Genomic DNA, 72,089 nt, shown 5'->3' with positions numbered 1-72,089 from the left:
GGCACTCGCCAAGGCTGCCCATTGTCTCCGCTTCTTTTTGCGATTGCAATTGAGCCCCTCTCTATTACACTTAGGTCAACTACATTATTCCAGGGCATCAGGAGAGGAAACGGGGAACATCGTGTGTCTCTATATGCTGACAACCTTCTTCTTTATGTGAGTGACGCTACAGCCAGTGGCCGTGCAATTGTGTCCTTGTTGGATCAGTTTGGGACTTTTTCCGGCTATAAACTAAACCTCCATAAAAGCAAATGCTTTCCCATCAACTTAGTCCTACAGATCCAACAGGAAACCCTGCCATTTCCCATATCTCAAGAAGGTTTTGTATATTTAGGAATACACATCACCCGCTTTTTCACATCCCTGTTTGCAGCTAACTACATGCCTCAAGTTAGCCAAATGAAGCCTGACTTTGAGAGATGGCGTAGTCTGCCACTCACTATGGCTGGGAGAGTGCAGTCAGTGAAGATGACTGTACTTCCCAGATTTATTTACTTGTTCCAATGTTTGCCGGTTTTCCTACCCGTCATTTTTTAACTCAGTTAACCAATCTATAACCTCCTTTATATGGGGTAACAAGGTTCCAAGGGTCAATAAGTGCACTCTCCAAAGAGGTCGTGAAGTAGGTGGACTGGGCCTTCCTAGCTTTATTCATTATTACTGGGCATCCAATATCCAAAAGATATTATTCTGGCTCCACCGACCAGATGCAGACTGGTGTCTGCTTGAATCACAATCCTGTTACTCCTCGTCTCTCCCAGCTTTAGTATATTCCTCCCTGCTATTGAAACCCTCTAGATTTACATCCAACCCTGTCGTATTATCCACCATCAAAATTTTTAACCAATTTCGTAGCCATTATAAGCTTACATCAGCTTCAGTTCTGGGTCCCATTCATAGTAACCATTTATTCCCCCCCTCTACACTTGACTCAACCTTTCGACAGTGGGGTTTGAATGGTCTTATGTCCATTAAGGATTTATACACTAACAACATATTTGATAGTTTCGACAACCTACACAAAAAACATGGCCTCCCATGTAATAATTTATGTAAATATCTTCAGGTTTGCCACTTTGTCATGAAAAAAAATCCTTCTTTTCCTGATCTCCCTCCTGTCACTGTGTTAGATAAACTCACTCTTACCTATGCAAATAAAGGACTGATCTCTGCAGTATATTCTCAATTGATGTATTTAGGAGATCAAAACCTGAACAAAGTTAAAGCTAGGTGGGAGGATGACCTTGGTATGGATCTGTCTGAGGAATGTTGGACAGAAGCGCTGAAAAAAAAAGTCCACTCCTCGTCATCATGTGCTAGATTGGGGCTCATACAATTTAAAGTTTTACGCAGGGTTCATTTAAGCAAAGCCAGGCTTGCTAAAATATATCCAGGGACGGACGCAGGCTGTGACAGGTGCTCGTTCTCTCCAGCCAATCTAGCTCATGCATTCTGGCTCAGGCATTATTGATCTCTTCCTGCCCAAGGGGTTGGTCTAGATTTTCTGCGTCTTCTAATTCCAGACAGGGCTAACGAGGCCTCGGGTGTAACTGACTTGCTCCTGTTGGGAAGTGGAACCCGCCGCCCGCACCTCCGATCACAGCACGGGTCAGGATGGACCCGACTTCCCTCCGGATTCATTCTAATCCCCGTCACTGCACCTGCCTCTCATACACCAGTGTTTAACAAGGAACTGCAGATGCTGGAAAATTGAAGGTACACAAAAATGCTGGAGAAACTCAGCGGGTGCAGCAGCATCTATGGAGCGAAGGAAATAGGCAACATTTCGGGCTGAAACCCTTCTTCAGACACCAGTCTTCAGCTCACACCTGCCCTCGCTACAACGGGTCTACCTATAACCATATATAACAATTACAGCACGGAAACAGGCCATCTCGGCCATACAAGTCCATGCCGAACACATTATTTTTTTTTTTTTTTTTTTTAATACCTAGGCACTATTTGCCATTTGCCCTATTCCCTTGTCCCCTCTCCCATCAGGCAAATGATGTAGAATTGTGAAAACGCACTCCCCCAGATTCAGAGGTAAATAAATATGCTGGAGAAACTCAGCGGGTGAGGCAGCATCAAAGGAGCGAAGGAATAGGTGACGTTTCGGGTCGAGACCCTTCTTCAGACAGTTTCTTCCCAGCGGTTATCCTCCTCAAGCACCCCTCTCGCCCCCTCAACCACCCCTCTCCACTTAACCACCCTTCCCCCCTCAACCACCTCTCCCCCCCCCCCCCCCGAACCACCTCTCCTCCCGCGACCTGGCCTCTCCCCCCGAAACCCCTTTCGCATCGTCCCCCCTCACCTCCTTCCCCCCTATGACCCCGTCCCACCCTCTAGCCACGTCCCTGTTTATGCCCCCCCCCCCCCGTGCATCTCTCCAACTACGCACGGAACCCCCCCACCTCCTCCTCCTCCCCCCCCCCCCCCCTCCTCCCCTCCTCATCCTCAACCTCCTCCCCCTCCTCCCTCCCCCCCCCCTCCCCGTCCCCCTCCCCTCTCTCTTACCGCTCTCTCCCCCTCCCTCTCCCTCTCCCATCTCCTCTCCCCCATCTCCCCCAATCTCCGATCTCTCCCCCCACCTTCCTTCCCTCTCTCCCTCCCCCTCTCCCTCCCCCGCTCCCTCCCCCTCTCACATTTCCCTCTCTCCCCTTCCCCTCCCTCTCCCCCTCCCACCCCAACCTATCAACCCAACACCTTATCCCACCTCTCTCCCCCTCTCCCCCATCTCTCACTGAGTGTACCTGGACTTTCAGAAAGCATTTGATAAGGCCCCGCATAGGAGATTAGTGGGGAAAATTTGGGCACGTGGTATTGAGGGCAGTGTGCTGACATGGATAGAAAATTGGTTGGCAGACAGGAAACAAAGAGTAGGGATTAACGGGTCCCTTTCAGATTGGCAGGCAGTAACTAGTGGGGTACCGCAAGGCTCAGTGCTGGGACCGCAGATATTTACAATATCTTTACTGGCGCAATCGATTTAAGTGCAGCCAGGCATGGCAAAGGAAATGCAGGAATGAATTTTCAGAAAGAAACATTCACAAACAGAGTTTAAAAGCAAGCTATACAATCCAAAGTGATGTGGCTTAATTTCAATTGCAGTATTAGAAGCACCAGGCACATAATTCGAAAATAAAATCTTTGCATTCTGTTCTTGTAAATTTGACCGGTCTTGCGATTTGTCCAAATTCAACCAGAGGATATTACATTTATCTATAGCACTAATCTATTAATATATAATATCGTGAGCGGGTTTATTTTCAGTGATCCAATCCTTTTTAAATTTTCCACCATGATTACGTGCCTGTGTTTCTTCCCTTCTTTCACGCAATATATCAGATGAAACTTTAATCGCCACCCTCAGCTCAAGAGAGAGAAAGAGTCACGAGTTTTTAATTGTCATACGTACCGAGACGGAGTTTCTTGCTTTAACCTGACCTTTCATCTAGGTCACCCCATATAACCATATAATAACCATGTAACAATTACAGCACGGAAACAGGCCATCTCGACCCTTCTAGTCCGTGAGTAAAGAAGTTCCACCTCATGTTACCCCTAAACTTCAGTCCCTTAATTCTCAAGTCATGTCCCTTTGTTTGAATCTTCCCTACTCTCAGTGGGAAAAGCTGATCCACATCAACTGTCTATCCCTCTCATCATTTTAAAGACCTCTATCAAGTCCCCCTTAACCTTCTGCGCTCCAAAGAATAACGCCCTAACTTGTTCAACCTTTCTCTGTAACTTAGTTGCTGAAATGCAGACAACATTCTAATAAATCTCCACTGTACTCTCTCTATTTTGTTGACATCCTTCCTATAATTAGGTGACCAATATTGTACACCATACTCCAGAATTGGCCTCACCAATGCCTTGTACAATTTTAACATTACATCCCAACTTATATACTCAATGCTCTAATTAATAAAGGCCAGCACACCAAAAGATTTATTTACCACCCTATCTACATGAGATTCCACTTTCAGGGAACTGTGCACAGTTATTTGACTCAGTCAATTTGTCCTGCCAAGATGTACACCTCATAATTATCAGCACTAAACTCCATCTGCCATCTTTCAGCCCATTCTTCCAAATGGCCTAAATCTCTCTAGAGACTTTGGAAATCTACTTAATTATCCACAACACCACCTATCTTAGTATCATCTGCATACTTACTAATCCAATTTACCACACCATCATCCAGATCATTGATGTACATGACAAACAACAGTGGACCCAACACAGATCCCCGAGGCACCCCACTAGTCACCTGCCTCCAACCTGACAAACAGCCATCCACCATTACTCTCTGGCATCTCCCATTCAGCCACTGTTGAATCCATCTTGCTACTCCTGCATTAATACCCAGCAATTGAACCTTCTTAACCAAGCTTCCATGAGGAACCTTGTCAAAGCGCTTACTAAAGTCCATATAGACGACATCCACCGTTTTACCCCCATCAATTTCCGTAGTAATCTCTTCAAAAAATTCAAGAAGATAAGTCAAACAAATCCATGTTGAATGTTCCTAATCAGGACCTGTTTATCCAGATGCTTAAATATATTATATCTAAGTATCTTTTCCATTAATTTGCCCACCACTGAAGTCAAACTAACAGGCCTATAATTGCTAGGTTTACTCTTAGACCCCTTTTTAAACAATGGAACAACATGCGCAGTATGCTAATCCTCGGGCACAATTCCCGTTTCTAATGACATTTGAAATATTTCTGTCATAGCCGCTGCTATTTCTACACTAACTTCCTTCAATGTCCTATGGAATATCCTGTTAGGACCTGGAGACTTATCCACTTTTATATTTTTCAAAAGTGTCAGTACTTCGTTTTCTTTGAATCTCATAGTATCCATAGCTACTCTACTTGTTTCCCTTACCTCACATAATTCAATATCCTTCTCCTTGGTGAATACCGAAGAAAATAAATTGTTCAATATCTCCCCCATCCCTTTTGGCTCTGCAGATAGCTGTCCACTCTGTCTCTCTAATGGACCAATGTTATCCCTCGTTATCCTTTTGCTATTAATATAGCTGTAGAAACCCTTTGGAATTACTTTCACCTTACTTGCCAAAGCAACCTCATATCTTCTTCTAGCTTTTCATTTTTATTTCTTAAGATTCTTTTTACATTCCTTATACTCCTCACGCACCTCATTTACTTCATGCTGTCTATAATTATTGTAGATCTCCCTCTTTTTCCGAACCGTGTCCAATTTCCCTTGAAAACCATGGCTCTTTCTAATTTTTACTATTTCCTTTCAACCGAACAGGGACATAAAGATTCTGTACTCTTAAAATGTCCCCTTTAAATGTCCTCCATTTCTCTTCTACATCCTTCCCATAAAACAAAATGTCCCAATTCACTCCTTTTAAATCCTTTCGCATCTCATCAAAGTTAGCCTTTCTCCAATCAAAAATCTCAACCCTAGGTCCAGTTCTGACCCTCTCCATAATTATATTGAAACTAATGGTATTGTGATCACTGGACCCGAAGTGCTCCCCAACGCATACCTCCGCCACCTGTCCCGTCTCATTTCCTAACAGGAGGTCCAGCACTGCCCCTTCTCTAGTAGGTACCTCTCTGTATTGCTGCAAAAAATTATCCTGCACACATTTTACAAACTCCAAACCATCCAGCCCATTTACAGAATGTGTTTCCCAGTCTATGTGTGGAAAATTGAAATCTCGCACAATCACTACCTTGTGCTTACTACTAATATCTGCTATCTCCTTACATATTTGCTCTTCCAATTCTCGCTCCCCATTTGACGGTCTATAATACCCCTATAAGTGTTGCTACTTTCCCACTTCTCAGTTCACCCAAATAGCCTCCCTAGACGAGCCCTCTAATCTATCCTGCCAGATAACTGAGCTTTTTGTGTATCTGTGATCAACATAGAATTACGCCCCTCTCTACATCATGGACATTCGGCCCATCCACTGCTGTCAGTTTTCCTCAAATACCCATTCTTATCATTATCTGATATTTCAATGTTAAACCTTGCACTAAATGTAGTGCCTTTTATCATTTATCTCTACATTGTGGACAACTTGATTTTATTCATGTATAATATTTTCTTTGGCAGGATAGCACACAAACAAGAACTTTTTTCCGTACCTCAGTACACGTGACTACAATAAGTTTGTAAGTACAGAAGTGATCAGAGCAGACTTAGCCCAAGTCTACTCTGCCATACACTCGTAGCTGATCTACCTGTCCTAACCACATTCTCCTCCCCTCTCCCCATAGCCCCTGACACCCACACTATGCAAGAATCTATCGAAACTAAAATCATCTAAACTAAACTAAACTAAACCAAACTAAACTAAATCATATTTGAGACTGCTCTTCACACACTAGAGGCTCACCATCTAATTACATGCCACAGATAATATAAAATGTCTTTAATTTCCCTGGACGTCTTAGCCATATAAAACTCATGAAGTGTGCAGTCTTTCCGGAAAGTTTGATGCTCAGATCAATGGCAGTTTTTTCACTAACCGTCCTTACACATTCTCCCTTGGTTCGTTATTCATCCGTGTAATACCCTCAATCCATGTCAGCAGGGGTCAGAGTTGGGAAATGGGAATTTTCAGCAGATCCAAATGTTCTATGGAAATGTTTTTGTTGTGATGTGAACCATCAGTCCCAATAAATTCGGGAAAAAGTCAAGTGCTGGAGCAACTCACTGGATTAGGCAACATATGTGGGTGATCGATGGGTGAAGTTGCGGGTCGGGACCCTTCTTCAGATTGTTGTTGGGAGGAGTGGGGGGCTGGAAAAGCCCTAGAGTTCGACAAAGCCACATGAATGATAAAGTATACAGGCGAGGGTGGTTTGCCTGGCAGTTGCGGGACATTTGCCAGAGAAGCAAAGCACAAAAAAGGGTGTCAGGTAAGAAAAGAGGAGTGATATGTTAAGCCAGATGGAGGAATGGAGGAGTAAGGGATCTGGGGGAATGGGTAAGAAACAGAGAAACATAGAAAATAGGTGCAGGAGGAGGCCATTCGTCCCATGGAGCCAGCACCGCCATTCATTGTGATCATGGCTGATCGTCCCCTATCAAGAAACCGTGCTTGGCTTCTCCCCATATCCCTTGATTCCACTAGCCCCGAGAGCTCTATCTAACTCTCTCCTAAATCCATCCAGTGACTTGGCCTCCACTGCCCTCTGTGGCAGGGAATTCCACAAATTCACAGCTCTCTGGGTGAAAAGGGTTTTCTCACCTCAGTCATAAATGGCTTCCGCATTATTCAGAGACTGTGGCCCCTGGTTCTGACTCGCCCAACATTGGGAACATTGTTCCTGCATCTAGCTTGTCCAGTCCTTTTATAATGTTATATGTTTCTATAAGATCCCCCCTCATCCTAAACTCAAGGGAATATAAGCCTAGTCTATTCAATCTTTCCTCATATGACAGGCCCGTCTTCCCAAGGATTAATCTCGTAAACCTACGCTGCACTGCCTCAATCACAAGGATGTCCTTCCTCAAATTCGGAGACCAAAACTGGACACAATACTCCAAATGTGGTCTCCCCAGAGCCAAACCTAACCCCATTGAGATAATAATCTGCCCCCTTGTTTTTGCCGCCAAAGTGGAAAACCTCACATTTATCTATATTATACTGCATCTGCCACACATCTGCCCACTCAGTCAACCTGTCCAGGTCACCCTGCAACCTCCTAACATCCTCTTCACAGTTCACACTGCCACCCAGCTTTGTGTCATCCACAAACTTGCTAGTGTTGCTCCTAATTCCCTCTTCCAAATCATTAATATATATGGTAAACAGTTGCGGCCCCAACACCGAGCCTTGCGGCACTCCACTCGCCACTGCCTGCGGTTCTGAAAAGGACCCGTTCACTCCTACTCTTTGCTTACGGTCTGCCAACCAATTTTCTAACCATGTCAACACCTTACCTCCAATTCCATGTGCCCTAATTTTAGTCACCAGCATCCCGTGAGACCACATCAAAGGCTTTCTGAAAGTCTAGATACACTACATCCACTGGCACCCCTTCATCCATTTTACTTGTCACATCCTCAAAGAAATCCAGAAGATTAGTCAAGCATCATTTCCTTTGTTAACCTGGACTAATCCTTTTACTGCTACCCAAATGCCCCATTATTACTTCTTTAATAATTGACTCCAGCATCTTTCCCACCACCAAAGTCAGGCTAACTGGTCTGTAATCCCCCGTTTCCTCTCTCTCGCTCCTTTCTTGAAAAGTTGGATAACATTAGCTATCCTCCAATCCACAGGAACTGATCCTGAATCTATTGAACATTGGAAAATGATCACCAATGCGACCACTATTTCTAGAGCCACCTCCCTGAGGACCCTGGGATGCAGACCATCAGGCCCAGGGGATGTATCATCCTTCAGTCCCATTAGCCTACCGAATACTATTTCTCGCCTAATGAACATTTATTTCAGTTCCTCTACCCCCTTAGATCCTCTGTCCTCCAATACATCGGGGAGATTGTTTGTGTCTTCCTTAGTGAAGATAGATCTGAAGTATCTGTTCAACTCTTCTGCCATTTCCTTGTTCCCCATAATAATTTCCATGTCTGCGTTCAAGGGACCAACATTTGACTTTGCTACTCTTTTCCCCTTAACATATCTAAAGAAGCTTTTACTGTCCTTCTTTACTGTCCTTCTGGCCAGCTTCCCTTCGTACTTCATCTTGTCGGCCCGTATTCCCATTTTGTTACCTTCTGTTGTGCTATGAAAGTTTCCCAATCCTCTTGCTCCCGGCTACTCTGTGCTGTGTTATACATGAGAGCGGAATAATGTTAAACGTGGAAGTTCATTTGGCTGGGCACATGGAGAAAATGTGGTAAAGTGGAGAGATATGCTGTTACCTAGATTTGGAGATTTCAATATTCATTCTGCAGTGTTATAAACGTCCCGAGCGGAATATGAGGTGCCGAGTCTCCATTTTTCGTGTGACTTCACTCTGTCAATGGAGGAGGCCCAGGACTGGAAGAACAATATGGAAATGAGAAGTGGGGTTGAAATGTTTAGCAGCCGAGATTTTTCGCAGATCGGGGTCGCTTTAGTGTTCGCTTGGTCTCGACGATGTACAGGAGGGGGCCGAACAAAGCATCATCAATCCACTGTGTAGAAGTTCTCCAGCATTTTTGCGTACCTTCACCAATCCACAGCCTGGTGAAATGGGCCTGCTACGCTGTGTTCCAGCACTTTGTGTTTTATATACATACTAGACCGAGTGCAGATCCGTTGGGTCTGGTTCCCGAGTACGGGGAGGGTGGGGGGGGGGGGGGGGGGGGGGGGGGGAGGGGGGAGGGGGAGGTGGGAGGGGGGGTATGAGGGGGGGGAGGAGGGGGGGAATGAGGGGCGGAGGGAGGAAGGGGGGGGGTGTTACAGAACTGAACTCACTGTGGAATGAATGCATTAACGGAGCCAGTCTGCTGCTGGATCTGAAGTTGTCCCAGCCGCTGACGGCAAAGTGTGAAAGCGGCCCCATCAGAGACTGTGAGTAGCAATGTTACAAAATTTTGAGATTTAAAAAATCAAGTCTGCAATTTATCCCATCAGATAAAGCATAACAATAAGTTTAATTTGACACCTAATTCACTTTCATATCTCAAGTAATAAAAAAAGTTATGGCCATTTTGAAATGAAATGAAATGAAATGAAATGAAAATGATGATGAAATGAAATGATTCAATTTATTGTCATTGTCAGTGTACAGTACAGAGACAACGAAATGCATTTTTAGCATCTCCCTTGAAATGGAGACACAGGGCGTCGCGGTGTGCCCGCGCCTGCCGCCGTAATTAATTTTCATACTCGGAAATTAGTATCTTGTTCCCTATTGATTTTCTATGGACATAACAAAAAAGCTGTGATTGTGGACAGTCAAAAGCCCATAACTTTCTTAAAAATTAAGAGAACTGAATGAAATTTTCAGTTATCATAGATTGAAGCATTCTGAAACAAATATAAACCAATCTTACTTGGATGACCTGAAATTAAAGCATATAATTAGTTAGTTACCCAATTGTAGCTAATTTCAAACTTCAATTTCTAGATCTAAGGCATTATTAACTTACTTTTGATAAATTCAGCGAGCAAACGCGATAATTCCCGATATTTTGGACCTGTAAATATCCACGGCAAATGTCGGCTGTTCATTTCCGCCGGTTTGGCACCTTCAGTTCCCTCTTGAATTTACCTTACTTGCTATCTTTTTTTTCCCCTGTAAATCTAGGTAGCTGTGCCTCACGGTCACCCCGACTGGCACAGTAAATTGCAGCTCACAACCTCGCCGTTTTCTATGTTTTTAACGGGTGGGAAAATGCGTTTTTTCCCATCCACTAACATGTACCGAACCCTCGAGTGTCCTCCACTTGAGAATTTTGGTCACGTGGGTGCGGATCTACACTCCAGTGACCTTTAGTGAAATCACCCTATAGAAAACTTTATATACAGGGTTATATACAAGCCCCATTTAATGTAAAAATAAGGTACATAGCTTTAATTGTTTGCTTTATAAAACCCTGGGGCTGCGAGAGGTTGCGAGTTTAGAGATTGATTTTTAAACTACTATAACTATTTTACAAGGCCATAAAAACTAATAATACCTTTTACGACGGGGTCTTTCAGCGATTTTCCGTTAATGATTTACTAGGCTGAACATTTTCGATTGCAACAGCCTAGTAAAAATCGCGTTTTAAACCCGCCCCCTCTAAACAGCGCCAAAATCGCGCACACGGGGTGGGGCAGATGCTCAGACACGATTCAGGTAGGTTTTGTAGCATACCTACTGTGAGGCCTCACATCCTCGGCGCTTCTGACACGCCGGCTCTGCCACGCTGATTGCTCCCCCGCTCCTTTTCGCCCGAGGGCGAAAAGCAGCGGTTGAATATCCGATGTTTGGCTTGAGGCAGCGTGACAGAGCCGGGCTGGGCACCCGCGGTAGGGAATAATGTTGGCGTTTTCGAGCAGGGCCGGGCGCCAGCAGCCGTTCTGGTCGCTGGCCAGCAGGGGGCGGCAAAATGAGTGAGTGAGTGAGTGGGGGGGGGGGGAGAATTTTATTAAAAAATGTGTACATAAAAATGTCCAAATGTTTTGAGGTGTGCATGAGTGAATGTAAACGTGAAATGGAAACAATGATGGTGTTCAGCGTGTGGCTGTGGCGGACCAAGGAATCAAAGGCCGAATCTGACATACACCCACAAACACACACGCCCACACACACACACACACACACACACAACCACACACACACACACACACACACACAAACACACACACACACACACAACCACAACCACACACAGACACGCCCACACACACACGGAGAAAGAGTTTTAGTAGTATACTAGACCAAGTGCAGACCAGTTGGGTCCCCCAACGCCCATTTGCCGGGGGGGGGGGGGGGGGGGGGGAGTCATGCGGCGTCATACACACTAACCACCCCCACACACATACACTAACTACCCCCCTTGATATTATATTAATATTATTCATTTGCTCCTATTACCCCATAACCACCCTATCCACGGAAGTATAGCCCCCAACTCGCAGGCGCGTCTAGAGAGGGAGGAACTAGAGAGTGAGGGCAGAGTGACAGAGAGAGGCAGAAAGGCAAGATACAGAGGGAGAGGGGGTCGTGGAGCAAGGAGGAGAGCGAGGGTGAGCAAGGGGGGAGTGGAGGAGCGAGAGAGGGGGAGGCGAGAGAGGGGGAAGGGAAGGGGTTGAGGGGGTGGGAAGGGAGGGGGAGGTGGAGGGGGAGGGGGGGGGTGAAGGGAATGGGGTAGAGGCCGGGTGGAAGGGGGGAAGCAGGTTTAGGGGAGGGAGGGTGGAGGAGGGCAGAAAGTAGGTATGTTACAAAACCTACCTGAATTGTCATTGGGAATCTGCCCTCAGCCATGTCCGCGATTTTGGCGCTGTTTGGAGGGGGCGGGTTTAAAACGCGATTTTTACTAGGCTGTACTAATCGCACATGTTCAGCCTAGTAAATCATTAACGAAAAATCGCTGCAAGACCCGGTCGCAAAAGGTATTATTAGTTTTATAGGCCTCGATAATATAGTTCTAATAGTTTTAAAATTACTGTCTCATTCCGCAACCTCTCGCAGCCCCAGGGTTTTATAAAGCAAACAATCAAAGGTATGTACCTTATTTTTACATTAAATGGGGCATATATATAACCCTGAAAATATCAAGTTATCTATAGCGAGTAGTTCATTTTGGGCTTTTTATATCCCGCAGTATTTTTCTCGGCATTTGAGGGCACTAATCCAGCGCGATGTCAACGTTCTAAACCAGCGCGTTCCACATGAACCCACTAGAAAGCCGATTTAAATGGGCATTTATTTACAGCAATTGAACACTAAATTCCTTCCATTTGGCCTATAAATTAATGTAAATTAGATATAAAAATCATGTTATATTGTGAATTATAACGTTGTCTCTGTACTGTACACTGACAATGACAATTAAAATTGAATCTGAATCGGTATTTGTGAATAATCTTTGGACACTTAGGCTATTTAAAAATGTTAATCTTTCCTTAAGAAATGGGCTTTTGACTATCCAAGATCACAGCTTTTTTGTAATGTCCATTGAAAATCAATAGGGAACAAGATGCTAATTTCCGAGTATGAAAATGGTCATAACTTTTTTAATACTTGAGATATGAAAGTAAATTTGGTGTCAAATTAAACTTATTGTTATGCTTTATCTGATGGGATAAATTGCAGACTTGATTTTTTAAATCTCAAAATTTTGTAACATTGCTACAGAAAGGGTGGGGGCGAAGAATGGCGGGAGAGAGATAGGGAGGGGGGAGAGAGAGAGGGGAGAGAGAGCGGGGCGGGTCGGCAGCTTGCCTGGGCCCGAGCGAGGCAGGGATCTATCTGAGGACGTTGAAAAGCAGCGGGGGGCCCAGCTGATCGTGGCTTCCGCAAGAGGTGTGACGACGAGGGGGGCTGTGGAGGGGAGCCGGGCGAGTGAGTGGGCTGCGAAATGCGGAGAGGGACATAAGCGGCTCGACTCTCTGGAAACCGACAGCTGAGTGAGCGGGCAGACGGAGGGGGAAGGGGGGGGCGTGCCTTCTCAGGCTTAGCTGACATTTAGGAGAACCTCCTTCAGCGCGTGAGCGATCAGCAGAACCAAGATCCTATAGCGGAGTTGAGCTGTAGGGCCTTTGCCACAGAATCTCGATCTTTCTGCGATCTTTTTTTTTTTTTTACTGTTAGTATGGTTATACATTTTAGTAGATATCTCGGGAAATAATTGACCAAATTTATAGAGGATTGGATTTTTGAAATCATCAGGAAAATTTCTACCAGTGGATGTAAAATGTTCACTCTCATTTGTAATGTCAGCAGCTGGGCAGAGGTCAGATTTTAAAAAAAAGGTCAGATTGGTCAACAATTTTAATAAAAAGGCGGGAAAATAATGTACCGAATGTACAGAGGAGTGGATTTCTAAAATTACAAGGAAAATCTCGACTGAAATATAGAAAAATTTTCCAGTTTTGGCGTCCGGCGTCTCACACACACACTCACACGCACGTACACAGTTTTAATAGATACTAAACCAAGTGGGGGGTGGGGGGAGATAAGTGGAAGAATGGGGATGGAGGGGGAGAGGTGTTGGGGGGAGTGGTCGAAGTGGGAGAGAGGGGAGGGTAGGGGAGTAGGGGGGGAGTGGAGGAAGAGGGAGAGAGAGGGGGGTAGGGGTAGGTGGTGGGGGGAGAGGGGGGATGGGAGACAGAGGGTGGGGGTGGAGGGAGAGGGGTGGGGGGAAGGGGGAGATAATTGGAAGAGTGGGAAGGGAGGGGGGGGAGGGGTAGGGGCAGTGATGGAAGAGGGACAGAGTAGTAGGGGGCAGGGGTGGGGGGAGAGAGAGCGATGGGGGGGGGGAGGGAGGGGGAGAGAGAGGGGTGGGGGAGGGAAAGGGGTGGGGAGGGAGAGGGGTTGGGTAAGGGGGAGAGAAGTGGAAGAGTGGGGAGGGAGTGGGAGAGGGGTAGGGGGGGGAGAGTGGTGGAAGAGGAACAGAGGGGTGGGGCGGGGGGAGAGTGGGAAAGGAAGAGAGGGAAGGGGTGGGGAGGTTTGGGAGGGGGAGGGAGATGGGATAGGGGAGAGAGGGGGAAGAGTGTGGAGGGAAGGGGAAGAGTGGGGAGGGGGTGGGGGGGGCAGAGAGGGAAGGGGGTGGGGAGAGGGAGGGGTGTGTGTGGGAGAGGGAAAGGGTGGTGGGGTAGAGAGGGGCGTGGGGGGAGGGGAGGAGGAGGAGGAGGAGGCGAGGAGAGGGGTGAGGAGAGGGAGATGGAGAGGGGGAGGAGAGGGAGGTGCGGGAGGAGAGAGGGATGGGGAGAGAGGTGTGGGGGAGGATTGGGGAGGGACGGGAGGGAGGGGAGGAGGGAGTGGGGGAGGGAGGGAGAAGAGTGTGGAGGGAGGGGGGAAGGGTGGGTGAGAGAGGAGAAAGAGTGGGAGGGGGAGGGGTAGGGGCAGTCCATCTATTCCCCATCCCTTATCACCCCCAATCTTTCTCTGTTCCCACACACGTGATCACACGCTTTGACACAGGCTGTGTGGGGGGGGGGGGGGGGGGGGGGGGGGGTGGGTGGTGCAAAGGCATATGTAAATGAGATCCATTCCGATTGACATCCGTGAGGGATGGCATTATGACATCACACGATGTAACGTTCACCAACATTCAATGGGGGAAGGATTTTATTAAAAATGTGTACTTAATCACGACGAGATTTAATGAGGAGTGGATTAGCGAATGCAAAAGTGAAATCTCTACCGAAATGGAAAAAAGTCTCGGCGTTTCATCGTGTGGTATTAGCGTACCAAGGAATCAAAGGCCAACAATCTAATCTGAAAATGGAATCTGACACACACACACACACACACACACACACACACACACACACACCCACACACACCCCCACACAGACCCACACCCACACACACACACACACACACACGCACACACACATACGCACACAGAGTTTTAATATATAGATAGATAGAATAGATAGATAAGTCGGCATTTTGCATTACTTGTAACTCAATAAATTCAGATTTGTGTTTTATTTATTTCAGGATGAAGCTGGTCGGGAGAGCAGGAAGGACATGTTCTTGAATAGAACTCTGTGTGGATGTGCAATGTAATAACAATTACATGCACAATTTATAACCATGTGCTTACTATTTGCAGTGCGTGTGTTGATACCGAATCGTTGTCAGTGACAGATGCTGCCCCGGCCTTTGAAACGTTATATCACCCCTTTGTGTTTAACACAATGTTAAGAGAAATATCTGATGCCATTAAGCGGAGTAGCTTACAAACGGACGGTGTGAATATAGCATTCTCTGACTTTTGTCAACAACCCTACCCCTCACCCCCCCCCCCCCCCCCCCCCCACCCACCGCACACACACACACACACCACACACACACACACACACACACACACACACACACACATCTTCTCCCTCCCTCCCAAACCCTTCCCCCTGCAGCTTCTCGCTACCCGCGCAACCATCTTTTCCCTGTGCCTCAACTGGACTCGTATCCATTTCTCCCCTCCACCACAACCTCCACGGATAATCCTACCTCTGGCTTCACGATTCTCACAACTTGGTATCCATATCTCACATCTTTTGTCTTTTCATCCCTGTCATTATTTCAATTGGCTTATCGTAACAATCCTCTCGCTGGTATCCACCTCGCACTTGCGTTGGATGGAATTGGAATCCCACCACTAGCCATAACTTCCCACCCCCACCCCTGGGCACTTTCCGCCGACCTTTCCCACCGCAACTCTCTGGTTAACTCGTCCATTCCTACGCTTCCTGAGTCTCTTCCCGGCCTCCGGGAACTCTATGATTATCTGGTTCTCCCCCCAGTCTCCGTCACCCTGGACGTGGAAACAGCGAGGTGTCTGTGGATCGGAAGAGGGTGAGATGGACCGGGACACAGAACAACCTTCCTGACACCATGAAGAGATTTACAGTCAGTCGGTGTGTGCTGGGATCGGAGGGATTCATATCGGGGAGACATTACTGGGAGGTGGAGGTGGAGGTGGCGGGGAGTCGGCGCTGGAGTCTGGCAGTCGCCGCAGTGTCGGTGGAGAGGAAGGGGCAGGTTGGCCTGACCCCGGAGACTGGGGACTGGAGGGTCAGGCGGTTTGGTCAAGTGTTTCATGCAGTCACCTCCCCTCCATCACGTCTCCCCGCCCGTCTCATCCCCCCTCACCCTTTTAAACTCCAATGAATACAAGCCACGTCTTTTAAATATTTCCTCATATGACAGTCCCGCCATCCCAGGGATCAATCTCGTGAACCTACGCTGCACTGCCTTAATCACAAGGATGTCCGTCCTCAAATTAGGAGACCAAAACTGTACACAATATTCTAGATGTGGTCTCACCAGAGCCCTATACAACTGCAGAAGAACCTCTTTACTCCTATACTGAAATCTTCTTGTTATGAAGGCCAACATTCCATTAGCTTTCTTCACTGCCTGCTGTACCTGTAGGCCAACTTTCAGTGACTGGTGTACAAGGACGCCCAGTTCTCGCTATACCTTCCCCTTACCTAACCTAACCCCATTGAGATAATAATCTGCCCCCTTGTTTTTGCCGCCAAAATAGATAACCTCACATTTATCTATATTATACTGCATCTGCCACTCATCTGCCCACACACTCCACCTGTCCAGGTCACCCTGCAACCTCCTAACATCCTCTTCATAGTTCACACTGACACCCAGCTTTGTGTCATCCACAAACTTGCTAGTGTTGCTCCTAATTCGCTCTTCCAAATCATTAATATAATATAGTGTGTTCTTCAATTTTTTTGGAGAGAGAAGAATCGCATCTGTATTAAAAGGCGAACAATCCTCTCTCTCCATTATTAACCAATTTACCCGTTGGCGTGTATTGTCCAGCCAGTAGATTACATTTTTAATATTCGTTGCCCAGTAATAGTATACAAAGTTGGGGAGAGCCAATCCACCAGTTTCTTTGGGTTTACATAGATGCCGTTTATGAATTATATGTGTTTTATAATCCCAAATAAAGTTTGTAATCAGAGAATCAAGTGTTTTGAATCAATTTTTAGGAAGATATATCGGTATTGATTGGAATAAATAGAGGATTTGTAGGAGGAAGATCATCTTTATAGCATTTATTCTGCCTTTTAGAGACATCGTGAGTGTTTTCCAAAATTGAATACCAGCGTTTTATTTAGTAACTAAAGGATGGGAGTTTGCGTTGAATGAAGAAGTATATTTTCTGGTTACCTGAACACCCATATATTTGAATTTTTCCGTACCAATTCTGATAGGGAATTTTAGAAGGTGTGTCGGCTCTTGAGGTTTTATTACCATATAACCATATAACAATTACAGCACGGAAACAGGCCATCTCGACCCTTCTAGTCCGTGCCGAACACGTATTCTCCCCTAGTCCCATACACCTGCGTTCAGACCATAACCCTCCATACCTTTCCCGTCCATATAACTATCCAATTTATTTTTAAATGATAAAAACAAACCTGCCTCCACCACCTTCACTGGAAGCTCATTCCACACAGCCACCACTCTATGAGTAAAGAAGTTCCCCCTCATGTTACCCCTAAACTTCTGTCCCTTAATTCTCAAGTCATGTCCCCTTGTTTGAATCTTCCCTACTCTCAGTGGGAAAAGCTTATCCATGTCAACTCTGTCTATCCCTCTCATAATTTTAAAGACCTCTATCAAGTCCCCCCTTAACCTTCTGCGCTCCAAAGAATGAAGCCCTAACTTGTTCAATTATTGACATAATTTCACTTTTGTTCCAGTTTATTCTATATCCTGAAAAGGAACCAAATTCCTCCATTAGATTTAACATACTTGGAATGCTAACTTGGTAATTGGTGATAAATAATAATACATCATCTGCATATACCTGTAATGATATTTTATTATTGGAGTATTTAGTATTATAGCCGTGTATGTTCGGATGTACTCTTATACTTTTGGAACTTTGGTATGTGGAAGGAAACAAGAGCATCCGGAAAAACCCATGCGATCAAACAGAAAATCAGCAAACTCCATACAGACATCACCCATATTCAGGATCAATTCCGGGTCTCTGGCACTTTTAGGCAGCAACCTTATGGCAAATAGTCTTGAACTTAATTAAAACAAACAGTAGCTATAAAGGGGGAACATAGCGTCACTTGGAGATTTAAAACTGAAAATTGATATTTTCTTTTTTTTAGTAACCAAAGTTATCAACGTATATATTTTTTTGTGTTGGGAAACAAAACATAGTGGCACAGCTGGTAGACTTGCTGCCTCACATGCCAGAGATCTGTGTTCGATCCTGTCCTTGGGCACTGTCTGTGTTGAATTTGCACATTCTCCCTGCAAGCATGTAGGTTTCCTCCCACATCCCAAAGACGCATTGGCTTTGTAGGTTAACTTGTCTCTGTAAAATTGTCCCTAATGTGTAGGGAGTGTGTGAAGAAAGTGGCATAACAGAACTTGTGTGAATGGGTAGACAGAAATGCTGAAGAAACTCAGCGGGTAAGGCAGCATCTATGGAGCAAAGGAAATGGCAACGTTTCGGGTCAAACCCATTCTTCAGACTGATGTGAGGGTGGGGGGAGAGGGAAAAAGAAAGGAAGAGGCGGAGACAGTGGGCTGAGGGAGAGCTGAGAAGGGGAGGAGAAAGCAGGGATTACCTGAAATTGGAGAAGTCAATGTTCATACCGCTGGGGCGTAAACTGCCCAAGCGAAATATGAGGCGCTGCTCCTCCAATTTACGGTGGGCCCTACTCTGGCCATGGAAGAGGCCGAGGACAGAAAGGTCGGATTTCGAATGGGAGGGGGGTTGAAGTGCTGAGCCACTGGGAGATCAGGTTGGTTATTGCAGACTGAGCGGAGGTGTTGGGCGAAGCGATCGCCAAGCCTGTGCTTGGTCTCACCGATGTAGAGCAGCTGACACCTAGAAACATAGAAACATAGAAAATAGGTGCAGGAGTAAGCCATTCGGCCCTTCGAGCCTGCACCGCCATTCAATGTGATAACTGCATTTCGTTGGCTCTGTACTGTACACTGCACAATGACAATAAAGTTTGAATCTGAATCTGAATCATGGCTGATCATCCAACTCAGTATCCTGTACCTGCCTTCCCTCCATACCCCCGATCCCTTTAGCCACAAGGGCAACATCTAATTCCCTCTTAAATATAGTCAATGAACTGGCCTCAACTACATTATGTGGCAGAGAATTCCAGAGATTCACCACTCTCTGCGTAAAAAAATGTTTTTCTCATCTCAGTCTTAAAAGATTTCCCCTTTATCCTTAAACTGTGACCAACATCGGGAATAATCTTCCTGCATCTAACCTGTCCAACCCCTTAAGAATTTTGTAAGTTTCTATAAGAGCAGTGGATGCAATAGATGAGGTTGGAGGAGGTGCAGGTGAACCTCAACCGCACCTGGAAAGACTGCTTGGGTCCTTGAATGGAGTCAAGGGGGGAGGTAAAGCGACAAGTGTAGCATTTCCTGCGGTTGCAAGGGAAAGGAGAGGGGGTGGTTTGGGTGGGAAGGGACGAATTGACCAGGGAGTTACGGAGGGAGCAGTCTCTGCGGAAAGCCAACAGGGCAGGAGATGGGAAGATGTGGCCAGTGGTGGAATCCCATTGTTAGTCAAAAAAGCTGGAGAAAATCAGCGGTTAAGGCAGCATCTATGGTGCGAAGGAATAGACGAAGTTTTGAGACCCTTCTTCAGATTGATGTCAGGGGCGGGACACGAGAAAGAAAGGAAGAGGCGGAGATAGTAGGCTGTGCGAGAGTTGGGAATGTGAGGGGAAGGAGGGAGAAAGCAAGGACTACCTGAAATTAGAGAAGCCAATGTTCATACCGCTGGGGTGTAAACTACCCAAGCAAATATGAGGTGCTGCTCCTCCAATATGCGGTGGGCCTCACTCTGGCCATGGAGGAGGCCCAGGACAGAAAGGTCGGATTCGGAATGGGAGGGGGAGTTGTAGTGTTGAGCCACCGGGAGATCAGGTTGGTTATTGCGAACTGAGTGGAGGTGTTGTGCGAAGCGATCGCCAAGCCTGCGCTTGATCTCACCGAGGTTGATCATACGCTGAATAATCTAACCACATTTTTGTTTGGGAGTGGGAAAGAAATAATAGGAATTGCATTCATTGCAATGGGTAAAAAGAGTTGAGATACTGTATTATAATTTTGCTGCATGTCATTGGGGTATATATCATTGATTGGTGAATATATTTAGATTGTGTCTTTATTTGAAGCAGAAATAATATGTGAATGCTTCATTGAGCATAATCCGACTGGTCACTACACACTTCGTCCGAGCACATTATGGCACGCATCATGCAAACGGTCTTAAATGACCACCTAAACCGTCATTTGGCAACTTAAAAAGCTGCCAAGGTTGCCCGGCTGACAACAGAGGAAAAAAAAATAAGTGAGAGCCCTGCAAGATGTATAATATTTTTGACACTGTCATAGGCCTTTCTTACATATGCTGTTACAATGCACTGTAGTCTCTAAACAACCCTTCAGTAATTTTCCTTGCCCTCCATTTCAGAATAGTAGTGTTTTAAGTCAATAACTCGACACTAGCACTGGCAATAAATAAATAAATAAATAAATAAATAAGCGCAGCTTTCCAGCACCTTATCTCATTGGCCACGCTCGGCTGCAAATCGGTGTGAATCTGGTGGGCCATCTTCCGCTAGTCATGGGGGTGGGGGATTGGGGGGGGGGGGGGGGGGGGGGGGGGGGGGGGGGCTTACAAGCTTAGGGCCTCTCTTCATCTAAATCCGGCCATGACTGCATGGACCCTGTCAGGTCCGACCAGCGGTCGTCAGCCAACTTGGCCTTATTCCTACTCCCTCTGGAGTCCTTCAAAAACTTCAGCAAGTGGATTTCCCAGACTTCAACAAGTGGAGACACGGGGTTGCGGGTAGGGCAGTCCATCAACTCACTGACGACAGAGTCTGCATCACCCCCCTCCTCACATTCAATGTCCGAGTCTGAGTCCGAAAGGTTCCAACTCTCAGCCGCCCCGCTCACCCCTCCCTGTGGGGTGGGTATGCCGGCCACATCACACGGTCCCTCCTCCATCACCATCACATCCCCAGGATCAGTGACAGGTACCGGTACCGGTACCTCTGACTGCAGCAAACTACCTGGTAAATGACCAGTCACCTGCAGACTCACACCGCCCTCTGTAACCGGATTGGGGACAACGAAGTCGGAGGGAATCGCCAGGGCTGGTGGTGACCGGGCCTGTCTGGAGTCCAATCGGAGGACACAATCCAGAATGACCCGCCTCTTCTCCGCACCAAGGGTACCCGCCCCAGCACCGTCACCCAAAGAGTCCCCGACTTCCTTCACCACCACCTCACTGTTGCCTTCAGGGGCTGATGTTCCTGGAGTCTCCCCTACTTCCTTAGCCAGTGGGGCAGCACACCCCATCTGGGCTTGGAGCCTCAATGGGGAATATAGTCTGGGGACCCACCACCACACTCAAGTCTCCCCCTTCAAGCTGCCCCTAGTCATTATCTAAGCCAGGTGACACGTTCTATGGGGGAACAGCACCCACGGGTAGTGCGTCACCACCCTACAGAGGCACCCTCCAGCACAGAAGAAGCGTGCCCTGGGTACTCCATCTTGACAGGGGTGAATAACCCCCTTCAGATTGTCCCTGGACTTCAGGGCCGTAGACCGCATGGGAGGACCCTCCTCCTCCTCTTCCAGCCACTGATGTGCGGTGGTACAGCCTCTCCTTCCACATTCCCGTCTACCTGCTCACGCTCTCCAGCATCTGGTTGCACCCTATGGTCCTTAGGCTTTCCTGGGCTAGGCTCAGAGGCGAGCACGATCTCATCGGCAATGGGAGACTCGAGTGCAGCAGGAGCCTCGGTGCCGTGGAATGTGAAGTGGGGAAGACAATGGAGACCCGGCGTGGGGGAACCGCATTGGGGGAACAGCGGGAGAACAACGGGGGACGTGGTGTGGGAGACTCTAGTTTTCGAATCCTCTGTCCAGGAGATTAGTCGGTGTTTGCTTGTTTATTGTTCGTTTGTTGTTTTGTTGGTGGTTCCGGTGAAGGCGCTTTGCACACGGCAGCCAGCAAACAGTCGTTGGTCTGTTCATTTTCACTTTTAATTTCAAGTTTGCGTGTACCTAGTTATGTGTTGTCGCTGTTCGCTGAACAATTTCCCTCTGCGGATGAATAAAATGTTATCGTATCGTATCTGCAACAATTATCTCATGCCCGATTATCTTGGTCCTCGAGAATACAGATAAATGTGAGGTGTTGTAGTTTGGAATGTCAAACATGGTAAGGACATATACTGTGAATGGTTGGGCTCTGGAGAGTATTGTAAAGCACAGGGATCTAGGAGTGTAGGTACATCGTTCACTGAAAGTGGCATCACATGTGGACAGTGTTGCAGAGCGGATGGATACAGGACAGTAGGTGCATTGTTCCATGAAATTAGCATCACGGGAAAATTGGGAATGTTGTAGAGCGAGGGATCGAGCAGTGTAGGTACATAGACCCCAATCAAGGAGGATAGGGGACAAATCATCCTCTACGATAATCCTCAACACTGGTGCTCCGCAAGGATGCATACTCAGCTCCTTTCTTTGCTCCTTGTACATCCACTATTGTGCAGACATGGACAAATGTAATTCCTTTAACAGATGACACCACCTTTGTGGGCCAGCTATCAAATAATGATGTGACGAAGTACAGGAAGGAGATTGACAACCACGTGGCCTGATGTTGAGACAAAATATTTTCTCTCAATGTAAGCAAGACAAAGGAGATGGAGATTGACTTGAGGAAGCAAGGTGGTACACATACCCCAATTTGCCTTAACGGCGCCAAGGTTGAATACTTCAAATTACAAGTCCAAGGACATCAACGCCTCTACTTCCTTGGTGGGCTTAAAACTTTGCAATGTCCCCTACAACTCTCACCAATATCTAAAGGTACATCATACAAAGCATTTTATCCAGATGCATCACAGCATGGTTTGGGAGCAGCTCCATCCAAGACGGCAAGAAATTGCAGCGAAATGTGAATGCAGCCAAGACCACCACACAAACCAACCTCCCTTCTATTCACTCAATTTACACCTAACATTGCCTCGGCAAGGCAATAGACATTAGACGTTGGACAATAGACAATAGGTGCAGGAGTAGGTCATTCGGCCCTTTAAGCCAGCACCGCCAATCAATGTGATCATGGCTGATCATCCCCAATCAGTACCCTGTTCTCACCATACCCCCGGACACCGCTATCTTAACGAGCCCCATCTAGCTCTCTCTTGAAAGTCTCCAGAGAATCTCCGAGGCAGAGAATTCCACAGCCTCACAACTCTGTGTGAAAAAGTGTTTCCTCATCTCCATCCCAAATGGCTCAACCCTTATTCTTAAACATAGCCCCTGGTTCTGGACTGCCGCAAAATTTGGAACATGTCTAGCTTGTCCAACGACTTAATAATCTTATATGTTTCATAAAGATCCCCTCTGATCCTTCCAAATTCCAGAGTGTGCAAGTCCAGCCGCTCCATTGTCTCATCATATGACAGTCCCACCATCCCGGGAATTAACCTTGTAAACCTACGCGGCACTCCCTCGATATCAAGAATGTCCTTCCTCAAATTAGGGGACCAAAACTGCACACAATACTCCAGGTGTGGTCTCACTAGGGCGCTGTACAACTGCAGAAGGACCTCTTTGCTCCTATACTCAACTCCTCTTGTTATGAAGGCCTACCAGCCACTCGCTTTTTTACTGCCTGCTGTACCTGCATGCTTACTTTCATTGACTGATGAACAAGGACCCCCAGATCATGTTGTATTTCCTCTTTTCCCAATTTTACACCATTTAGATAATAATCTGCCTTCCTGTTTTGCTACCAAAGTGGATAACCTTAGGCCAGCAGCATAATCAAGATGAGTCACACCCTGCCCACTCCCCCTTCTTCTCTCTCAGGCAAAAGGTATAGAAGTGTGATAATGCACCAATCCAGATTCAGGGACAGTTTCTTCTTAGCTGTAATCAGGAACTGAATCATCCTACCACAACCGGAGAGCAGTGTTGAACCCGGTCCACCTCAAAAGTGACCGCCGGACTATCCTTGATCGGCCTTTGCTGGCATTACCTTGCACTAAATGTTATTCCTTTATCATGTATCTAAACACTATAAATAGCTCGATTGTAATCACGTATTGTCTTTCTGCCAACTGGATGGCACGCAACAAAAGCTTTTCACTGTATCTCGGTACACGTGACAATAAGTTAAACTATACTAACTATATATTACAAAAACCCTCATCTTGTTTGTTTCTATTAGGCTGTGGGCCGAGGAGCTTTATTCTACTGTTCCGTGTCCCAAGTCTCAGAATGACATGAAATGTTCACATATTGTGTAAAAATATTATATAAATCACCCCTGAAACTCGTCAAGAACAAAACTTGCACATTTTATGTTAAATACGGAAAAAACAGAAAAGTGTTGGGTATTTTAAGTCCAATCAAAGCACGTTTAACATTGAGTCGGACGCCAGTTGGCCAATCACACGTTTTGTTTCAGGCTAGATAGGTAGGGAGCACACAACATGGTTGAGAGGACTTCACTGATTTTCATTAATGCCAGCTTGTTGTAGTGTAATAAGTCTTTAACATCTATTCTCGGAGCTGCCTGCGATACCTTACCGGGAAAAAGTGGTCCGATCGCCGGGCCTATGTATTAACATAGTGAAGCCGCGGTCTCAATTAAGAAGCGGCCAATTCGCGAACGTGGAGCAGCGGAGTGTGTTTGGATCATCTCCGCGGGCGGGCGGGGTGGGCTGTACATAGTGCCGTCAGTAGCGGCCGCTTACAGGCCCGACCACGGGAGAAAAACGGAGGAATATTAATTGCACTTTATAGGAGTGAGTAAACTCCACTTTATTGGAGTGAGAAATGGTCAGAAATGGCTGATGTTTATGTAGAAATGAATTGGTGTATGTGAACTTGAACTTGAACTGATTTATCTCTGGTAGTAACAGTGTTATTCTCATTAACATTAAGAAGAGGTTGGCATTTTATGAATTGAAGTCCATGCAGACTTAATAACTAGGAGATGTGTATTTGTAGCCTCTGCCTGACCCTCCACTTGAACTGAACTAACTTATCAATGGACATCAGAACGTATCAAAAGACTTGGAATCTGATGAAGAATATTCAGATGAATATCAGATGTAATGTAAACAAATAAATTGGGGAAATAAATGATTACATAAACTTTTATTTTAGTGTCGATTTAGTGTCACTGTTTATTTGGTCAAACTATTTAAACAATGCGTGAATTACGTACAGAAGTGTTAAAATTGTCTTTATTATTGTGGTAAGTAAAGATCTATTAAAAATAAGTCTACTAACTTTCTAATGTACCGACAAGCCTAGTTTCCCAATGGCCGTTGAGGGGAGAACAGAAAATAACATTTTCACGACAGAATATCGACTGAAAATAATAATAATAATTTCTCACCTTTCGTTTTTATTGGGGAACCTAAAGAATGACAGGTCGGGTCGTTTAGATTTACGATTAGAACAGTTGATAGCAGAGCAGTGAGATGAAGATGTGGATGAGGACGCCATGACAGTGTGGGGGAAGCCTAATAAAATGGCGTCGACGATCACACACGTGATACTACGCGAATTTCGAGGAGTGGTCTATCTTGCTCCTCTATAACAAAGATCCTCTTTGCTCTATAATCTTTGGTTTTGCCTGTGCACAATTTCAGACCGTCACCTTTTTTTGCTCCCCTCATGGACACCACTGCTCCATGGGTACATTTCCTTCCAGTTTACTGCTTCTCTGGGCCCGCGGGGGATCCGGGGCTCTGGCGCTGAGGCTGGGGGTGGGTCTGGGTCTGCGGGCGGCAGCGCGGCTGTTGCTCCGTACCCGTGGGAGAGGGGAGAGGCTGCGACGGGAATCCGGGGGCGCGGAGGTTGGCTCAGAGGGGCGTCTGTACTGCTGCACTGGGCCCGCATGGAGCGGGACCCTCGAGATCCTGGGGAGGTGAGGAGGGAGCCTGAGGGGGATTGAGGGGAGGTGAGGAGGGAGCCTGGGGGGGATTGAGGGAGAGGAGGGGGAATAGAGGGAGAGGAGTGTGGGAGGTAGGGAGTGGGGGATAGAGGGAGACGTGGGCAGTGGGGGAGGTGAGAAGGGAGGTAGGGGATAGAAGGAGATGACGGGGTTGGGAGGGGAGCGGGGTTATGGAGGGAGGGAGGGACTGAGTGAGTGAGGAGAGGGGAAAAGAGAGGGAGGGACAGGTGAGGGCGGGTGTGGGGGATGGGATGTGGAATATTGCGCTGGGGAACGGGTTGCATTGGGGGACCAGGCCTCCCGTGAGACAGGGACCCAACGGGTCCCACTTAGTCAAGTATATTACTAAAACTCTCATATTGTTTTTATATTTGTTTATTTCTAGATTCAGTTTCTAGTAATGAAGTTTGCGCAAAAACGGTTCACCATAGATGTACGAAAAATAAGTTGTAGAGGGGAGGAGGAAGAGAGAGGAGGAGAGGGTGGGAGTGATATTGAGCGGTTGAGTAAGCTATGACTCTATTCCTAGCCGCGCAGCAGGAAAATGGGTGACCCTGTAGAGGTGTACAGAATAAGGTCATAATAAGAATAGATCAGGCAGACACACAAAGTTTAGGGTAGGATAATCAAGGACCAGAGGACATAGGTTTAAAGAGAAGGGGGAAAGATTTAATAGAAACCTGACAGGCAACTTTTTCACACAAAGGATGGTGGGTGTATGGAGCTGCCGGATAGGCAGAGACTATCACCACATTTAAAAAAACATTTAGACAGGTACATGGAAAGGGCAGGTTTAGAGGGATGTAGGCCAAATGCAGGCAGGTGCGATTAGTTATGGTGGGGCATGTTGATTGGTGTGGGAACTTTGGGCTGAAGGGCCCGTTTCCATGCCGTGAGACCATGATTCTATGCCTGTGCCTCCTCCAAGGATACACTTGATCCCAGTTGCCTGAACCAGTCACGTCTCCGCCTATTTCCTCACCAAACCCCCAATTCCTCATAGATTCCTACAGTGTGGATCCCTTCAGCTCAACTTACCCACACCGACCAACATGCCAAATCTACATGTCTCACCTGCCTGCATTTGGCCCATATTGCTCTAAACCTTTCCTATCCATGTACCTGCCAAGTGTTGTTTCACATGCTTACAGGCTGCACAGTGGTGCAGTGGCAGAGGTGCTGCCTCACAGCGCTAAAAACACGGGTTTGATTATTTTTCTTGCATGCACTCAGCAAAGCCCCCTGTGACGTCACTTTCAGGGAAATATTTACCTGCAAACCTAGATCCCTCTGCTCCACAACACTCCCTATCTAGCTGTGATGCCACTTTAAAGTGAACTGTGTACCTGCACACTCACTGTAGACCCCTCTGCTCCACAATAATCCCAATCTATATGTGACGGCACTTTCGGGGAAATATGTACCTGCACTCCTTGGTCTCTCTTTTCTACAACACTCCTCAGGGCCCTGCCGTTTACTGTGAGGGTTCTTCCATTTTACCTTCCCTAAAGCAACACCTCACATTTATAATCCTTTTCATGTTTCTCGGCAATGGATCGAGCAAGGTGCAAACTTCCCTGAAAGTGGTGCCACAGGATAGACAGGGATCGAGGAGTTCAGGTTCACAGTTCCCTGAAAGTTGCGTCACAGGTAGACATAGAGTTTTGTAGAGCAGAGGATGTAGATGTGCAGGTGTATAGTTTCTTGGAGGTGGCATTACAGGTAGATGGGGTGACCAAAAAAACGTTTGGTGCATTGGCCTTCATCAGTTAGAGTGTTCAGTGGAGAAGTTTGGAGATCATGTTGCGTGTTGCATCTCAAAACTAAACTAGCGTGATGGGTGATCGATAGTCGGCGAGGAATCAGAGCCACGGATACAGCATGAAAACAGGCCCTTTGGCCCAACATGTCACACCTGCTCGCTGTTGGCCCACATCTCTATAAACCTACCCTATCCATGTACCTGTCTTAAACTGAGACAGGTTCTGGAATCGCCCAAAATCGGGAAAAAAATTCCTGCATCTAGCCTGTCCAATGTTTAAAGAATTTTATATTCCACATCCTTCTAAATTCCAGTTAAAATGGACTCGGGGGCCGTAGTGCCTGTTTCCACGCTGTATCTCTAATAGGCTATGGGCCAAGCATCGAAAATGTGTCTACAATTTAACTTTCGTGACACATGTCTCGGAACTACTTGAAAATTTGCACAGATTTAGATAAAATATATTTGAGGAGGTAGTCATAAATCGTCAGTGCAAAAGTTGCACGTTAATTAATTTAGCTAATTAGAAACTGAGATCAAAAAAGTAAGCACCATCTAGTGATCAATGCTCATATTACTCAGTGCTGCAGTCTATTTAAACCATATATTATTATACCATATTTGATTTTAGAAAAAAAACACTATCACGTATGGCTGTGATTTTTTTTGGCCATCTTGCTCTGAGTCCTCCTCCACTGCGCAGGCCCCAATAATTTTTCCCATCGATGAAAAATAGAAACATAGAAAATAGGTGCAGGAGTAGGCCATTCAGCCCTTCGAGCCTGCACTGCCATTCAATATGATCATGGCTGATCATTCAACTCAGTGTCCTGTACCTGCCTTCTCTCCATACCCCCTGATCCCTTTAGCCACAAGGGCCACCTCTAACTCCCTCTTAAATATAGCCAATGAACTGGCCTCAACTACCTTCTGTGGCAGAGAAAGACTTCCCCCTTATCCTTAAACTGTGAACCCTTGTTCTGGACTTCCCCAACATCGGGAATAATCTTCCTGCATCTAGCCTGTCCAACACCTTAAGAATTGTGTACATTTCGATAAGATCCCCCCTCAATCTTCTAGCGAGTACAAGCCAAGTCTATCCAGTCTTTCTTCATATGAAAGTCCTGCCATCCCAGGAATCAGTCTGGTGAACCTTCTCTGTACTTCCTCTATGGCAAGAATGTCTTTCCTCCGATTAGGAGTGCAAAACTGTACGCAATACTCCAGGTGTGGTCTCACCAAGACCCTGAATAACTTCAGTAGAACCACCCTGCTCTTATACTAGTCAAGTCAAGTCAAGTCAAGTTTATTCGTCACATACACATACGAGGTGTGCACTGAAATGAAAATTGGGAAAAGTACACAAATTCTTTTGCTATGAATGCTAACATACCATTCGCTTTCTTCGCTGCCTGCTCCACCTGCATGCCTACTTTCAATGACTGGTGTACCATGACACCCAGGTCTCGTTGCATCTCCCCTTTTCCTAATCGGCCACCATTCAGATAATAGTCTACTTTCCTGTTTTTGCCACCAAAGTGGATAACCTCACATTTATCCACATTATACTGCATCTGCCATGCATTTGCCCACTCACCCAACCTATCCAAGTCACGTTGCAGCCACATAGCATCCTCCTCACAGCTAACACTGCCCCCCAGCTTCGTGTCATCCGCAAACTTGGAGATGTTGCATTCAATTCCCTCATCCAGATCATTAATATATAGAGTAAATAGCTGTGGTCCCAGCACTGAGCCTTGCGGTACCCTACTAGTCACTGCCTGCCATTCTGAAAAGGACCCGTTTACTCCTACTCTTTGCTTCCTGTTTATCAGCCAGTTCAATATCCACATCAATACCGAACACCCAACACCATGTGCTTTAAGTTTGTATACTAATCTCTTATATGTGACCTTGTCGAAAGCCTTCTGAAAGTCCAGATATAACACATCCAATGGTTCTCCCTTATCCACTCTACTAGTTACATCCTCGAAAATGTCTATAAGATTCGTCAGACATTATTTACCTTTCATAAATCCATGCTACCTTTGGTCAATGAATTCACCACTTTCCAAACGTGATGCTATCCCATCTTTAATAACTGGCTCTAGCATTTTTCCCACTACCAATGTTAGACTAACTAATCTGTAATTCCCCGTTTTCTCTCTCCCTCCCTTTGTAAAAAGTGGAGCTACCCTCCAATCCTCAGGAACTACTCCAGAATCGAAAGAGTTTTGAAAAATTATCGCTAATGCATCCACTATTTCCGAGGCTACTTCCTTAATACTCTAGGATGCAACCTATCGTGCCTTGGCGATTTATCGGCCTTTAATCCATTCAATTTACCTAACACCACTTCCCGGCTAACCTGGATTTCACTCAGTTCCTCCATCTCATTTGACCCCCGGGCCCCTGCTATTTCCGACAGATTATTTATGTCTTCCTTAGTGAAGACAGAACCAAAGTAGTTATTCAATTGGCCTGCCATGTCCTTGTTCCCCATGATCAATTCACCTGTTTCTGACTGCAAGGGACCTACATTTGTTATAACTAATCTTTTTCTCTTCACATATCAATAAAATCTTTTGCAGTCAGTTTTTATGTTCCCTGCCAGTTTTCTTTCATAATCTATTTTCCCTTTCCTAATTAAGGCCTTTATCCTCCTCTGCTGGACTCTGAATTTCTCCCAGTCCCCTGGTAGGCTGCTTTTTCTGGCTAAATTGTATAAAAATAAAAGATTAGTGTTTTAAAAATCTTGAGGTTCTCTCTCCTGTTAATCACCGCCATGAAGGCCACGCCCCTTCCGGGGAGAGGGACTATAAAACCCGGAAGTGTGGGCGTGGCTCAGTCTGTCTGCAAGATGCTGAGGGAGAGGTCACGACTCCCTGTCTGAACTGGGAAACTACAGAACACTGTGAATATGCAATGTACTTGAATAAATGATTTGTTAGCCCTTACTGGAAATTAAATTAGTTATTTAGCCTGCCCTGTGGTTGAAACTGCAATGGCAATGGAAATGAAGTGAAAATGCAATGAGCTGTTTAGCTCGGGCCTGCCCTGTGCTTGAAACTGCAATGGCAATGGAAATGAAGTGAAAATGCAATGAGTTGTTTTGCTTGAGCCTGCCATGTGCTTGAAACTGCAATGGCAATGGAAATAAAGTGAAAATGCAATCAGCTGTTTGGCTTGGCCTGCCCGTTTGCCTTGGCCTGCCCTGTGCTAGAAATTGCAATGCAATGGAAGTGAAATGAAAATGCAACGAGCTATTCGGCGTGCCCTATGCTTGAAACTGCAATGCATTTGTAAATGAAATGAAATTAGTTGTTTGGGCTGCCTGAAACCACTAATTAACATAGAAATTATCTAAATGGTGGCCGATTGGGAAAGGGGGAGATGCAGCGAGACCTGGGTGTCATGGTATACCAGTCATTGAAGGTAGGCATGCAGGTGCAGCAGGCAGTAAAGAAAGCGAATGGTATGTTAGCTTTCATTGCAAAAGGATTTGAGTGTAGGAGCAGGGAGGTTCTACTGCAGTTGTACAGGGTCTTGGTGAGACCACACCTGGAGTATTGCGTACAGTTTTGGTCTCCAAATCTGAGGAAGGACATTATTGCCATAGAGGGAGTGCAGAGACGGTTCACCAGACTGATTCCTGGGATGTCAGGACTGTCTTATGAAGAAAGACTGGATAGACTTGGTTTATACTCTCTAGAATTTAGAACATTCAGAGGGGATCTTATAGAAACTTACAAAATTCTTAAGGGGTTGGGACAGGCTAGATGCAGGAAGATTGTTCCCGATGTTGGGGAAGTCCAGGACAAGGGGTCACAGCTTAAGGATAAGGGGGAAATCCTTTAAAACCGAGATGAGAAGAACTTTTTTCACACAGAGTGTGTGAATCTCTGGAACTCTCTGCCACAGAGGGTAGTTGAGGCCAGTTCATTGGCTATATTTAAGAGGGAGTTAGATGTGGCCCTTGTGGCTAAGGGGATCAGGGGGTATGGAGAGAAGGCAGGTACGGGATACTGAGTTGGATGATCAGCCATGATCATATTGAATGGCGGTGCAGGCTCGAAGGGACGAATGGCCTACTCCTGCACCTAATTTCTATGTTTCTATGTTTCTAAACATAGAAAATAGGTGCATGAGGAGGTCATTCGGCCCTTCGAGCCAGCACCGCCATTCATTGTGATCATGGCTGATCGTCCCCTATCAATAACCCATGCCTGCCTTCTCCCCATATCCGTTGACTCTGCTAGCCCCTAGATCTCTATCTAATTTTCTCTTAAATCCATCCAGTGATTTGGCCTCCACTGCCCTCTGTGGCAGGGAATTCCATAAATTCACAACTCTCTGGGTGAAAACGTTTTTTCTCACCTCAGTCTTAAATGACCTCCCCTTTATTCTAAGACTGTGGCCCCTGGTTCTGGATTCGCCCAACATTGGGAACATTTTTCCTGCATCTAGCTTGCGCCCCACAAGGCCCCTATTTACCAAGAAACCAGTCCCTTTTGCCGAAAATGCCCCTATTAGCCCAGGAGGAGCATTTTGGCCCAAATGGCCCATGCCAGGCCAGGAAAAGTCCAGAAAAAGTGCCTTTCACTGAGATTTCACTCAGATTTTTTTTTTGAAGAGCCCCTTCGGCCCATCAAGCCTGCACTAGCCCAGGAGTCCCTTTGACCCATCAGTGAGTACTCCCCCTGCAAGTATTAAACCTCACCCCAGTATTTTTCTCCCTCCCTTCATTGGCTCGTTGTGAGATTCAGGACAGGATAGACTTTCCGCCTTTATTGCTGTGATCTTATGAAAAAGATGAAAAATGTCTAAAATTAACATGTCCACCATCTCCACCATCTCCCCCTTCTCTCTCACAGAGTCTCTCAACGGGCACAGTTTCTGGCAGTTTCTGAGCTGCCAGCCCACCAGGCCTGAGTGACTGAGCTACCAGTCCACCAAGCCTGAGTGACTGGGCTGCCTGCCCAAGAATCCATTCGGCCCACAGTGTCCATACTAGCCCTCCGGAAACCAGTCCCTTCGGCCCACAACACCCACACTAGCTCTTCAGAAAAGCCCCCCCCCCCCCCCCCCCCACTGGCCAGCAATATTGGAATTGGTGGAGAGGTGGAATATTGCGTTGGGGGACCAGCCTTCCTGTGTGAACATGGGACCCAACGTGTCCCACTTAGTCTAGTAATTATAGGTAATTATATTATATAAAAATAATATAATGAATATAATTGGGAATGTGTATTTTGAATGAGACTGCTGCAGAGGTCTGGCTCCTGAAACCGCCTAATTAATGGATGAGGGCAATTCCTGTTGGTTCCCCCATTTACTGAACCCCACTGACTGCCAGTGTGCAGAGTGTGGATCACGGCCATAGTGGGAGTGGGGCAGTGCTAAGGCATCTTCCACTGACAGGAATGTGTCTAACCCTAACCCTAACTCTCTCCCCTTCCAGGGCTGCCCACGGCTGGAGCTGGAGCCGTTTTGGGACCAGCTGCGGGCTCTGTACCCTGCTCGTTCGGTGCAACACCGGCCGGCCGACTACCCGACCGTCCACTCGCAGCACCCACCGGAAGCCCAGTGGCCCGACCAATCCTTCACAACACTCACCGACCTACCGACAGCTCGACTGACAGAATGACCGACTGACCAACTGACTGACTGACTGACCGACTAATTGACTTCTGACTGACTGACTTCTGACGGACTGACTGAGTGACTGACCCTAATCCTAGCCCTAGCTCTACATTATCATTTTTATTTAACAGTTCACATCATAACTTTACAAAGATAAATCAACTGTAAAACAAAATTATCTGCAAGGTTAGCATTACCTTTCTTCCTTCGAAACCTTGCTATTGTTTTGATGTAACTGGGTGGCAGACATGATCCCAGGGTGCTCGCTGCCCAGTTACCATGAAACAAAGCACGTGATTGGTCAATTGGTGTCCAATGTAATTTCAAACATGCATTGATTGGACAATTACTACTCGGAAAACTGGGGGGGGTGGGGTTTCTCATATTTTAAACATGTGCAGGTTTTGTTCTTGACGAGTTTGAGGTCGTGAATTTGCTGGACAGAAGGGGCTATTTCTACACTGTATCTGTGAACTAAACCAATGTGAATGGTTGATCGATGGTCCACGTGGATTCGGTAGTATGAAATATCTGGTTCCATCTCTAAACTAAACTGGTGTGATCGGGTAATTGCTGGTCGGCTTGGACTCGTTGGGTCGAAGAGCCTGTTTCTATGCTTTATGTCTAAATTACACCTGATTCCGTGCAGAAAATCTAAACTAATCTAGTGATCGATGGTTGGGATTGGTGGGCCGAATAGTCCCTTTGGCACTCCCTCTCCAAACTAAACTAGTGTGAATGGGTGATCGCTGGACAGTGCGTACTCAGTGGGCCATAGAGCCTGTTTCCACCCTGTCTCTCTAAACTAAGCTAGGGTGAATGGGTGATCAATTTACGGCATGGCCTCAGTGGGCAGAAGCGTGTATTTCCACGCGGTATTGCTAAATTAAACTAGCGTGAATGGGTCAATGGTTTGTGCACACTTGGGGGGGGCAAAGGGACTGCTTCCGCATTGCATCTCTAAACTAAACTAGCGTGATGGGTGAACGATAGTTGACGTGAATTTGGTGGGCCGAAGGGCCTGCTTCCATGCTGTATCTCTAAACTAGAGTGAACAGGTGATCGCTGGTCAGCACGGACTCGGTGGGCCAAAGGGCCTGTTTGTCTGCTGTGTTTTTAAACTAAGCCAGTGTGAATGGGTGATAATTGGTCAGACAAAGGGCCTGTTACCGCACTGTATTTCCATACTACACTAGTGTGAACGGGTGATCAATGGTCAGTGTGGATTTGCTGGGCCAAAGGGCTTGTTTCCACGCCATATTACAAAACTCAGTGTGATCAGGTGATTAATGGTCATCGTGGATTAGTTGGGCTGAAGGACTTTTTTCTGTGCTGTATCTCTAAACTGAACATCAGGTGGCGCCACCTCAGTGGCTGCCTTGACAGCTGCTCGTAGCCCTTTCACCCTTTTTGTTATTTTTAGTGTATATATGGTTTAACGTTTCTTAGTATGTCTTATGTGTGGGGGGGGGGGGGGGGGGGAGATAGGGGGAAAACTTTTTCAGTCACTTACCTGGACGGAGATGCGTACTTTCTCTCTGTTGCATCCTGTCTCTCTCTGTCTCTGTTCCCACGCCGGAGTTCCGATCATCCCAGCGAGGGTTCAAAGGCCCCGACCACGGGTGAAGAAAGAGGAAGATGACCGTACTTTATTGCCTTCCATCACAGTGGGAAATGTTGATTCTGCTGTGGTGGATGTGTATGTAAACTCTATCGTGTATTGTGTTTTTATTATTCATGTGGCTCTATGGTAACTCGATCTCACTGTACCAATTGCTGCATGTGACAATAAATGTGAACTTGAACTTGAATAGATGATCAATTGTCAGCGGGCACTCAGTGGGTCGAAGGGCCTGTTTTCACTAGGTATCTCTCATCTAAACTACTGTGTACAGGTGATCGAAGGTCGGCTTGGGCTCGGTGGGAAAATGCCTGTTTCCACACTGTATCTCCCAATTAAGCTTGTGCGAATGGATAATCAATGCTCCATGAAGAATCATGTTTCCATGCTGTTCGTACCCTCCCCACCCTCACCGAGTGCCGCAAGAAGGCTGGGGAGATGAATGAGGGGGGGGGGGGGAACTTTATTTAATGTCCTGGGGTAGAGTGAGGGGTGGAGGTGGTGAAGGAGGGAGTGGGGTGGGTAGGTAAGGGGGGGTGGGTAGGTAAGGGGTGGGGAGGGAGAGGGGTAAAATGATGGGTGGAGCTTGGCTCATGGCCTCAGCAAAGTTCGGCTCCTGCTTCCGGATCCTTCTATTCACCCTCCTTTGCCTTGCGACTTCCACGAGATTTGTCTTTTTCTGTTGTCGATCTCATCCTTATACTGTGTGGAGAGGGGGTGGGGAATGTGAAGGAGGGAGAGGGGGAGGGAGGTGAGGGAGTGGGAAGGTGAGGGAGAGGGAGGGTGAGGTGAGGGAGGGTGAGGGAGAGTGGGAAGGTGAGGGGGAGGGAGGGGAGGTGAGGGGGAGGGAGGTGAGGTGAGGGGAGGGAGGTGAGGGGGAGGTGAGGGGGAGGGAGAGGGAGGGTGAGTGAGGGAGGGTGAGGTGAGGGAGTGGGAAGGTGATGTGAGGGGGAGGGGGTGAGAGGGAGGGAGGGGGAGGTGAAGGTGAGGGGGAGGGAGGTGAGGGGGAGGAAGGTGAGGGGGAGGAGGGGGAGGGGGAGGTGGGGAGGGGAGGGAGGGAGGTGAGGGAGGGGAAGGTGAGGGGGAGGGAGGTGAGGGAGAGGGAGGTGAGGGGAGGGAGGTGAGGGAGAGGGAAGGTGAGGGGGAGGGAGGTGAGGGAAGGTGAGGGGGAGGGAGGTGAGGGGGAGGGAGAGGGAGGTGAGGGAGAGGGGAGGTGAGGGAGAGGGAGGTGAGGGAGAGGGAAGGTGAGGGGGAGGGAGGTGAGGGAGTGGGAAGGTGAGGTGTGGGGGAGGGAGTTAGGGGAGAAGGAGGGTGAGGGGGGTGGGGAGGGAGATGGAGAGGGCAGGGGAGACGGAGAGGTGAGAGTTGGCATTAGAGGGGAGGGTGGGAGTTGGGTGCCTCTCTACACACTCCCCACACTTTGCCCTCTCTCCCCCCCCCCTGCCTCTACCATAACCTCAATCTCTGTTATCCACCTTCACCACACCCCCCCCCCCCCCCACCACCACCAACCTGTGCCCCATTCCCCACCTCTCTCCCCTCACCTCCTCCTTAAAGGTCTCCACCTCGTGCTCTCCCTCTCCTCTCCCCCATTTTTATCTCCAGCACCTCCTTTCACCCCTGTCTATCCGTCCCTCTCTCTCACTCCCCTCCCTCTCTCATCTCCCCCCTCCAATCCCGCTCCTTCTCTTGTCCCTCTTCTCTCCCCCTCTCTCCTCACCTCCTCCTTGACGGTCTGCAGCTCGGGCTCCGCCTCCCAGCCGGGCGGCACCAGACTCGACGTGCTCTCCAACGGCATTGACGCCTGAGTGTAGACAGAGCGCCAGGGGAGGGTCAGTGAGGGATGAGGTCAAAGGCGAGGGACAGGGATGGAGAGCAGGACAGAGAGAGAGAGACCGAGGGGGAGAGGAGGAGTGGGAGGGTGAAACATAGAAACAGAAAATGGGTGCAAGAGAAGGCCATTCGGCCTCTTGAGCCAGCAACGCCATTCTATATGATCATGGCTGATCATCCAGAATCAGTACCCGGTTCCTGCTTTCTCCCCTTGATTCCGTAACCCTAAGACAAATATCCAACTCTCTCGTAAAAACATCCAGTGAAATGGTGCTCACTGCATTCTGAGGCAGAGAATTCCACAGATTCAAAAAATCTCTTGATGAAAAAGTTTTTCCTTATTTCAGTCCTAAATTTCCTATCCCTTATTCTGAAACTGTGACCCTGGTTCTGGACTCCCTCACCGGGAACATTTTTCCTGCACCTTGCCCATCTAATCCCTTCAGAAGTTTTAGATCCCCTCTCATCTTTCTAAATTCCAGTGAGCATAAGCCCAGTCGATCGATTCTTTCTTCATGTGTCAGTCCCGCCATCCCGGGACTTAACCTGATGAACCAATGCTCTGCACTTCCTCAAGAGTAAGAATGTCCTTCCTCAAACTAGGAGACCAAAACTGCGCCCGATACTCCAGATGTGGTCTCACGAGGGCCCTGTACAAATGAAGTATGACCTCCTTGCTCCTAAACTCAAATCCTCTTGCTATGAAGGCCAAGCTTTCTTCACTGCCTGCTGTACCTGCATACTTAGGGAGGGAGGGTGAGAGAGGGAGGGTGAGAGATAGCGAGAAGGAGATATTGAACAGTTTCTTTTCTTCGGTATTCACCAAGGAGAAGGATATTGAATTATGTGAGGTAAGGGAAACAAGTAGAGTAGCTATGGAAACTATGAGGATCAATGAAGAGGAAGTACTGACACTTTTGAGAAATATAAAAGTGGACAAGTCTCCAGGTCCGGACAGGATATTCCCTAGGACATTGAGGGAAGTTAGTGTAGAAATAGCAGGGGCTATGGCAGAAATATTTCAAATGTCATTAGAAACGGGAATAGTGCCGGAGGATTGGCGTACTGCGCATGTTGTTCCATTGTTTAAAAAGGGGTCTAAGAGTAAACCTAGCAATTATAGACCCGTTAGTTTGACGTCAGTGGTGGGCAAATTAATGGAAAGAATACTTAGAGATAATATATATAAGCATCTGGATAAACAGGGTCTGATTAGGAACAGTCAACATGGATTTGTGCATGGAAGGTCTTGTTTAACTAATCTTCTTGAATTGTTTGAAGATGTTACTCGGGAAATTGATGAGGGTAACGCAGTGGATGTTGTGTATATGGACTTCAGTAAGGCCTTTGACAAGGTTCCTCATGGAAGGTTGGTTAAGAAGGTTCAATGGTTGGGTATTAATGGTGGAGTAGCAAGATGGATTCAACAGTGGCTGAATGGGAGATGCCAGAGAGTAATAGTGGATGGTTGTTTGTCAGGTTGGAGGCCAGTGACGAGTGGGGTGCCACAGGGATCTGTGTTGGGTCCACTGTTGTTTGTCATGTACATCAATGATCTGGATGATGGTGTGGTAAATTGGATTAGTAAGTATGCAGATGATACTAAGATAGGTGGGGTTGCGGGTAATGAAGTAGAGTTTCAAAGTCTACAGAGAGATTTATGCCAATTGGAAGAGTGGGCTGAAAGATGGCAGATGGAGTTTAATGCTGATAAGTGTGAGGTGCTACATCTTGGCAGGACAAATCAAAATAGGACGTATATGGTAAATGGTAGGGAATTGAAGAATGTAGGTGAACAGAGGGATCTGGGAATAACTGTGCACAGTTCCCTGAAAGTGGAATCTCATGTAGATAGGGTGGTAAAGAAAGCTTTTGGTGTGCTGGCCTTTATAAATCAGAGCATTGAGTATAGAAGGTTACACAAAAAAGCTGGAGAAACTCAGCGGGTGCAGCAGCATCTATGGAGCGAAGGAAATAGGGCAACGTTTCGGGCCGAAACCCTTCTTCAGACTGATCGGGGGCGGGGGGTGGGGGGGGGACAAGAAAGGGAAAAGGAGGAGGAGCCCGAAGGCTGGGGGATGGGAGGAGACAGCAGGGGGGCTGAGGAAGGGGAGGAGACAGCAAGGACTAACAAAATTGGGAGAATTCGATGTTCATGCCCCCGGGATGCAGACTCCCCAAACGGAATATGAGGTGCTGTTCCTCCAATTTCCGGTGCTGCTCGCTGTGGCCATGGAGGAGACCCAGGACAGAGAGGTCGGAGACGGAGTGGGAGGGGGAGTTGATGTGCTGAGCCACCGGGAGGTCAGCTTGGTTATTGCGGACCGAGCGGACGTGTTCGGCGAAACGATCGCCCAACCTCCGCTTGGTCTCACCGATATAGATCTGCTGACATCTAGAGCAGCGGACGCAATAGATGAGGTTGGAAGAGATGCAGGTAAACCTCTGTCGCACCTGGAACGATTGCTTGGTTCCTTGAACGGAGTCGAGGGGGGAGGTAAAGGGACAAGTGTTGCATCTCTTGCGGTTGCAAGGGAAAGTGCCCGGGGAGGGGGTGGTACGAGAGGGAAGGGAAGAATTGACAAGGGAGTTATGGAGGGAGCGGTCTTTGCGGAAGGCAGATATGGGGGGAGATGGGAAGATGTGGCGAGTGGTGGGGTCACGTTGGAGGTGGCGAAACTGACGGAGGATTACTTTTTGTATGTGACGGCTGGTGGGGTGAAAGGTGAGGACTAGGGGGACTCGGCCCTTGTTGCGAGTGCGGGGATGGGGAGAGAGAGCAGTGTTGCGGGGTATGGAAGAGACCCTGGTGCGAGCCTCATTTATGGTGGAGGAGGGGAACCCCCGTTCCCTGAATAATGAGCACATTTCAGATGTCCTGGTGTGGAACGCCTCATCCGTGGAGCAGATGCGGCGTAGACGGAGGAATTGGGAGTAGGGGATGCAGTCCTTACAGGAAGCAGGGTGGGAAGAAGTGTAGTCCAGATAGCCATGGGAGTCAGTGGGTTTATAGTGTATGTCGGTCAGAAGTCTATCACCTGCAATGGAGATAGTGAGGTCAAGGAATGGTAGGGAAGTGTCGGAAATGGTGTATTTGAGTGCCGGATGGAAGTTAGTGGTGAAGTGGATGAAGTCAGTCAGTTCTGTGCGGGTGCAGGAGGTGGCATCAAAGCAGTCGTCGATGTAGCGGAGGTAGAGGTCGGGGATGGGGCCCTGGTATGTATTGAACAAGGATTGCTCGACGTAACCTACAAATAGGCAGGCATAGCTGGGGCCCATGCGTGTGCCCATAGCTACGCCTTGTATTTGGAGGAAATGGGAGGAGTCGAACGTGAAGTTATTGAGGGTAAGGACTGCACCCGCTGAGTTTCTCCAGCTTTTTTGTGTAACCTTCGATTCTCCAGCATCTGCAGTTCCCTCTTAAACACTAAGCATTGAGTATAGAAGTTGGGATGTAATGTTAAAATTGTACAAGGCATTGGTGAGGCCAATTCTGGAGTATGGTGTACAATTTTGGTCGCCTAATTATAGGAAGGATGTCAACAAAATAGAGAGAGTACAGAGGAGATTTACTAGAATGTTGCCTGGGTTTCAGCAACTAAGTTACAGAGGAAGGTTGAACAAGGTAGGGCTTTATTCTTTGGAGCGCAGAAGGTTAAGGGGGGACTTGATAGAGGTTTTTAAAATGATGAGAGGGATAGACAGACTTGACGTGGAAAAGCTTTTCCCACTGAGAGTAGGGAAGATTCAAACAAGGGGACATGACATGAGAATTAAGGGACTGAAGTTTAGGGGTAACATGAGGGGGAACTTCTTTACTCAGAGAGTGGTAGCTGTGTGGAATGAGCTTCCAGTGAAGGTAGTGGAGGCAGGTTCGTTTTTATCATTTAAAAATAAATTGGATAGTTATATGGATGGGAAGGGAATGGAGGGTTATGGTCTGAGCGCAGGTATATGGGACTAGGGGAGATTATGTGTTCGGCACGGACTAGAAGGGTCGAGATGGCCTGTTTCCGTGCTGTAATTGTTATATGGTTATATGGAGGTGGAGGTGAGGGAGAAATGTAGGAAATTGGAGAGAGGGGGGTGAAAGAGGTTGAGAGAGAAGGTTAGAGGGACAGTTAGGGAGGGGGAGAGAGGGGGTTGTTGGGGCGAGGGGGTTGGGGGAGAGAGGAAGAGGGCGCCAGTAGGGAGGGGTGGAGAGAGGGAGAGAAAGGGAGAGTGAGAGAGGGAGGGTGAGAGATGCCGAGAGAGGAAAAGGAGAAAGATGGAGGGCAAGAGAGAGGGAGGATGAGGGAAGGAGGGAGAGAGAGGAAGGGCACGAGGGAAGGTGGGTGTGGGGGAGAGGGGAAGGCAGAGATGGAGGGAGAGGTATTCACTGAAGTTTAGAAGGATGAGGGGGGTTCTTATAGAATCATATAAAATTATAAAAGGACTGGACAAGCTAGATGCAGGCAAAATGTTCCCAATGTGGGGTGAGTCCAGAACCAGGGGCCACAGTCTTAGAATAAAGGGGAGGTCATTTAAGACTGAGGTGTGAAAAAACGTTTTCACCCAGAGAGTTGTGAATTTATGGAATTCCCTGCCACAGAGGGCAGTGGAGGCCAAATCACTAGATGGATTTAAGAGAGAGTAAGATGGAGCTCTGGGGGCTAGTGGAGTCAAGGGATATGGGGAGAAGGCAGGCACAGGTTATTGATAGGGAACAATCAGCCATGATCACAATGAATGGCGGTGCCGGCTCAAAGGGCCGAATGGCCTCCTCCTGCACCTATTTTCTATGTTTCTATGAGAGTGGGAGGGAGGGTGGGAGGGAGAGGGAGAGGAGGGGTAGATGGGGTCGGGAGTGGAGGGGGAGGAGTGTTGGATTGGAGTGGCAGGAGGGAGAAAGAAAAAAATGAGAGGTAGAGGGGGAGAGAGTTTGAAGGAGACAGAGAAGGGATGAGAGATGGTGGGTGGTGGAAAGGGCAGAGGAGAGAGACAGTGGGAGCGAGAAAGGCAGAGGGTGAGGGGAGGGTGAGAGAAAGGGGGAGGGGGTGAATGTGGGGGAGAGATGGGAAGAGGGAGGGGTATGGGGAGAGGGGGAGGCAAGAGAGGTGAGGGCAAGAGAAGGGCAGGCCGTGAGAGGCGTAGGGTGAGAGAGGGGCGAGAGAGGGTGATGGGGAGGGCGAGAGCGGGGGTGGTCGAGAGGGGAGTAGGGCGAGAGTGCAAGGGAAATCAAAAGATATTGAGAGGGAGAGAGAGAGACAGCTAGAGTGAGAGAAAGAGACAGGGGGAAGAGGGAGCGTGAGAGAGGGGAGGATGAATCAAAATAGGACGTCCATGGTAAATGGTAGGGAATTGAAGAATACAGTTGAACAGAGGGGTCTGGGAATAACCGTGCAAAGTTCCTTGAAGGTGGAATCTCATATAGATAGGGTGGTAAAGAAAGCTTTTGGTATGCTAGCCTTTATAAATCAGAGCATTGAGTACAGAAACTGGGATGTAATGTTAAAATTGTACAAGGCATTGGTGAGACCAAATCTGGAGTATGGTGTACAATTTTGGTCGCCCAATTATAGGAAGGATGTCAACAAAATAGAGAGAGTACAGAGGAGATTTACTAGAATGTTGCCTGGGTTTCAACAACTAAGTTACAGAGATAGGTTGAATAGGCTAGGTCTTTATTCTCTGGAGCGCAGAAGGTTAAGGGGGGACTTGATAGAGGTCTTTAAAATGATGAGAGGAATAGACAGAGTTGATGTGGATCAGCTTTTCCCTTTGAGAATAGGGAAGATTCAAACAAGAAGACATGACTTCAGAATTAAGGGACAGAAGTTTAGGGGTAACATGAGGGGGAACTTCTTTACTCAGAGAGTGGTAGCGGTGTGGAATGAGCTTCCAGTGGAAGTGGTGGAGGCAGGTTCGTTGGTATCATTTAAAAATAAATTGGTTAGGCATATGGATGAGAAGGGAATGGAGGGTTATGGTATGAGTGCAGGCAGGTAGGACTAAGGGAAAAAAGAGGTTCGGCACGGACTTGTAGGGCCGAGATGGCCTGTTTCCGTGCTGTAATTGTTATATGGTTATATGATGAGTGCAGTATGGTGAGAGAGAGGGGGTGAGAGAGGGGAGGGTTAGGTGGGAGAGTGGAGAAGGTTATCCCCACTCTCCCTCTCACTTACTCACCTGTGACATCCATTCGGCAGCCGTAACATCTTTGGGAGAGGATGGGATAGTGCTGGACTGCGCACCGTGAACGGTGGTGGCCTCCATCAGCTGAAGGAGGGAGGGAGGGATGGATGGAGGGAGGGAGGGAGGGAGGGGAGAAAGAGAGATAAAAATTGCATTGTCAGTTCAGGATGATGGGACGTTTTGGTGGAGGAGGGGGAACGACGGTCCCTGGGAGGATAAGGAGCCCCAGAAGATATCCTGTCAGTGGGTCTTGCCTGGTTTGTGGAGAGCATGTTTACTGATCGCTGGTTGAATGATGTACAGCGATGTTGCAAATTGGGGGACAACTTTACAGATGATTCACCCACACGTCCTATAATGGTGTTGTGAATTGGGAGACAGTTTTACAGGTTGGAAAGGGTTCCGAGAAAATTTATGAGGATGTTGCTAGGGCTTGAGGGCCTGAGCTACAGGGAGAGGTTGAGTAGGATGGTGCTTTGTTCCTTGGTGGTCAGGAGGATGAGACGTGATCCTATTTTGGTACAAAACATGCGAGTAATAGACTGGGTAGACGCACAGAGGCTCTTGTCCATAGTAAGGGAATCGAGAACCAGAGGACATAGGTATAAGGTGAGGCGAGAAAGATTTAACAGTAACTTGAGGGGTAACGATTTTATGCAAAGGGCGATGGGTGTATGGAACAAGCTGCCGAAAGAGGTAGTTGAGACGGGTTGTATTGCAATGTTTAAAAAACATTTGATTAGTACATGGATAGGACAGATTTAGAAGGATATGGCCAAAGGCAGTTAAGTGGAACTAGTATAGATGGGACATTTCGGCCAATGTGGGCAAGTTGGGTCGAAAGACCTGTTTCCACGCTGTACGATTTTATGACTCTGACAATTCATCCACATGCCTTGCATTGATGTTGTAGATTGGGGAACAATTTTACAGTTTGAAAAGGCTACAGAGAAGATGTTGCAGGACTCGAGCACCTGAGATACGTTTTCACAGAGTGGGTGGTGGGTGTAAGGATCAATCTGTCAATGGAGGTGGTTGAGGCAGGTACAGGTACTATTGTAACGTTTAAGAAACATTTACTCAGGTACATGGATAGGACAGGTTTAGAGGGATATGGACCAAGTGTAGGCAGGTGGGACTAGTGTAGATAGTACATGTTGGTCATTGTGGGTAAGTTGGGCCAAAGAGGCCTGTTTGCACGCTGTATGACTGACAATTCATCCACACGTCCTGCATTGGCGTTGTAAATTGGGGGACAATTTTACAGACAGTTTTAGGTTTAAGATGAGAGGGGAGAAATTTAATAGGAACCTGAGAGCTTACATTTTATTACACAAATGACGCTGGGTGTATGGAACGACCTGCCAGCATTTGCCAGCAGCGATACACTTAAAAAGAACACACAATACACTATTACATTTAACACAAACATCCACCATAGCATTCTTCACTGTGGTGGAAGGCAACAAAGTTCAGTCAGTCCTCCTCCTTGTTCACCGATGTTCGGAGCCATGAACCCTCCGTAGTCGCCACTGCGGACGGCCTGATGTACAGGCCCTCTCATTGGGATGATTGAAACTCTGACGTTGGGACGGTCGAACACACTCTGCGGCTTACAATGCCCGAATCGGCCACTTACCTACTGGAGAGTGCGGCTTCACGATGTTATAGGCCGCAGGCCTATACTTCATGTCCTCTGATTCTCGATTACCGTACTCGTGGGAAGAGACTGTGCATTAACCCGATCTATTCCTCCCATGATTTTGTACAGCTCTGTAACATCACCCCTCATCCTCCTGTGCTCCAAGGAATGAAGTCCTAGCCTGCTTAAACTCCCTATAGCTCAGACTATCCTGGGAACATCCTTCAAAATCTGCTCTGCACCCTTTCCAGCTTGACAACAGATTTCCTATATCATAGTGACCAAAACTGAACACAATACTCTAAATATGGTCTCACCAACGTCTTATATAACTGTTCATGACCCCCCCCCCCAATGTCTATTCTCAATATTCTGGCAAATGATGGCCAATGTGACAAAAATCTTTTTGACCACCCTCTTTCCTACCAGCCTTGCCCACACAATTCTCCTCCACATTATCCACACATCTCACATGGGCATTGTCAATTTGGGGACAACTTTACAGACAATTATAGGTTTAAGATGAGGGGGTGCAAGATTTAATCGGTAATGTTTTTTTACAAAAAGAATGGTTGGTCGATGGAATGAGCTGCCAGAGGAGGTACTTGAGGCAGATACTATAGCAACATTTAGACAGGTATGTGGATAGAGTCCGAGAAATGGAGCATGGAAACAGGCCCATGCCGACCAACATGTCCCATCCACACTAGTCCCACCCACCCCCAATTGGCCCATATCCCTCGAAACCTATCCGATCCATGTACCTGTCCAAATGTTCAGGACTCGAGCGTCTCAGCTATAGGGACAAGTTGAGAAGGTTAGGAGTCTATTCCTTGGAGAGCAGGACAATAAGGGGTGATCTTATAGAGGTGGACAAAATCATGGCAGGAATAGATTGGGTAAACATCAGATAACAAGTCTTGTGTGAGCTGCTGTATGTTTAATGCAAACCAACATCTGCTGTTTGCTTGACTCTGCATTCATTCACAATCTAAATGTGGAGCAGACACATCTTTTCTCATGATACTGTATATCATAATTAAAGGGACTTTACATAGAAAATCCATATTTCAGTAGCTCTGAGTAGTCGCGTCCTTCATTTTTATTGGGGTTCTCTTTCAGAACTCAATGCCGAGTGCTACCGATGTAGCAGCTTCACTTGAAGATGGCAAATTCTTTAATCTCTTGCCCAGAGTAGGTGAATCAAGGACCAGAAGACAGAGGTTTAAGGTGAAGGGGAAAGGATTTCATAGGAATCTGAGGGGTAACCTTTTCAACGGGTTTAGGCAGATATGGGCCAAATGCAGGCAGGGGGACTGGTGTAGATGGGACATGTGGGTGAGGGGGATGAAAGGCTGGGTGAGGGGGATGACGTGGGTGAGGTGGGTGAGGGGGATGAAAGGCTGTATCCAAGCTGTAACACTCTATGACGATATGATCCTCTGACAATTCACCCAGACATTGACGGTGTAAATTGGGGAACAATTTTACAGACTATTCACCCAGACATCTTACAGCGACATAAATCGGGGACAATTTCACGTTGGAAAGGGTGCAGAGAAGATTTACGAGGATGTTGCCTGGACAAGAGAGACCTGAGTTATTGGGAGAGGTTGAGCAGGCTGGGGCCCTGTTCCTTGGAGCGCAGGAGGATGAGGGATGATCTTAGGGAGGTGTACAAATCATGAGAGTGGTGAATCTCTGGAACTCTCTGCCACAGAGGGTAGTTGAGGCCAGTTCATTGGCTATATTTAAGAGGGAGTTAGATGTGGCCCTTGTGGCTAAGGGGATCAGGGGGTATGGAGAGAAGGCAGGTACGGGATACTTAGTTGGATGATCAGCCATGATCATATTGAATGGCGGTGCAGGCTCAAAGGGCCGAATGGCCTACTCCTGCACCTAATTTCTATGTTTCTATGAATGTAACAGATCTGGTAGACGCACTGAGACTCTTACCAAGAGTAAGAACATTGAGAACCAGAGGTAATAAGTTTAAGGTGAGCGGGGTAAAGATCACATAGGATTCTGAGGGGTAACATTTTCACACAAAAGGTGGTGGGTGTATGGAACAAGCTGCCAGTGGTAGTCATTGAGATGGGTACATTGAGGCATCATCCAATGGCAGCCTCGCCAATGGTCTGTCTCATGCTTTTCTTCTTTTGTTGTTTTTAGTCTGTTGATAAATGTATGCTTTAGTGTTTCATTAGTTTTGTATTATTGTGGGGATGGGGAAACTTTTTTAAATCTCTTTGCGACTTATTCGGTATTGTATCTCCGTCCACACTGAGGCCTAATATCGTGGAGCTGGCCGTCCCTTTGCTGGGGATCGATGTCGGTAGCTCAAACTGTGGGAGCCTGTGGACTTAATATCATGGAGCTTGGTTAGGTGCTCCAAGCCGTAGGAGCTTCGATCACACCGATCGTGGGAGCTTCGATCACCCCGATGTTAATATGCAGGGGTTTGGCTACTTTGGAAATGGCAAGCTTCTGTGAAAAAGGTCAAGCTTTGCTGAGGTGTCAAAGGGACACCAGGTGCAGGAGGCCCATGTGATCTAAATGGTGCCATCAAGTCTGGGTTTCTGAAGAAGCTCCCAAGTGATTCTGTTCCTGTGAAGCCCAAGGTGCCATTTAGTCTAGGTTTAATCTAGCTTCCTGTCAAACAGACGCTAAACCCAGGTCTGTGATTGGGTCGACAATTATGTGTTTATACATAGTATATATGGGGGGTCACGGTGGCGCAGTGGAAGAGTTACTGCCTTATAGCAAAATGCAGTGCCAGAGACCCGGGTTCGATCCCGACTATGGGTGCTGTCTGTATGGAGTTTGTACGTTCTCCCCGTGATCTGCATGGGTTTTCTCTGAGATCTTCTGTTTCCTCCCACACTCCAAAGACATACGGGTTTGTAGGTTAATTGGCTTGATAAAAAAAAATGGTAAATTGTCCAAGTTGGCGATATGCAGAGTACTGCCCGGCCGACTACAACATTCAGAAGGTTCACAAGGTATGTGTTGAATAGTTGTTTGTAAGTAAGCAAAGTAAGTGCCTCTTAATGTGATCTATTATCTGTAAGAAGTGATTGGCATGTAGGGATGGCCATCCCATTGCATTTTTGTGCCTTTCGTGTCCCCTCTCCCCTTCCCCTCTCCCCTGCGTTTCGGGGTGTAAAAGTGTATGTAATTAGTTTGGGCATGCTGGTTGTCTCTTTATTCTGCTCTGTTTACACGAGGTTGTGACGGCTGAGTAAGTGGATCCAAGTCTGGCCCCGTCGTGCCGTTTACAAATAAAGAAGAGTTTGGATTCCAGTGTTCGTTTCAGCGATTGACTGAACCAGACTAAGGGGATAGTATTAGATCCGGAATCAACATTGACGCCAGTTGCAGGAGCTTCGATCGCCCCAATGGCGGATAGTTCGACTGCCCCATCCGTGGGAAAATAAGGAGGAAAGAAGATAAGACTTTATTGCCTTCCTTGATAGTGAGGTATGTAGGGGAACCGCTGTGGTGGATGTTTATGTTCACTTTCATGTAGTTGTCTTATTGCATTTTTGGAGTGACTGTATGGCAACTCAAATTCTTTATATGTTTTTACATACTTGGCTAATAAATGAATTACAGTACAATACAATACTATCGCTATGTTTAAGAAACATTTAGGCAGGTACATGGATAGGACAGATTTAGATGGATATGGGCCATACACAGGCAAGTAGCGACGAGTGTAAATGAGACATGTTGGTTGGTTTAAATAGTCCCTGGTGTGTAAGATAGTGCTAATGTCCAAGGTGAACTCTGGCCAATGCAGTTTTTACCTAAACCAATTGACCTACAAACCTGCACGTCCTTGGAGTGTGGGAGGAAACAGAATGTGGGATCCTGTACATTACAAGGTGGGACGTTTCCAGGATTGGTTTTGCTGATTGGACAGGGGTTTGCAAAATGTTGGTCTCTGTGAACTTCAGTAAGGTGTCAGCCGACTGCTGAGCAATGTAACAACTGCTTTAACACTTAATAGCTGCATTCAAAGGGCACAAATCACCCAGTGAGAATAAGGAAGCTTGTTTTTCCAGCAGTGTCTTCTGCAGTCTGTACTGTAAAAGTGTTAGGTAGACACGAAATACTGGAGTAACTCAGTGGGGCAGGTGGCATTTCTGGAGAGAAGTAAATGGTGATGTTGCCGGTCGAGACCCTTCTTCAGACTGTAAAAGTGTTTGTCCAGTGTCTCTCGTCTGTGTCCCGTCATGTTCAGCATTCAGTCCTTTAGTTACAGTTCCATCGTGTCTTTGTTTTGTCAGTTACGATGTGTTCAGTTATTACGTTAGGTGTGCAGATATTTTACGACTTTGCTCTGATGCCGTACAATCAATGTGCTTGAATAAAAAGTTTAAAAATGCCACGACTGGACTCAGCAAATCATTGACAATCAGTGATCCTACAGCGGAGCACGCGGAGAAATCGCACGCGGTCACAGGGAGAACGTACTCTCTCCGTACAGATAACACCTGTGGTCAGGATCAAATGTGGGTCTCTGGCACTGTCAAGCAGCAACTCTACCGCTGTATAACTGTACCACCTGCTCCTCTCACAACCTCTATATGGTCACCTGTCATCAGGCAACTAAACCATCCTACATAATAGAGAGCAGTCATGAGCTATTATCTATTTCATTGGATGCCCCCGGACAGTCTTATTCACATTCCCTTTATCCTGTGAACAGCTCAGTTGTAACCATGTGTTGTTTCCCACTGTTTGGTTGGTAAGCAATTAAAGCTTTTCACCGCACACGTGACAAAACTAAACTACACTCTCTAAAAGTAGCAATTCCCAATAAATTCCTCTCATACACCTCTACAAGATCACCCCTCATCTTTCTGCGCTCCACGGAATAGAGTCTCAGCCTGCCCAACCTCTCCATATAACCCAGGCCCTTTGAGTCCTGGCAACATCCTCGTAAATCCTCTCTGCACCCTTTCCAGCCTGACAACATCTATAACATGGTGCCCAGAACTGAACACAATACTCTAAATATGGCCTGACCAACATCTTAACTAACTGCAACATGCCCTTCGAACCCCAATACTCAATACTGTGACTGATGAAGACCAATGTGCTGAGAGCTTGTGTGACGGCCCCATCTATCGGTGACATCACTTTCAGGGAGCTGTTTGTACCTGTACTCGATTCCTCTGTTCATCTATTGAAGCGATATGAGTGGAGCTGAGGAACAAGAAAGGGATGATCACCTTGTTGGGGGTGTACTACAGACTCGCGAATACTCAACGGGAATTACAAGAACACATTTGCCAGGAGATTGCAGACAGTTACAGGTCAATGTTGTTGCTGTAGTGGATTTTATCTTTCCCATTATTGGCTGGGTAAAATCATAGTGTGAAGGGTTTAGATGGGTACAATTTCTCAAAGGTGTTCTGGAGAGTTTTCTCCAGAAGTATTTAGAGGCCCCCCACACGTGGGGACAAAACTCCATCTAGTCTTGGGAAATTTGGAAGGTCAAGTGAATTAAGTGTTTGTGGAGGAGCCTTTTGGGACCAGTGACCACTGATCAATTAGGTTTAAGATAGTTATGGATAGGGACAGAGAGGGCAGTGTTAAAATGCCCAGCTGGGATAAGGCCAACTTTGACGGTATGAGAGAAGGTCTCGCTCAAGTTGACTGGAGCAGGTTATTTGAGGGGTTAGGAACATCAGCCAAGTGGGATGTTTTAAAAAATGTGCTGACAAAAGCTCAGGATATGTACGTCCCCGTTAGAAACATAGAAACATAGAAAATAGGTGCAGGAGTAGGCCATTCGGCCCTTCGACCCTGCATCGCCATTCAATATGATCATGGCTGATCATCCAACTCAGTATCCCATACCTGCCTTCTCTCCATACCCCCTGATCCCTTTAGCCACAAGGGCCACATTTAATTCCCTCTTAAGTATAGCCAATGAACTGGCCTCAACTACCTTCTGTGGCACAGAGTTCTTGCGATTCACCACTCTCTGTGTGAAAAATGTTTTTCTCATCTCGGTCCTAAAGGATTTCCCCCTTATTCTTAAGCTGTGACCCCTTGTCCTGGACTTCTCCAACATCGGGAACAATCTTCCTGCATCTAGCCTGTCCAACCCCTTAAGAATTGTGTAAGTTTCTATAAGATCCCCCCTCAATCTCCTAAATTCTAGCGAGTACAAGCCGAGTCTATCCAGTCTTTCTTCATATGAAAGTACTGACATCCCAGGAATCAGTCTGGTGACCCTTCTCTGCACTCCCTCTATGTCCTTCCTCAGATTAGGAGACCAAAACGATACGCAATACTCCAGGTGTGGTCTCACCAAGACCCTGTACAACTGCAGTAGAACCTCCCTGCTCCTATACTCAGTGAAGAGTGAAAGGCAAGGGAGGCAAACAGCCAAACAGGCTTGGCTGGCGAAGGAAATTGGGGCATTGCACAAGATTAAGAAGGACGCATGGTACAGGTTTAGGCAGCTGGGAACAAGTGTATCCCTGGAGGAGATTCGGGAAATGAGGAGTAAACTAAAAAAGGATATCAGAAGGGCAAAAAAGGGCCAGGAGACAGCTCTGGGTAGCATTACAAATAATCCCAACAAATGTTATAAATACATAGAGGGGAAAAGGGGAAGAGAGAGAGGATGGGACCCCTCAGGAATCAAAGCGGTCACCACTGTGTGGAGGCACAGGAGATGGGCAAGGTCCTCAATGAGTATTTAACCATATAACAATTACAGCACGGAAACAGGCCATCTCGACCCTTCTAGTCCGTGCCGAACACGTAATCTCCCCTAGTCCCATATACCTGCGCTCAGACCATAACCCTCCATTCCCTTCCCATCCATATAACTATCCAATTTATTTTTAAATGATAAAAACGAACCTGCCTCCACCACCTTCACTGGAAGCTCATTCCACACCGCTACCACTCTCTGAGTAAAGAAGTTCCCCCTCATGTTACCCCCAAAACTTCAGTCCCTTAATTCTCATGTCATGTCCCCTTGTTTGAATCTTCCCTACTCTCAGTGGGAAAAGCCCTTCCACGCCAACTCTGTCTATCCCTCTCATCATTTTAAAAAACCTCTATCAAGTCCCCCCTCAACCTTCTGCGCTCCAAAGAACAAAGCCCTAACTTGTTCAACCTTTCTCTGTAACTTAGTTGCTGAAACCCAGGCAACATTCTAGTAAATCTCCTCTATACTCTCTCTATTTTGTTGACATCCTTCCTATAATTAGGCGACCAAAATTGTACACCATACTCCAGAATTGGCCTCACCAATGCCTTGTACAATTTTAACATTACATCCCAACTTCTATACTCAATGCTCTGATTTATAAAGGCCAGCACACCAAAAGCTTTCTTTACCACCCTATCTACATGAGATTCCACTTTCAGGAAACTGTGCACGGTTATTCCCAGATCCCTCTGTTCACCTACATTCTTCAATTCCCTACCTATTTCTCCTCTGTATTTACTGAGGAGAAAGGCAGAAGGACTGATGAACTTGGGGCAGTCAACGGAAGTGTCTTAAGGGCAATCACTGTTACAGTCGAAGAGTTGCTTAAGGTGCTATCATGTATGAAGTTAGACAGATCTCCAGGGTCTGATCAGATATACATGAGGACATTGCGGGAAATCTGACAGGGAATTGCAGGAGCACTGGGTGAAATTTACAAGTCGTCTTTAAATACGGGAGAGGTGCCGGAAGACAAGAGGGTGGCAAAGGTTGTGTTTCTATTCAAGAAGGGCTTCTGGGAAAATGCTGGGCATGATAGGCCAGTGAGCTTATCATCTTTAGTTAGAAAGTTACTTCTGACTATCTCTCCCTATTCTAAGGGATAGGATATACAGGCATTTGGATGGGCAAGGGCTGATTAGGGACAGTCAGCATGGGTTTGTACGTGGACGGGCGTGTCTCGCAAATTTGATTGATTTTCTTGAAGACGAGACCAAAAAGCTTGATGAGAGCAGAGCTGTAGATGGTGTGTACGTGGACTTCGGTATGTGTTCTACAAGGTGCCGCATTGTAGGCTGCTCTGGAATGTTAGACTACATGGGATCCAAAGAAAGATAGCTGAATGGATAGAAAATTGGCTCCATGGAAGGAAGCAGAGGGTGATAGTGGAAGGTTGCTTCTCAAACTGGAGGCATGTGACTAGTGGTGTGCCTCAATGTTCGGTGCTGGGCCCATTACTGTTTGTCATCTACATCAATGATTTGGATGAGAACATACATGGCAGGATCTGATCGATTGGCCAGGTGGGCAGAGGAATAGTTGATGGAATTTAATACAGAGAAGTGTGAAGTGTTGCATTTTGGGACATCGAACAAGGGCAGGACCTACACAGTGAATGGTAGGCCTCTGGGTAGCGTTGTAGAGCAGAGGGATCTAGGAGTTCAGGTGCATGGTTCCTTGAAGGTCGAGTCGCAGGTAGATAATGTGGTCTAAAAGGCTTTTGGCAATTTGGTCTTCATCAGTCAGAGTATTGAGTATAGAAGTTAGAAGTTCATGTTGCAGTTGTATAAGACGTTGGTGAGGCCGCATTTAGAATATTGTGTTCAGTTCTGGGCACCATGTTATAGGAAAGATATTGTCAAGCTTGAAAGGGTTCAGAAAAGATTTACAAGAATGTTGCCAGGACTACAGGGTGTGAGCTATAGGGAGAGGTTTTGTAGGCTGGGTCTCTATTCCATGGAGTGCAGGAGGATGAGGGGGTTTTATAGAGGTGTACAAAATCATGAGAGGAATAGATTGAGTAGATGCACAGTGACTTTTGCCCAGAGTAGGAGAATTGAGGAGCAGAGGACAAAGTGAAGGGGAAAAGATTTAATAGGAATCGGAGAGGTACCTTTTTCACACGGTGGCGGTGGGTGTATGGAACAAGCTGCCAGAGGAGGTAGTTGAGGTTGAGACTATCCCATCATTTAAGAAATAGTTAGGCAGCTACATGGATAGGACAGGTTTGAAGGGATATGGACCAAGCGCAAGTAAGTGGGACTAGGGTAGCTGGGACATTGTTGCCTGTATGGCCGTGTTGGGCTGAAGGGCCTGTTTCCACACTGTATCACTCTATCACCCTATGACTATAATCTGATACGATAGAATGTTATTTATCCCAGGAGGGAAATTGATTGTTGCGTGTTGCAGTTTGAAAGATGGCGGTGAGACCACATTTAGAGTACTGTGTTCAGTTCTGGGTGCCATGTTATAGGAACGTTGTTGTCAAGCTGAAAGAGTACAGAGAAGATTTAAGGGCCTGTCCCACATGCTGATTTTTTCAGCGACTCCAGCATTATACCATGGTCACTGAAATATTTAGAACATTTCAAAATCCAACGGTGACAAAAAAATGTTGCGACATGTGAGGGAACAGCGTGTATCAATACATCATCACGATGCATCACAACTGCATCACAGCCACGTCACGCTGCATCACAGGCACGTCACGCTGCATCACAGGCATGCCACGCTGCATCACAGGCACGTCACGCTGCATCACGCTGCATCACAGGCACGTCACGCTGCATCACAGGCACGTCACGCTGCATCACAGGCATGCCACGCTGCATCACAGGCACGTCACGCTGCATCACGCTCCATCACAGGCATGTCACGCTGCATCACAGGCACGTCACACTGCATCACAGGCACGTCACGCTGCATCACAGCCACATCACGCTGCATTACAGGCAGAAGCTGCCAGAAGAGGTATTTGAGGCTGGGACAATCCCATTATTTAAGAAACAGTCAGACAGGTACATTGACAGGACAGAATTGGAAGGATATGGACCAGGTGCAGGCGTGGGTGTGTAGCAGGGACCTTGTTGGCTGGTGAGGGCAAGTTGGGCCGAAGGGCCTGATTCCACTGTATCACTCTATGACTCTATCTACCGCTCTGCCCTCGTCAAGCATTTAAGTCACATGTGCAAGCAACATCTTCAGATCTGTGAGACGTACAGACCCATGCTGCCTTTCCTTAACCACCCATCGTCTACCTAAAGCCATGCATATCCTCACTATAACCTTCTAGCACCTTTCCAACTACAGATGTTAAGCTAAAACATCTGTGTCAATTTTAAGTTCATGTCAAATACATTTTCTCTTTTAACAAATCTTGTGTGAGCTTCTGTGTGTTTAATGCAAACCACCATCTGCTGTTTGCTTGAGTCTCCATTCATTCCCAATCTAATTGTGGAGCAGAGACATATCTTGTCATGGTACTGTATATAATAGTTAAAGGCAAGTTGGACTTTACATAGAAAATCCATATTTCAGTAGCTCTGAGTAGTCACATTTTTTTGGGGGGTTCTCTTTCAGAACTCAATGCTGCTACCGATGTAGCAGCTTCACTTGAAAATGGCAAATTCTTAAATCTCTTGCCCAGAGTAGGTGAATCGAGGACCAGAAGACAGAGGTTTAAGGTGAAGGGGAAAAGATTTCATAGGAATCTGAGGGCAACTTTTTCACACAAAGGGTGATGGGTGTATGGAACAAGCTGCCAGAGGAAGTAGTTGAAGCTGGGACTATCCCAACATTGAAGAAACAGTTAGACAGGTAGATGGAAAAATGACAGGTTTGCAGGGGTATGGACTAAGCACAGGCAGGTGGGACTGGTGTAGCTGGGACGTGTTAGCTGGTGTGGGCAAGTCGGGCCGAAGGGTCTGTTTCCACACAGTATCACTCCATGACTGTGGTCTACAACACTTCTCACTGCTCTACCATTCACTGTCCAGGACCTGCCCAGTTTAGATTTCCCAAATTGCAACACCTGTCATTTCTTTGTGTTAAATTCCATCAACCATTCCCCAACCCACCTGGCTAACAGAGGGGAGGAGAGGGGAGAGGGAGGCCACTCACCTGCTGGGCCCGGTGCATCCGTTGGATCTCCTCCAGCTCCTGCGTGACCTGCTCCTGGATGGCCCGCTCCTTCAGATAGGTATCCATCTCTATGCTCAGCTCAACCTCCACCGCTTTGTCCTGGAGCAGGGGGAGGGAGAGAGGGCACAGGCTCAGTTCAGCAGGGGGGGAGGGGCAGAGGGCACAGGCTCAGTTCAGTGGGGAGGGGCGGAGGGGGGGTGGGGAGGGGGGGGAGAAGGCCAGGGGGGGGGAACCGGAGTGTGAGGGGAAGGTGTGGTCAGTGAGAGGGGAGGAGAAAGGAGGGTGAGGAGAGGGGAAAGTTGGGGGAGGATGCGATGGAAAGGGAGGGGAGTGGGAGGGGAGTGGGGGAGTGGGAAAGGGGAAGAGGGGAGAGAGAGGTTATGGTGAGGGATGGGTGAGGGGCAGGGGAAGGGAGATGAGGGTGAGAGTGGGAGGGGGAGGGAAGGGGGGAAGGTGGAGGTGGGAGGGTGAGGGGGGACAGGCGAAGGGGGGAGGGGGAGTGGTGCACCTGTCTCTGCATCTCCAAGTTGTCATTGTACTTGTACAGCCAGTGGGCCAGGTAGTCGATGGGGTCCAGGGGCCGCCGCTCAGCCACCTCTCCGCCAGCCCCTCCGTCAGCCCCGAGCCCAGCACATCCCGCAGGTAGTTGGAGTCCATGCTGGTCCCTGGTGGCGAGGGGAAGGGGGAGAGAAAGGTTAGAGGGGGAGAGAGTGAGGGAGGGAGGGAGAGAGAGGGGGGAAGACGTGGAGATAGAGGGGGGAAGGTAGAGAGAGAAAGAGAGAGGAAGATAGAGAGGGGGATGGGCGGAGAGAGGGGGAGAGTGAGAGAAAGTGCGAGGAGAGAGGGAGAGAGAAAGGGACAAGGGGAGAGAGAGCGGAAGAGGGGGGAGGGGAGAGAGAGAGAGGGAGAGGGGTGGAAAGAGAGAGAGAAGAGAGTAAGATGGGGAGATAAAGGGGGAGAGAGAGAGGGGGGAGAGAGAGGGGAGGGAGAGAGAGAGAGCGAGAGAGAGCGGGGGGGAGAGAGGGAGAGAGAGATAGGGAAAGGGGGAGATAAAGGGGGATAGGGAGAGACAGACAGAGAGGGGGGAGAGGGGGACTACATAAGAATATTCTTTATTGGAAAACACTTCCCATTTCAATGTTTGGCAGAATTAATGCCATAAAAATGTTTTTCCTTCCATAATTACTGTACTTATTTTAATCAACATATCTCCCCAATTTTTTTTAACGTGACTCTTTTGTTGCAAGTTTTATTTGGGATTACAAGAACCATAGAATAATTCAAAAACATTTATGTAAATCTAAGATGAATGGTGGATTAGTTTTACCAATTTTTAAATTTTATTTTTGGGCAGTTAATATTAAAAAATATGACCTTCTGGTTGGAAGATATGGATCAACAACCAGATTTGTTAAATATGGAAAAGGAAGATCGTTTACCTTTAGAAATTGGCTCGATCTTGTTAACCCCTACAAAATTGAATTAAAAAACAGAGTGAAAATCCAATAATATATAAGAACTTGGAAACTATTAAAAATGACTTTAGATATCTTATCACTCATTCTCCCCATTGTAAATAACCCTTAATTTAAACCTTCTATGTTGGATAAAGGTTTTGGGCAATGGAAAACCCATGGAACTAAAAGGGTGGGACATCTTAACCATATAACCATATAACCATCTTTATCAAAAAGGTATTTTTCTTTCATTTCAGGAGCTACAACAGAATTATGGACGACACTCAAATAATTTGTTTTGATATTTACAACTTCGAGATTATGTTAAATCACATACACAATAATATAGAACTAGAGCGATAGAGACCCTTGAGGAATGTTTGAATAAACATCCTAATACAGATAAATTATTATCTCACATCTATAATATCCTTTTAGATAGTGAGGTCTCGTCGACGGAACTACATAGACAGCATGGGAAAATGAATTAGCTCAACCCATAATGAAAGATATATGGGATGTAAGTTTACAACATATACATCAATGTTCGTTAAATGCCAGACACTCTTTAATACAATTTAAAGTACTACATAGACTGCACTATTCTAAAACAAAACTAAACAGAATTTTCCAATTATCTCTCCTATCTGTGACAAATGTCAATACTTAGATGCTAATCTAACTCATATTTTTGTAAACTGCATAAAAATTAAACATTTTTGGACGGATATTTTTAAAATCATTAATCAAAGGTTGTTAATATCCAATTGAAACCTGACCCAAAACTAATAATATTAGGAACATCAGAACATAGCATAAAACTTGCAATAAATCAAAGACATTTCCCTGATTATAGTATAATAACTGGGAAAAAAATAATACTTAAATTTTGGAAAAATCCAACAACCATCACAATTAAAATGTGGATTATGGAGGTGTCTGAGACCTTACACTTGGAAAAATTAGACTTGTCTTAATTGACAAATCAGAACTATTTGCTAGAATATGGTCTACATTGATTGATTTTCCAAAGGGGTAAACTGGTTCAACACGGAAGCTGGACTGAAACGTGAATCCAGGACTGGATGAATAATTACACTCTATAATCTACGGACCTATCTCCAAAATTGTCTTATTGGTAATCTCTTTTGGGGTTTTTTCTCCCTCCCCTCCAAATATATATATATATATAGCGAGAGAGAGAGGGAGGGGGGAGTGGAGAGAGAGGGGGAGTGGGCAGGGAGGGGCAGAGAGAGAGAGAGAGAGAGTGGAGAGAGGGGTGAAAAAGGGGAGATAGAGGGGAGAGAGAGAGAGGTTGGGGAAGGGGAAAGGGAGAGAGAGTGAGAGAGCGAGAGAGAGAAGGGAGGTGGTGGGAGGAGTGAGGGGGAGAGAGGGATAGAGATAGAGAGAGGGGGGAAGTTGAGAGAGGGGGGAGTGATAAAGGGATAGTGATAGAAAAGAGAGAGAGAGGTTGAGAGGGGGAGAGGCAGAGAGAGAGAGAGAGAGAGAGAGAGAGAGAGTAAAAAAAAGAGAGTGGGGAGGGGGAGGTTGTGAGTGAGAGGGAAGAGATGGGGAGAGGGAGAGGAGGTGGAGAGAGCGGGAGAAAGGGGGAGAGTGGGAAAAAGGGGGAGAAGGGGAGAGAGATTGAGAGAGAAAGGGAGGGGGGTTTGGAGAGAGGGGGAGTGGGGTGAAAGAGAGGGGGGGAGAGGAGAGAGAGAGAGGGAGGGAGGACAGAGAGAGAACGAGAGAGAAGGGAGGCGGGGAGAGAGGAGGAGAGGAGGGAGAGGGGCGAGGGGCAGAGGGGGGAGAGGAGACAGTGCGCGAGAGAAAGAGAAAGGGGGAGAGAGAGGAAGAGGAGAGGGAGGGAGAGAGAGAGAGAGAGAGAAATGGTGGTAGAGGGAGAGGGAGAGGGTTGGAGAGGGGTAGAGAGAGAGGGGAGGGGAGAGAGAGAGGGGAGGGGAGAGAAAGGGGAGGGGGAGAAAAGAGGAAGAGGATAGAGAGGGGGATAGGGTGGAAGCGAGAGAGGGGGGGGGGGAATAGGAGAGGGGAGAGAGAGAGAGAGAGAAGAGAATGAGATATTGAGAGAGAGAGAAGAGAGAGATAGAGAGAGACAGAGAGAGGGCGAGAGAGAAACAATAGACAATACACAATAAGTGCAGCAGTCGGCAATTCAGCCCTTCGAGCCAGCACCGCCATTCACTATGATCATGGCTGATCATCCACAATCAGTACCCCGTCCCTGCCTTCTCCCCATATTCCATGAATCCGCTACCTTTAAGTGCCCTATCTAACTCCTAAGAGGGGGTATAGAGAGGAGAGGGCGAGAGGGGGGGGGGGGGGGGGGGGGGGGGGAAAGGGCGAGAGACAGAGAGGGGGAGGGAGCGACAATAGACAATAGACAAAAGACAATAGACAATAGACAATAGGTGCAGCTGTCGGCAATTCAGCCCTTCGAGCCAGCACCGCCATTCACTGTGATCATGGCTGATCTTCCAAATTCAGTACCCCGTTCCTACCGTCTAATCATATCCCCTGAATCCGCTATATTTTAGAGCCCTATCTAAGAGGGGGATGGGAGAGGGATAGAGAGGGGGGAGTGTCTGGGAGAGGGAGGTAGGGGAGAGGGGGGGGGGGGGGAGAGAGGGAGAGAGAGAGAGAGAGAGAGAGAGTGAGAGATAGGGAGAGAGAGAGAGATAGGGAGAGAGAGAGAGGGAGAGAGAGGGAGAGAGGGAGAGAGAGAGAGAGGGAGAGAGGGGGAGAGGGGGAGAGGGGGAGAGAGGGGGCGAGAGAGAGAGAGAAGGAGAGAGGGAGGAGAGGGAGAGAAAGAGAGAGCGTGTGTGAGAGAGAGAGAGAGAGAGAGAGAGAGAGAGAGAGAGAGAGGTTGAGTAATTCGGCCCTTCGAGTCAGCACCGCCATTCACTGTGGGGGGATAGGGAGAAACGGGAAGGGAAGTGATGGGGAGGGGGGGAGAGACAATAGACAATAGCATTAAACTCTACGAGAGGAAAGAGGAGGAAGGGGTGTGAGGGACATAGAGGGGTGGAGAGAGCGGGGAGGGGGGAAGAGAGGGAGAGAGAGGAGGGTGAGAGAGAGGGGTGGAGAAAGAGAGGGGGAGGGGGGGGGCGAGGGACAGACAGAGAGAGACTTACTTACTTGCTCACTTGCTGCCTGGGCTGCGCCGCCGAATGTGTCTGTAACTAGGGGCAGCGAAAAACACAACATCAGCCGTCATTACCTCACCTCGTCCACACTCCGCCCCCAAGCAGTCCTCACGTCATTACGTGCAAAAAATAACTTCAAATTCGACGTTGCACCGAGCAGACACAACTCAGCGGGACGGGCAACACATGCTCTCTGGGGAAAAGCAATTCGGTTCGGGGCCCATAGCCTTTTCACACTGAGAGGGAGTCACGAAGATATGGAGGTTTAAGGTGTGAAAGCGAAAGACGGGGAACGCGATTAAGAAGTATATTAATCATAACATTAAATGTAATCACTAAAGTGTACTCAGGAGCACAGTGAAACTAGTCGCAGAACTAGGGTGGGTGGGATTGAGAGAGAGCAAGTGTTACCTGAAATTGGAGAAGTCAATGTTCATACCGCTGGGGTGTAAACAGACCCAAGCGAAATATGAGGCGCTGCTCCTTCAATAAGCGTTGGGCGTCACTCTGACAATGAAGGAGGCCCGGGATAGAAAGGTCAGTGTGGGAATGGGACGGGGAGTCCAAGTGTTTACCCACCGGGAGAGCAGGTCGGTTCAGGAGATGTTCAGCGAAACGATCGCCGAGCCTGAAAGGACTGCCAGGTCCTTGGACAGTCGAGGGAGGAGATACAGCGACAGGTGTTGTTGCATTTCTGCGGTTGCTCGGAAAGGCACCTGGGGAGGTGGTGTGAGTGGGAAGGGATGAGTTAACCAGGGAATTGCGGAGGGAACGGTCTCTGCGGAAGGCGGACAGGGGTGGAGAGGGGAAGGTGTGGCTACTGGTGGGATCCCGTTGGAGATGGTGGAAATGTCAGAGGAATATATGTTGTATGTGATGGCCGGTGAGGTAAAGGGGACTCGGTCTGTGCTTAGACGGTGGAGGGGGTGTTAAAGTTGTTCGGCACGGACTTGTAGGGCCGAGATGGCCTGTTTCCGTGCTGTAATTGTTATATGGTTATATGTTATATTATATGGGGAGCAAGAGCGGGGCTGTGGGATGGCGTCATAGACTGATACAGCTTGGAAACAGGCCCTTCGGCCCAAGTAACCCACACCAGCCTGTTATACTAGCCCCACCTGCCAGCGCTTGACCCATACCCTCCAAACCCGCCCTATCCATGTACCTGTAACTGTTTCTTTAATGTTGGGATAGTCCAACCTCAACTGCCTCCTCTGGTATCTCGTTCCACACACCCACCTTTGTGTGAAAAAGTTACCCCTCAGATTCCTATTAAATCGTTTTCCCTTCACCTATGTCTTATTCTCGATTATTCCGCCCTGGGCAAGAAACTGCGCACCTACCTGTTCTATTCCTCTCATGATTTTAAACACCTCTATAACATCACTGCTCACCCTTCTGCGCTCCATGGAATAGAGACACAGCCTACTCAACATATCCCTATAGTTCAGACTCTCTAGTCCTGGCAACATTCTCATAACCCTATGTACCCTTTCCAGTTTGACAACATATTTCCAATAAAATGGCGCCCAAAACTGAACACAATAGTCTCCATGCGGCCTCACCAACATCTTATACAACTACAACTTGACCTCCTAAGTTCTATATTCAATGCTCTAACTAATGAAGGCCAATGTGCCAAAAGCCTTTTTGTCCACCCTTTCTGCCTGCGACTCCACCTTCAAGGAACCGTGCCCCTACACTCCTAGATCCCTCTGCTCTACAACACTCCCCCAGAGCCCCACGATTCACCGTGTAGGTCCTGCCCTTGTTAGACTGCCCAAAATCACATCACACGCAACATCTTACATTTATCTATATTCCATCAACGATTCCTAGACCACGTGGCCAATCGACCAATAGACCCCTGGTGTGAGGTGCCCAGACTTAACCAAATACAAAAGGAGGGAGGCAGTAAAGTCCTCAAGACCCATAATCACAGCCGTTGTCCAAGGACATCATCAGGGCCCAATGTTTGAGTGCCACTGCCCCCTCCTCGGTTGTCGACAATTCAGGCTGCGAGCGGAATTCCCAGTCTATCAGTGAGGGTTTCACACCGTGACAGCAGCCGCCACCTGATCCCATAGAGTGATTGGGTCCCTATGATCCCATCCGAGCCGCAATTCGCGATAAATCCCAGTGTTTAGGGACAGTTCACCGAGCCCCAGTATTTCGTCGTTGGTGCGGAGTATTGCCTTGGATCGCTTATCCCATTCCCAGAGCGACCACTGTCCTCGCGGTTCCCTAGGTCGTTTGCAGAAGCGCTCACACATGGCAGACAACTCCTTCAGGAGTCGCAGAGTCGCAGGTGGAGGTTCGAATCCTGCCGATCCCGACAAATGTTGTGTTCGATAAATCACCGGATTCATTCAACAAAGATGGTATCGCAATGTACTTTATTACACTGCCGAACTACGCACATAGACTCACATAGCCATACACACTCGCACACACCAAGTACACAACATCGAGCGTCCCCGGGTGGTGACCTGTTGTCAATCAGCTGGCACCCTTTGTGACACGGTCCAAAGCCGGGGTTCTCTCTGTTCTAGGAGGGCGCCCGACACTGTCTCCGTTAGCGTTTCTCGTCCATTCAGACGGTGCCATCCCCCCTCCCGTGAGCCAATCGTTACCCCTCCACCTCCAACCTGGCCCTGCCCCACTTGGCCGGTTGAACACACCGTTTCCGCACTCCTGGCGATAAGGGGTGTTGGTGGTCTGCCCAACTATTACAGTGTTCTGCTCAGCAAACCTACACATAATCAGACATCCCCAGACTTGTTTGGAATGCCGTGCTACCAATTCACTGTAGCTAACAATTCAATTTTAGCTAACATGGTGTGTTGGACCCTTACAATACAATACGAATCCCACCTGCCCGTATTTGGCCCATATCTCTCTACACTGTTCTTATCCATTTACCTGTACAAATTTCTTTATGAATGTTGCTATCGTGCCTGCTTCAACTACCCCCTCCAGCAGCTCGTTGGACAACCCCACCTACCTCTGTTTGGGGGGAAACCAGAGCACCTGGAGGAAAATCACATAGTCACAGGGAGAACATGCTGATTCCACACAAGTTCAGCACCTGAAGTCAGGATTGAACCAGTCACGGTATAGCTGTAGTAACATACACCCTCATTAGAGATGTCTATCTTTATTGGAATTAAATATGTGAACAATCTATTATAAAAGTGTATTGTTACCAATGGAAACATACCGATTGACAACTCACCAAGCGTGAACGGTAACCAGCAGGTACACGAACTACAGAAGCTGGTTTAAACAAAGACACAGATGCTGCAGTAACTCAATGTGTCAGACAGAATCTCTGAGGAACATGGATAGGTGATGATTCGTGGCGGGACCCAAACATTCAACTTTCAAGATGGCTCCTATCTGTGGCGACATGTTGCCAGCAGCCCACACAAAATCATCAAATATTGTAATTCTCAGTGTACCTGGGTAAAAGGAATAGCAGGAACGTGTGCTGTAACCGACAAGCTGCAAGTGCATTTAAACCCATTAGCGCTATTGCGATGTTACCGTAGCAACGCAGCTGCCGACTGTAAGGGAATTCGCGATCGCAGGGGAATCCTCGACCTAGCGGAGGATTGCAGGAAGAGTATGTGCTGTACCAGGAAACACCGGGGGCGGCCTCCATAGTGTCCGGAAAAGTCCAAGTCAGACTGACGAGCAGGGCACTACAACCCACAAGCATCTTGCTAGTCAATGTACAATCACTGCAAAATAAAGTGGAGGACAAAGTCAAGGCTGCTTTACCAAAGGGAGCTGAGCGAATGATCTGTGTTCTGTTTCACAGAGACATGGCTCACTCCCTGCTCCCCAGATTCAGCCGTCCAGCCTGGGGGTTCCTTTCGCAGGCACGCAGGCATCTGGGAAAGGGAGAGGAGGGGGCATCTGCCTCATGGTCAACTCTGTGTGGCGCTCATACATGGTAGTTCTGTCTAACTCCTGCTCTCCGCATCTGGCGGTGAAGTGCCGTCCCTTCCACCTCCCGAGGGAATTCACCTCCATCATCCTGACCGCGGTCTACATCCCACCCCAGGCAGATGTCCGTCTAGCATTGGGGGAGCTGCTCACCATGGTCACCAGACTGCGTACCCCGAGGCCTTTACCACCACAGCCGGGGACTTCAACATAGCCAACGTGAAAACATCACTCCCAATCTACCCCCAACATGTCGCCTGGAGCACCAGAGGATCAAACACCTTCGACCACTGCTACACGACCATCAAGGACGCCTATCATTCTATCCCCCGCCCTCACTTCGGGAAATCCGACCATTCAGCGGTGCTGCTTCTTCCTGCATACAGGCAGCAACAGAATAGCGCACCCCCAGAGGTGAGGACAGCACAGAGCTGGTCGGGGGAGGCAGAGGGACAACTACAGGACTGCTTAGAGTTACTAGACTGGGCAATGTTCAACGACTCGGCAACGGGCCTGAATGAATATGCCACAGTTGTTACAGACTTCATAAGGAAATGTGTGGAGGACTGCATCCCAACAAAAACCTTCCAAGTGTTTCCTAACCAGAAGCCTTGGATGAACCATGAGATCCGCATTCTTCTGAGGACCAGATCTGGTGGCGCAGTGGTGTATAAGAAGTCCAGATACGACCTTGGTAAGGCCCTGAGGGATGGGAAATATGCGGTGAGCTTCCTGCAGGAAACCCACACCACCCCAGGAGACAAGTCCACTTGGCTCCTGGAGTGGGGTGGCGAGGTCTTCATGAGCCACCTCAGCTCCATTTCCAGTGGGGTGGCCATTTTGTTGGCCCCGAATTTCCGGCCTGAGTTCCTAAAGGTCCAGGAACTGGTGCCAGGCCGCTTGCTTCACTTGGCCGTGCGCCTGGATGGCGTGCGGTTGCATTTTGTCAATGTGTACGCCCCCAAGCTTGCCGTGTTGCAGACGGCAAGGTGTCTACGCTGCTGAGCTCCATCAACCCTGGTGACTGCGTGATCCTTGGGGGGGATTTCAACTGTACCCTTGAGGAAGGCGACCGTTCTGGTCTACAGCGTGGAGTCGGTGAAGAAGTTGAAGGAGCTCGTGGGCTCCTTTAACTTGGTAGACACCTGGAGGAACCTCCACCCCGACTCTAGGGCCTTCTCCAGGAGGTCAGAGGGGGGTGGGTCTCGCATCGACCGCTTGTACATTTCTAGGGCGTACGTCTCCCGTGTCTCGGCGGCCTCCATGCTGCCGGTGCCGTGCTCGGACCACCACCTGGTGTGGGCGGAGTTTAACCCGCTGCGCACGAGGGGAGGGTCCACATACTGGCATTTTAATAACCGGCTGCTGGAGGATCGCCGCTTCCGGGACTCGTTGGCGAGGTTCTGGAATAACTGGAAGAGGAAGCGGGGAGGATTTCACTCCCTGCGGCTATGGTGGGACGTGGGCAAGGCCCACATCCAGAGTTTCTGTCAGGAGTACACTAGAGGGTCGACCAAGAGACGCGATTCCAAGATCAGACAGCTCGGGAGCGAGCTACTCGATTTGGATTCGCGTCTAAGTCAGACCGTCGGGGACACGATCCTCTGGAGGGAATACCAGGAGAAGAAGGATGCGCTGAAGGAGCTACAGTTGGAGCAATCTCGAGGCGCGTACGTGAGGTCGCGGATCCAATTGCTCCACGATTTGGACCGCGGTTCACCCTTCTTCTACTCGCTGGAGAAGTGGCGGGGAGTCCGTCAGCAGTTAGTGGAGCTGCTCGCTGATGATGACTCCTCCGTCACTGAACCAGAGGACATTAATGCAGCAGTTCGTTCCTTTTATGGGACCTTGTTCTCACCAGATAGCTCTGGCGGGGACGAGTGCAGTGATCTGTGGGAAGGTTTAGCCACGGTCGACCCGGAGGGTGCTGAGCGTCTGGATGCCCCCCTGACACTGGGTGAACTGACTGCGGCCCTCCATCAGATCCGAAGGGGCAAATCCCTGGCCTGGACAGTCTGGACAGACTGACAGCAGAGTTCCTCCGCACTTTCTGGGGGATCCTGGGGGAGGACTGCACCATGGTATTGAGGGAGAGCCTGGTGACCGGAGAGATGCACTTGTCTTGGCGAAGGGCTGTCGTGGTCCTTCTGCCCAAGAAGGGCGATCTCCGCCATCTAAAAAACTGGCGCCCAATCTCCCTCCTCTGTACCGACTACAAGGTCTTTGCCAAGGCAATGGCAAACCGTCTGGGCCCAGTGCTGGCTCAAGTGATCCACCCTGACCAGTCTCACACGGTCCCAGGCCGGTCCATCCAGGACAATATCCATCTGGTCCGGGACCTGGTCTACCTGGCTCAGGAGACCGGTGTACCCACTGCCTTTCTCTCCCTCGACCAGGAGAAGGCTGTTGACAGGGTGGATCACGAGTATCTGTTGAGGACTCTGCGGGCGTTTGGGTTCGGACCGCACTTTGTGTCCCGGATCCGACTTTTATACGCCACTGCAGAGTGCCTCGTGAAAGTCAATGGATCCTTGACGGCCCCCATTCCCTTCCACAGAGGAGTACGTCAGGGATGTCCCATGTCTGGCCAACTGTACGCCATCTGCGTGGAGCCATTCCTTAGTCTGCTTCGGAGGAAGTTGACGGGCATGGTTCTACGCGAGCCGGACATGGAGGTGGTCCTCTCGGTTTACGCCGATGACGTGCTCCTCATGGACACCGATCCCATCGACCTGCAGAGGATGCGTGAGTGCCAACCAGTCTTCTCGGCCGCCTCCTCTGCCAGGATCAACTGGGGGAAATGTTCTTTATGACTCTTGGTGGGTCCCTGGCAGGTGGACTCCCTCCCGGAGGAGATGAGGTCTTTCACGTGGAGTATCACACACCTCCTCTACCTGGGAGTCTACCTGAGTCCTGGCGCGGAGACCTGGCTGGCGAACTGGCAGGAGCTGGAGATGAATGGCGTCACCCGGCTGGGACGCTGGGCAGGTCTCCTCAGAGTGCTTTCCTACCGGGGCAGGGTGTTGGTCATTAACCAACTCGTGGCCTCCATGCTCTGGTACAGATTGACCACATTGGTCCCATCAGCCACCTTTGCTGGGATCATCCAGAAGAAGTTGGTGGACTTCTTCTGGGGCAACGGAAAGCACTGGGTCTCTGCAGCGGTCCTGAGTCTCCCGATCGAGGAGGGCGGTCAGTCGCTGGTGTGCATTCGCACCAAGTTGGCGGCTCTCCACCTCAGGACCTTGCAGAGACACCTGTACTCAGGGCATCCTCCCAGGTGGCACGTGCTGGCAACGCACTTTTTCCAACGGAGCCGCTGCGTTCAACGAGGTACGCGGATCCCGATGGTGGGGGTCAGCCGTGCGGTCCTGATGGGGATGCCTGGCTTCTACAGGGACTTGTTGAGAGTCTGGAACCTGGTTGCCGTTGACCGGGCCCCACCTCCGCCGGCGGAGGGTGACGGCCCGGGCGTGAGAGCAGCCGGCCCTTGTCCCACCCCACCGGGTGACCGGCTGACCGGGGGGTCAAACATGTGGAGCACCTGTGGTTGAGCAAGCCCCCGCTCAGCCGGAAGTACTAATCGGACCCAGGCGCCGTAATCCTTTCCGGGAGCCGGTCCCACACAATTTGAGCCGCCGTTCCTCGATACCCTACATCTGCCTCCAAGACGCAGGGAGGCGTGTCCTGTACAGGCTCCTCCTCCACACCCTGCACTTCCTCGCCATGGTCCACCGTCCGGACACCAAGTGGCGGTCAGTGTTGCCTTCCGGTCGCGAGGGGGGGTGGGGGGTCCCTCTATGCAGGGATTCTCCCCCTCTACATTGGGGACCTGGGGTGGAGGGTATTGCACCGAGGTGTTCCCTGCAATCTGTTTCTCTCGCGGTTCACAGACTCGCCAGCCGCCTGCCACTTTTGCGGGCTGGAATAGTCTGTGTACCACGTGTACATGGAGTGCGTGGGGCTGCAGCCACTGTTTGAATATCTAAAGTGGTTGCTCCTTGCCTTCTGGCTGCATTTTTCACCCACCATCCTCATCTTTGGACACCCTGTGCGTAGGGGAGAGGGTAGGGCTGAAGATGTCCTGGTTGGGTTGCTCCTGAGCCTGGCCAAGCTGGCCATCCGCGAGTCACGGCGCCAGACGGTGGAGGGCTCTACCCGAGCCAGCTGCCTGCCCCTTTTCCGGGGTTACGTCCGTGCCTGGGTGGGATTAGAAAGGGAATACGCCCTGTCTGTGGGCACCCTGAGGGATTTCCGGGACCGCTGGGCTCCGCAGGGTGTTGAATGTATCCTCAATAATGATTGTATCATAGTTGTATAGTAGTTTATTACGGATACATGTTTGTATTGTATTGTGGTGGTGGGTTCTGGCTTGTTTTATTGGAGTGTAAATATTATGTTTAATAATTGAATAAATTTTGTTGTTAAAAAAAAAAAAGCTGGTTACGTGAGGAGGTGTGGTGTTGCGGAGCTCCCGTCCAAACAAAGAAATAAGTGAATTTAAACATCTTTCTGGAATTTAGTGTAGCCACCTCGGTACTTGGAGTATCGCTACAACGTTGCAGAGACTTGTTTAAAAGTTGCTGTGTGTTTTGGGGCTGCGAGTAGTTATCTGCTCACTGCCGAGCTCCCACGACTGAGGCTGGCAACCTGCCGGGAAACTGGCACCAAAAGGGGGAGAATAACTTTCTGGACTTTTACACCTACGTCCGGAACAACCTCCCCTTTCTGCCTCGTCGGTGCTGAGCGGACCGGTCTGGCTGTTGTGCGGTGTGAGAGGTTTTCTGCATCATCTGGAACCTTCTTCTGCAGCCTTGGAACCTGGAGCTGACAAAGCCTCCTTTTCTCTCGGAAAGACAGCTGGATAGAGGAGGCTCCAAACAACAACGACTGCAAGCAAATCCCTTTCGTTGCTGCATGAGCAGCAAAGGCCAGGTGGGATTGCGTGCGAAGATCAGCAGCTCGCCAGTGAACGCAGGAGAGCCGAGTTAGCCGGGCCAAGAGGTGCTGACGCAGCAGTTTTTTCGGTGGAGCTGTCATTGCCAATGTTTGAGGCAACACCACTTGCCTCCCTCCAACGAACTGTTCCATATTTGTTATGTGTTTGGACTTGGCCATTTGGAGTGTCTGTGTGTCCCGGGCATTGTGCAAGTGTTATGTATAAATTGTGGGTCTGATGCCATGCAGGGTCAGTGTTCTGGGGGAGCGGCACCTTCCAGGAGCTATGCAAAGGCGGCTGCTTCAGCTGCTTAGGCTGCTGCTCTGGGAGCCCGGTTCTCCATGAGGAACCCGCCTTTCGAGCATGGGATATGGTGCTACTTGCTCCCCCCCCCCCCCCCCCCCCCCCCCTCTCTTGAAGATTGCTTGGCTGCCGTGGCCGTGGTGTCCAAGCCCGCAGGAGTCCTGTACGTGGGAAGGATGTTTGGGAAGATCGTGTTCTACCTCGAGGTTGCGCAGAAAGCGGGTGGGGGTGTGGCGGGTCAAAAGAAAGGGAAGCAAGGTCGTAAAGAAGGTGAAACACAGGGGAACAACACCACCAGAGGCAACAACGTTCAATTTAACCTCTCTCCTCACGTTGGGGAGTCCACAAGCCCCATAATCAAGCCGAGGGGTGCAACATCACATGTATCTCCATTATAGAGCATCTTCCCACTCACCCAACCTATCCAAGCCACCCTGCAGCTTCATAGCATCCTCCATAACATACACCTTCTCCAGCCATGAGCGATGACCCAATAGACAATAGGTGCAGGAGTAGGCCATTCGACCCTTCGAGCTAGCACCGCCCTTTTATGTGATCATGGCTGATTATCCCCAATCAGTACCCCGTTCCTGAACTTTTCCCATATGCGCTGACTCCGCTATCTTTAAGAGCCATATCTAGCTCTCTCTTGAAAGTCTCCACAGAACCAGCCTCCACCACGAGGCAGAGAATTCCACAAACTCGCGATTCTCTGTGTGAAAATGTGTTTCCTCATCCCCGTTCTAAATGACTTAATCCTTATTTTTAAACTGTGCCCCCTGGTTTTGGACACCCCCCAACATCCGGAACATGTTTGCTGCCTCTAGCGTGTCCAAACCCTTAACGATCTTATATATTTCAATGAGATATCCTCTCATCCTTCTAAATTCCAGAGTGTACAAGCCCAGCCGCTCCATTCGCTCAGTATATGACAGTCCCGCTATCCCGGGAATTAACCTTGTAAACCTACGCTGCACTCCCTCAGTTTACTGGATCCTCGACGCTGATTAAAAAAGGTGAATATCATGATCATGCCTAGGTGTGAATTCCCAAAATGGCGCACTTCGCCCTTATCTGCATTATACTCCGTGGAGTAACAGTGGAAGTCTATGGAGTATAATGCAGATAAGGGCGAAGTGTGCCATTTTGGGAAGTCATACCTGGGCATGATCATGATATTCACCGTTTTTAATCAGCGTCGAGGATCCAGTAAACTGAGGTAATATGTTTAATGGGAGAAGTAAAAAAAATGATAAGAACTTGAGGGATCGCTGTTTCACACAGAAAGTTCTGGGTATTTGTAAGCAGCTATTAGAAGAAGCAGTTGAGGCCGGTACTATAACGATATTAAAAGAAGTGTGTAGGGATATTTGAATAGGGAATGTTTCGGGGGTTGCGGGCTGGTCGCGGGCAAGTGGAGCTATCGTTGATGGCATATCTTGGTCGGCATGGACAAGGTAGACGGAAGATCCTGGTTCCGTGCTCTATGACTATGAGATCAGCAAATCCGCACTGAACTATGTCTGCAGGTCCCCGGCAATGTGATTGGTATGTCTGTATAAACAAGGAACTGCGAATGGTGTATTAATAAAAAAGGACATGAAGTGCTGGCGGAACGCAGCGGGTTAAGCAGAATGTCTGGAGAACATGGACAGGTGACATGTGGGTTCGGGACTTTTCATCAGACATATCTGCCCAGTTAACTGATCCAACTCAATAGCGACGAACGGAGCTGCACAGAATGAATGGAGTCTCGTGATAGGCCTACACGTTGTGGACCAAAAAGCCTAAAATGCGTCTTCAGACACTAATGTCACTGCTCTGTCTCCTACACGAATTGGAAGAAATCAATTCTATCCAATCTGTCATAGCTACGTCAGACAACAACCTGGCGAATTTATTCTGAAGCCACCTCCTACCTGTAGCGAGCTGGTGAGAGCTACGCAATGCCGTCCAAGTGCATGCTTCCAAGTCCAGCTGTATTCTCATTGGCAGTAATAGGCTCTATTTACAAATGTTTGCGAGAAAGTGGAGCTCAGGGTCTGAGATATGAAGACCTGGCCACAGGACGTGGTGTCCATTGTGCACTCTGGCCAGATGTGATACACCTTAAAATCTCTTGTATAATTCTCGGGCCACCGTTCACGTCAGCAGCAGCTGCTCTGCTCTGCGAGCAATGTTCATGATATAGTGTGATCTGAAATTCTTACTTCGTGTTTTTTGGTCGGACCAATATGCCCACCTTATGTAAAGTGAGACGCTCGCCCTTTTGCCAAAGAGTAATATAGTTATAATGGCACTGGCCACTCAAATCAGCTGCCCCGGACATTGTTATGATTGGTTTATTATATTTTAACGTTGTGGTTTACCTGCTTTTAACTATTTATACTGTTCCATCAGGGACTGGATTGTTTTTAGTGTTATTATATGTGAAATGTTTTAAATTTCATGTGCGATGCTCCGCTATTCCCTGGGAAACGTCTTTTCATTTTGCACTGTACAGCTGTTACTTGCAAGATGACAATAAAGATTGAATGATTGATTGATTGATTGATTGATGCAACCAA

General features: G+C 48.0%; 1 protein-coding gene across 1 annotated transcript; it reads right to left on the bottom strand.

Moving 5' to 3' along the window:
• Window positions 1–35,038: 35,038 nt before the first annotated feature.
• Window positions 35,039–63,993, bottom strand: LOC129715995 (DPY30 domain-containing protein 2-like). Its single transcript, XM_055665877.1, is given in 9 exon segments — window positions 35,039–35,879; window positions 36,898–36,981; window positions 43,179–43,268; window positions 55,691–55,810; window positions 56,220–56,309; window positions 56,312–56,376; window positions 57,151–57,180; window positions 62,488–62,652; window positions 63,876–63,993. Coding segments are annotated over 9 exon segments (828 nt in total). The 3' UTR covers window positions 35,039–35,813.
• Window positions 63,994–72,089: the final 8,096 nt, after the last annotated feature.

This window comes from Leucoraja erinacea, unplaced genomic scaffold (genome assembly GCF_028641065.1).
Source record: "Leucoraja erinacea ecotype New England unplaced genomic scaffold, Leri_hhj_1 Leri_158S, whole genome shotgun sequence".
In the NCBI taxonomy this organism is placed as follows: domain Eukaryota; kingdom Metazoa; phylum Chordata; class Chondrichthyes; order Rajiformes; family Rajidae; genus Leucoraja; species Leucoraja erinaceus.
Note: the sequence above shows the minus strand (reverse complement) of the source record. Positions and strands in the feature narration are given on the sequence as shown.